Source organism: Arachis ipaensis, chromosome B10, assembly GCF_059453495.1.
Source record: "Arachis ipaensis isolate K30076 ecotype BB chromosome B10, ASM5945349v1, whole genome shotgun sequence".
NCBI lineage: Eukaryota > Viridiplantae > Streptophyta > Magnoliopsida > Fabales > Fabaceae > Arachis > Arachis ipaensis.
This window is the reverse complement of record NC_142435.1, coordinates 95,219,563-95,291,651: the sequence shown is the minus strand read 5'-3', so window position 1 is coordinate 95,291,651 and position 72,089 is coordinate 95,219,563. Positions and strand designations below refer to the sequence as shown.

At 39.1% G+C, this 72,089-nt stretch overlaps 1 protein-coding gene and 2 non-coding genes across 3 annotated transcripts; 1 reads left to right on the top strand and 2 right to left on the bottom strand.

Moving 5' to 3' along the window:
* The first annotated feature begins 22,823 nt into the window (after positions 1–22,823).
* LOC148580940 (small nucleolar RNA R71) lies at positions 22,824–22,931 on the top strand. The gene has a single exon (XR_015899441.1). It is a non-coding gene; the product is annotated as a small nucleolar RNA R71 (small nucleolar RNA).
* A 24,975-nt stretch (positions 22,932–47,906) lies between these two features.
* LOC107620679 (uncharacterized) lies at positions 47,907–48,422 on the bottom strand. Its single transcript, XM_016322807.1, has one exon. The coding sequence runs from the start codon at positions 48,420–48,422 to the stop codon at positions 47,907–47,909; it is 516 nt and encodes a 171-aa protein (XP_016178293.1).
* A 9,996-nt stretch (positions 48,423–58,418) lies between these two features.
* Positions 58,419–58,526, bottom strand: LOC148580939 (small nucleolar RNA R71). The gene has a single exon (XR_015894272.1). It is a non-coding gene; the product is annotated as a small nucleolar RNA R71 (small nucleolar RNA).
* Between the last annotated feature and the right edge of the window lie 13,563 nt (positions 58,527–72,089).

The following is a 72,089-nucleotide window of genomic DNA, read 5'->3' as shown; positions in this document are numbered from 1 at the left end:
AGAAAATCCACTTTGAGTGCAGGGAGGTCAGAATCCAACAGCATCAGCAGTCCTTTTTCAGCCTGAATCAGATTTTTGCTCAGCTCCTTCAATTTCAGCCAGAAAAATACCTGAAATTACAGAAAAACACACAACTCATAGTAAAGTCCAGAAATATGAATTTTTCCTAAAAACTAATGAAAATAAACTAGAAACTAACTAAAACATACTCAAAACTATATGAAATTAACCCCAAAAAGCGTATAAAATATCCGCTCATCACAACACCAAACTTAAACTGTTGCTTGTCCTCAAGCAACTAGACAAATAAAATAGAAGACTAATAGGTTGAGAAGCAATAATATCTCAGAGTTTTTGATTGAAGCTCAGATCCTAATTAGATGAGCGGGACTAGTAGCTTTTTGCTTCTGAACAGTTTTGGCATCTCACTTCATCCATTGAAGCTCAGAGTGATTGGCATCTATAGGAACTCAGAATTCAGATAGTGTTATTGATTCTCTTAGTTCAGTGTGATGATTCTTGAACACAGCTTCTTTATGAGTCTTGGCCGTGGCCCTAAGCACTTTGTTTTCCAGTATTACTACCGGATACATAAATGCCACAGACACATAACTGGGTGAACCTTTTCAGATTGTGACTCAGCTTTGCTAAAGTCCCCAATTAGAGGTGTCCAGAGTTCTTAAGCACACTCTTCTTTTTGCTTTGGTCCTTGACTTTAACCGCTCAGTCTCAAGTTTTTACTTGACACCTTCACGCCACAAGCACATGGTTAGGGACAGCTTGGTTTAGCCGCTTAGACCAGGATTTTAGTCCTTTAGGCCCTCCTATCCACTGATGCTCAAAGCCTTGGGATCCTTTTCATTTGCCCTTGCCTTTTGGTTTTAAGGGTCATTGGCTTTTCTGCTTGCTTTTTTTTTTTTTTTTTTTTTTTTGCAAGCTATGTTCTTTGCTGCTTTTTCTTGCTTCAAGAATCATTTTTTATGATTTTTCAGATTATCAATAACATGTCTCATGTTCATTATTCTTTCAAGAGCCAACATATTTAACAGTCTTAAACAACAAATTCAAAAGACATATGCACTGTTCAAGCATTCATTCAGAAGACAGAAAGCATTGCCACCACATTTAACCAATTAGAATTTCTTTTATTAAACTCGAAATTTTATTGCCTCTTATTCAAAAGATCTACTACTTTATTCATGTTTGCTGATGATGAGAAAAATAAACTATAGCTTAATTGGAGATAAAATCAAATAGATACTAATTACTATTATATGACTTCTAAGGTAAACTTTTATAAGGACACTGTCACAGAGTTAAGGCAGAAATTGGAAATTAACAACCTTTATTCTGGGGGCACTGGGGTTCCTCTAATCCTTGGGGTGCTTGGTCCTACAAGAGAAGAATTTTGGCGCTTCAGTTCCCTTAAGTCACGCCCCTGCTCCTCTTGTTCTTTAAACATATAGGTCAGCATTTGACTGTGTTCCTTCTGTTCTTTTATTATTTGCTCCATAGCTTCCCGTATCTTGGTGACGGACGTCTCAAGATATTCCCAATATTCAGCTTGAGGGATCTCTGGGAGGAATTCCTGTGCTCTCTTCTTGATGGGATCCTCCTGTGCTTGTTGTCTCTCCATTGATGCTTTGGTGATTGACTTTTCAATTAGGATATATTCAGTTATTCCCATCCTTACTCCAGCGTCCTTGCAGAGCAGATAGATCACGCTTGGATAAGCCAACCTGGCCTCTTTTGAATTTTTGTTAGCAATCTTATAGAGTTCAGTTGAAATCAGCTGACGAATCTCCACTTCCTTTCCCATCATGATGCAATGGATCATCACTGCTCTTTTAACTGTGACTTCAGAGCGGTTGCTAGTGGGCAACAGAGAATGCCCAATGAAGTCCAGCCATCCTCTGGCAACTGGTTTGAGATCCTCTCTCTTGAGTTGATTTGGGACACCCTTTGTGTTGGTGGTCCACCTGGCTCCAGGGATACATATGTCCTCTAGAATCTTATCCAGGCCAATGTCTGCTCTCATCATCCTCCTGTTGAAGGAGTCTGGATCATCCTTTAGCTGAGGTAGCTTTAATATCTCTCTGATCTTGTCAGGGGTGGTGTGAACAATCTTTCCCCTGACCATGGTCCGAAATTCATAGTGGGCAGTTCCAGATAGTCTTTGCTTGTCAGTCTGCCACATATTAGCATAGAACTCCTGGACCATGTTCCTTCCTATTTTCGTTTCAGGATTAGCTAGGACTTCCCAATTCCTGATTCGAATTTGCTCCTGGGTCTCCGGATATTCATCTTCTTTCAGATCGAATCTCACTTCCGGGATCACTGATCTCAGACCCATTACTTTAAGATAATGGTCTGAATGTTCTTTAGATAAGAACTTCCCTTGATTCCAAAGTGATTTTGGAACGCTCTCTTTCTTGCCTCTTGGAGTGGATTGTTTTCCTTTGGGAGCCATGATCTTAGTGATCTCGGATAAACACACCAAACTTAAAGGTTTGCTTGTCCTCAAGCAAAATAAAAGAAAGGAGAGGGATAGAAGGAGATCGAGGTGCAGTTGTTGATGGAGGAGAGGGGAGGCCGAACCCAATTTTAAAGGGGTGGGGCGTGTTTTTCGAAAAATTGGAAGAGATAAGATAAAAAGATTGAGTTGAAAAAAAGATAAGATAGAAGATAGAGTTTAATTTTGAAAAGATATGATAGATTTTTGAGTGAAAAAGATAGATTTGTTTTCAGAAAAGATTTTGAAAAGAGTTGGATTGAATTTGGAAAGATGGATTTTTAGAAATTAAGGATTTTAGAAATCAGGGTTCTTGATATGTTCATGTAAAAATCATGCATTGAAGCATAAAATTTGAAATTAAAATGGAAATACGTGTGGGACAAATGGATTTGGCTCCTCCCTGCCTTCCTGGCGTTTGAACGCCCAAACACTGCTTGTTTTGGGCGTTCAGCGCCCAAATGCTGATCTCCTGGGCGTTCAGCGCCCAGTTGCTGCCATTCCTGGCGTTCAACGCCCAGTGGGTGCCCCTTTCTGGCGTTGAACGCCCAGCTGCTATCATCACTGGCGTTCAGCGCCCAGTGGATGCCCATTTTGGGCGTTGAATGCCCAAAATGCTCTTTTACTGGCGTTTTCTTGCCAGTGAGATCTTTTTCTCTGTTTTGTCTGCCGAGGTCTTCTGTAAATGATTATTTACCTTGTTGTCAACGAACTCTATACAAATAAGAATAAAAATAGAAATAGGGCAAAATGCTTAGAGGATTGTTGCCCCATGGCTGGGTTGCCTCCCAGCAAGCGCTTCTTTATTGTCTTTAGCTGGACCTTGCTGAGCTTTTTTTAATCTAGCTTCAGCCTTGAGCATTCTTGCTCGATGTTGCTTTCAAGATAATGCTTGATTCTCTGTCCATTGACAATGAACTTCTTATCAGAATCAATATCTTGAAGCTCCACATAACCATATGGTGACACACTTGTAATCACGTATGGTCCCCTCCACCGGGATTTCAGTTTCCCGGGGAATAGCCTGAGTCTAGAGTTAAACAACAGGACCTTCTGTCCTGGTTCAAAGATTCTAGATGACAGCTTTTTGTCATGCCATTTTTTTTATTTTTCTTTATAAAGCTTGGCATTTTCGAAAGCTGTGAATCTGAATTCCTCTAGCTCATTTAGCTGGAGAAATCGTTTTTCTCCTGCTAATTTGGCATCAAAGTTTAGGAAGCTGGTTGCCCAGTAGGCCTTATGTTCCAGTTCTACGGGCAGGTGACACGCCTTACCATACACGAGTTGGTATGGAGAGGTCCCTATAGGGGTCTTGAATGCTGTTCTGTAAGCCCACAGAGCATCATCCAAGCTCCGTGCCCAATCCTTTCTACGGGTATTTACTGTCCGTTCCAGGATTCTCTTTAATTCTCTGTTAGAGACTTCAGCTTGCCCATTGGTTTGTGGATGATATGGAGTGGCCACCTTGTGGCGAATTCCATACCGAACCATGGCAGAGTAAAGCTGTTTATTGCAGAAGTGAGTGCCCCCATCACTGATTAGTACTCTAGGGGCACCAAATCTGCTAAAGATATGTTTCTGGAGGAACTTCAGCACTGTTTTAGTATCATTGGTGGGTGTGGCAATAGCCTCAACCCATTTTGATACATAATCCACTGCCACCAGAATATAAGTGTTTGAGTATGATGGTGGGAAAGGTCCCATGAAGTCAATTCCCCATACGTCAAACAACTCAATTTCCAAGATTCCTTGTTGAGGCATGGCGTAACCATGAGGCAGGTTACCAGCTCTTTGGCAACTGTCACAATTACATACAAACTCTCGGGAATCTTTATAGAGTGTGGGCCAATAGAAGCCACATTGGAGGACCTTGGTGGCTGTTCGCTCACCTCCGAAATGACCTCCATATTGAGATCTGTGGCAATGCCACAGGATCCTCTGTGCTTCTTCTCTAGGCACACACCTACGGATAATTCCGTCTGCACATCTCTTAAAGAGATAAGGTTCATCCCACAAGTAGTACTTTGCATCAATAATTAATTTCTTCTTTTGTATCCTATTGTACTCCTTGGGTATGAACCTTGCAGCTTTATAGTTTGCAATATCGGCAAACCATGGTGCTTCCTGAATGGCGAATAAATGCTCATCAGGAAACGTCTCAGAGATCTCAAAAGAAGGGAGGGACGTCCCTTCCACTGGCTCTGTCCGGGACAGATGATCAGCCACTTGGTTCTCTGTCCCTTTTCTGTCTCTTATTTCTATATCAAACTCTTGCAGAAGCAATACCCATCTGATGAGCCTGGGTTTTGAATCCTGCTTTGTGGGTAGATATTTAAGAGCAGCATGATCAGTATACACAATCACTTTTGATCCTACTAAGTATGAACTGAACTTGTCAATGGCGTAAACCACTGCAAGTAATTCTTTTTCTGTGGTTGTGTAATTTTTTTGGGCATCATTTAGAACGCGACTGGCATAATAAATGACATGCAGAAGCTTGTCATGCCTCTGTCCCAATACTGCACCAATGGCATGATCACTGGCATCACACATTAACTCAAATGGTAATGTCCAGTCTGGTGCAGAAATGACTGGTGCTGTGACCAGCTTAGCCTTCAGCGTTTCAAACGCCTGCAGGCACTTTGTGTCAAACACAAATGGCGTGTCAGCAGCTAGCAGATTGCTTAGAGGTTTTGCGATTTTTGAAAAATCCTTTATAAACCTCCTATAGAATCCTGCATGCCCTAGAAAGCTTCTGATTGCCTTAACATTGGCAGGTGGTGGTAATTTCTCAATTACCTCTATCTTTGCTTGATCCACCTCTATTCCTTTGTTTGAGATTTTATGCCCAAGAACAATTCCTTCAGTCACCATGAAGTGACACTTTTCCCAGTTTAAAACTAGGTTGGTTTCTTAGCATCTTTTCAGAACAAGTTTCAGGTGATCAAGACAGGAGCTGAATGAGTCTCCATATACTGAGAAGTCATCCATGAAGACTTCCAGAAATTTTTCCACCATGTCAGAGAAAATAGAGAGCATGCATCTCTAGAAGGTTGCAGGCGCATTACATAGCCCAAAGGGCATCCTTCTATAAGCAAACACTCCTGATGGACATGTGAATGCTGTTTTCTCTTGATCCTGGGGATCCACTGCAATCTGGTTATAGCCTGAATAGCCATCCAAAAAGCAGTAATAATCATGACCTGCTAGTCTCTCTAGCATCTGGTCTATGAATGGTAAAGGAAAATGATCCTTTCTGGTGGCTGTATTGAGCCTTCTGTAGTCAATTCACATGCGCCACCCTGTAACTGTTCTTGTAGGAACCAGTTCATTTTTTTCATTATGAATCACTGTCATGCCTCCTTTTTTGGGACGACTTGAACAGGGCTCACCCAGGGGCTATCAGAAATGGGATAAATAATCCCAGCCTCTAGTAATTTGGTGACCTCTTTCTGCACCACTTCCTTCATGGCTGGATTTAGCCGCCTCTGTGGTTGAACCACTGGTTTGGCATTATCCTCCAATAGGATTTTGTGCATGCATCTAGCTGGGCTTATGCCTTTAAGGTCACCTATGGACCACCCAAGAGCTGTCTTGTGTGTTCTTAGCACTTGAACAAGTGCTTCCTCTTCCTGTGAACTTAAAGCAGAGCTTATGATCACTGGAAAAGTGTCACCTTCTCCTAGAAATGCATATTTCAAGGATGGTGGTAGTGGCTTGAGCTCGGGTTTAGGAGGTTTTTCCTCTTTCAGAAGAAAGTTCAGAGGCTCTTTCATGTCCTTTGAATCCTCCAAATCAGGCTGAACATCTTTAAAGATGTCTTCCAACTCTGATTCGAGACTCTCAGCCATGTTGATCTCTTCTACCAAAGAGTCAATGAGATCAACTTTCATGCAGTCTGTTAATGTGTCTGGATGCTGCATGGCTTTGACAGCGTTCAACTTAAACTCATCATCATTGACCCTCAGGGTTATTTCCCCCTGTTGGACGTCAATGAAGGATCGTCCAGTTGCTAGGAAGGGTCTTCCTAGAATGAGAGTAGCACTCTTGTGCTCCTCCATTTCCAGCACAACAAAGTCAGTGGGAAAGGCGAATGGCCCAACTCTGACAATCATGTCTTCAATCACGCCTGATGGGTATTTAGTGGAACCATCAGCAAGTTGGAGACATATTCGGGTTGGTTTAACTTCTTCAGTTAAGCCAAGTTTCCTGATAGTGGATGCAGGTATTAGGTTGATGCTTGCCCCAAGATCGCATAAAGCTGTCTTGGTGCAATCACCTTCTAATGTGCATGGTATCAGAAAACTCCCAGGGTCTTTAAGCTTTTCAGGAAAGCTTTTCAGGATGACTGCACTGCATTCTTCAGTGAGGAGAACTCTTTCTGTTTCTCTCCACTCCTTTTTATGACTCAAGATCTCTTTCATGAACTTGGCATAAGAAGGTATTTGCTCAAGTGCCTCTGCAAATGGAATCTTTATTTCAAGAGTCCTTAGATAATCTGCAAAGCGAGTAAATTGCTTATCCTGCTCCTCTTTCCGGAGTTTTTGAGGATAAGGTTTCTTGGCTTTATATTCCTCAACCTTAGTGGTTAAAGAAGCCTTTTTAGAGGGGTTGTTATCAGCACTTGTGTGTGTCTGATCCCTCACTGGCAATTGAGTGCCAGAGTCAGAAGCTGGAGTGACGTTAGACGCCAGCTCACTGTCTATTCCTGGCGCCTGAACGCCAGAAATGTGCCCATTTTGGGCGTTCAACGCTGGATTCTGCCCCATTCGGGCGTTCAACACCAGATTCTTGCCCATTTCTAGCGTTGAACGCCAATCCTGCCTTGTTTCTGGCGCTGAACGCCAGTTTTGGGCATGGTCTGGGCGTTCAGCGCCAGCCTTCCACCCATTTTCTGGCGTTTTAGTGCCAGAATTATTTTTTCCTGGGCTCTTACTGTCCTCAAGTGAATCTTTGGTGGGTTGCTCATTTCTTGAATTTTTGATGCCTTGAGGTTGGGTATTTAATGTTTTCCCACTTCTTAATTGAACTGCTTGGCATTCTTCTGCTATTTGCCTTGATAGCTGCTGCTTTGTTTGCTTAAACTGTTCGTCCATATGTATTTTAGCTATCCTTGTCTCCTGTAGCCTGTCCTTGAATTCAGCTAGCTGCTTTGTTAGAAAATCCAATTGCTGATTGAATTCATCAGCTTGTTTTACAGTACTGAATTCAGCAGTTACTGTTTTAACCTCTTCATTCATGGAAGGGTTGCTGCTCAGATACAGATGCTGATTCTTGGCAACTGTATCAATGAGCTCTTGAGCCTCTTCAACTGTCTTTCTCATATGGATAGATCCACCAGCTGAGTAATCTAGAGACATCTGAGCTCCTTCTACAAGCCCATAGTAGAAGATGTCTAACTGAACCCACTCTGAAAACATTTCAGAGGGGCATTTTCGTAGCATCTCTCTGTATCTCTCCCTGGCATCATAAAGAGATTCATTATCTCCTTGTTTAAAGCCTTGGATGTCCAGCCTTAGCTGTGTCATCCTTTTTGGAGGAAAATACTGATTCAGGAATTTTTCTGTCAGCTGTTTCCATGTTCTTATGCTGGCCTTAGGTTGGTTATTTAACCACCTCTTAGCTTGATCTTTTACAGCAAATGGAAACAGTAATAGTCTGTAGACATCCTGATCTATTTCCTTATCATGTACTGTGTCAGTAATTTGTAGAAATTGTGCCAGAAACTCTGTAGGTTCTTCCTGTGGGAGACCGGAATACTGGCAACTTTGCTGCACCATGATAATGAGCTGAGGATTCAACTCAAAGCTACTAGCTCCAATGGAGGGTATGCATATGCTACTCCCATATGAAGCAGTAGAGGGGTTAGAATATGACCCCAGAGTCCTCCTGGACTGTTCATTTCCACTTATGTCCATGATGGACAAAGGGATATAACTTGGATTGATTTACCTTTTTAATTATTTTATTTTATAGAAAGAGGATAACTTAACCAAAAATAAAAATAATCAAAAATTATGATTTTCAAAAAAAAAAAATGAGGAGAGAGAAAGTATTTAGGAAGTTTTGAAAAGGATATGATGATTTTAAAAAAAAATTTTTTTTTAAATTTTGAAATAAAAAATATGAATTTTATAAATATATTTCGAAAATTGTTTTTAAAATAGAGAGAAAAGATATTTTTGAATTTAAAGAGGAGAGAGAAAAACAATAAGATAGCACAAGATTTAAAATTTTTTAGATCTAATGTTCCCTATTTTCGAAAATTTTGGAGGGAAAATACCAAGGAACACCAAACTTAAAAATTTTAAGATCAAGTCACAAGGAAAACTCAAGAACACGAAGAAAGAACACCAAACTTAAAATTTTTAGAAAACCAAACCAAAATTTTCGAAAATTTTAAGGAAAATCAATCAAGAAAACACCAAACTTAAAGTTTGGCACAGGATCTAATAGAGAAATTATTTTTGAAAACTATTTTTAAAAAGAAAATAAGGATTTTAAAGTTTTAACACGACAATAATAAGAGACTCAAACAAAAAAAGAAATTTTTCCTAATCTAAGCAACAAAATAATCCGTCAGTTGTTCAAACACGAACAATCCCCGGCAACGGCGCCAAAAACTTGGTGCACAAATTGTGAGTCACACTTTTCACAACGCGTACCACTAACCAGCAAGTGCACTGGGTCGTCCAAGTAATACCTTACGTGAGTAAGGGTCGAATCCCACGGAGATTGTTGGTTTGAAGCAATCTATGGTTATCTTGTAAATCTTAGTCAGGAAGTCAATTATGTTTATTAGTTGAATTGCGAATAACCAAGAGAGCATGGATTAAAGGTTACTTGTTATGCAGTAATGGAGAATATGTTGGAGTTTTGGAGATGCTTTGTCTTCTAAATCTCTGCTTTCCTCTGTCTTCTGATTCACGCACGCACGTCCTCCTATGGCAAGCTGTGTGTTGGTGGATCACCGTTGTCAATGGCTACCTTCCATCCTTCCAGTGAAAACTACGCTCACGCGCTCTGTCACCGCACGGCTAATCACCGGTTGGTTCTCGATCCGGTTGGAATAGGATTTACTATCCTTTTACGTCTGTCACTAACGCCCAGCCTTCAGGAGTTTGAAGCTCGTCACAGTCATTCAATCCTTGAATCCTACTCGGAATACCACAGACAAGGTTTAGACTTTCCGGATTCTCATGAATGCCGCCATCAGTTCTAGCTTATACCACGGAGATTCTGATTAAGGAATCTAAGAGATACTCATTCAATCGTATATAGAACGGAGGTGGTTGTCAGACACACATTCATGATTTGAGGAAGGTGATGAATGTCACAGATCATCACCTTCATCACGGTTAAGCGCGAATGAACATCTTAGATAGGAACAAACGTGTTTGAATGGAAAACAGAAATACTTGCATTAATTCATCGAGACGCAGCAGAGCTCCTCACCCCCAACAATGGGGTTTAGAGACTCATGCCGTCAGAGAATACAAAGTTTAGATATAAATTGTCATGAGATACCAAATAAGTCTCTAAAAGTTGTTTAAATACTAAACTAGTAGCCTAGGGTTACAAAATATGAGTAGACTATGATGGATGATGCAGAGATCCACTTCTGGGGCCCACTTGGTGTGTGCTGGGCTGAGACTTAAGCAATTCACGTGCAGAGGCCATTTGTGGAGTTGAACGCCAGTTTTTATGCCAATTTGGGCGTTCAACTCCAGCTTTTGATCCTTTTCTGGCGCTGGATGCCAGAATTGGGCAGAGAGCTGGCGTTGAACGCCAGTTTACGTCATCTATCCTTGTGAAAAGTATGGACTATTATATATTGCTGGAAAGCCCTGGATGTCTACTTTCCAACTCAATTGGAAGCATGCCATTTCGAGTTCTGTAGCTCCAGAAAATTCACTTTGAGTGTAGGGAGGTCAGAATCCAACAGCATCAGCAGTCCTTTTTCAGCCTGAATCAGATTTTTGCTCAGCTCCTTCAATTTCAGCTAGAAAAATACCTGAAATTACAGAAAAACACACAACTCATAGTAAAGTCCAGAAATATGAATTTTTCCTAAAAACTAATGGAAATAAACTAGAAACTAACTAAAACATACTCAAAACTATATGAAATTAACCCCAAAAAGCGTATAAAATATCCGCTCATTAAGCATCGAACCCTCACCGGACGTGTATCCGCTTTAGTCGCTCTAGTGTATAGGGTCGATCACACAATTCTCTTCTAATCATGCTTTCCATGGTTTATTTTTCTTCTAACAATCAACAATTATTCAATGCATGCATACATTTATCATGAGGTCTTATTCATTGGTTGTAATGGGGCTAGGGTCAAGGTAGGGATGCATATGGTTAAGTGAGCTTGAAATTTGAATCTTTGATTAACCTAAGCTCTCACCAAACACATATAACAACCTATACAATTCTAATACAATACCTAGCTACCCATGTGATGAGTGAAAAACTATTTCACACAAAACTCACCAGCAAGTGTACCGGGTCGCATCAAGTAGTAACAACTCACAAGAGTGAGGTCGATCCCACAGGGATTGATGGATTGAACAACTTTAGTTAGGTGATGAATTTAGTTAAGTGAATAGTTAATGATTTGAGTGAAACTTGGTTAACAGAAGTAAAATTGCATGGAAATTAAAGGGAGAAGATAAATTGACAGAATCTTAAAGTGCAGAAGATTTAAATTATATAAACTTAAAGTGCAAGAAAGTAAAATAGCTAAAACTTAAATTGCAAGAAATATAAATAACTGAAACTTAAAGTGCAAGAAATGTAAATTGCTGAATCTAAATTGACAAGAAACTTAAATTGCATCAAGAATAAAGGGATTTGGCTACTGGGATTCAAAGTTGAGCTGGAAAATGTAAATTGAAGTAAATCAGAGAACTATGAGATGAAGAGGTTCAGATCTAGATCACAGTAGCAAAACAGAAATGGAAAATTTGCAAAGGAGTCAAAACGGAATGAGAACCTGGATCAAATCTAAATTCTTAAAGAGAATTTAACAATTGCCTTCAAATAACAAAACAAAAAGAAACTCAAATCTCAATTGCTCTCTTGACCAAAACAAAAAAGAAGAGAGAATAAAAAATTTCACATGAAAGAACAAACAGAAAGAAAACTTAGATCTAATTCCAATTCCCAAATTCTAAAGAAAAAGAAAATTTAAAAGAGAGCCAAAAAGAAAAGTAAAACAAAATGTGAAGTAAAGGTTTCAGCCTCCTCCTCCAATCAAATTTAATCCTACTTATACACTTTCTATTTTAGTCATTAGGCATTTGGAATGGACCTTTGGATTTGTGAAGAATTGGATCCAATATGGCACTTGATGGCATTGGTCAGGGTGCATTTGGTGAAGCTCCAGTGGAGCGCTCAGTTTACTTAGTGAACGTCCCGTTCACTTTGCCAGGCATGCCTCTTCACGTGCGCTTTGGCTCCCTGGCGTTCACTTAGTGAACGGCACGTTCACTTGTTGAATGTTGCCTAGTGCGTGGCCCCTTGGTGTGCACTTGTCTTCATAGGCGTTCACTTATTGAACGCTGCATTCTTTATTTGAGCGCTGCCTAGCACTCCCTTGGTCGAGCGCTTCCTAACGCTCCCTTGGTTGAGCGCTACGTTCATTCCCTTGAGCGCTGCTTAGTGTCTTTGATGCGCGCCTTTCTTCCTTGGCCCATTTTTCCGAAAACGTTCACTTAGTGAACGTGGCGTTCACTTTTCTAATGAACGCTGGCCAAAATGTTGTTTCATTGATTCAACATAATCATGAAAATCCACTCCAATCACTTACTTATTGTGCAAGAAAGTGCATAAAACCAAATGAAACAAATGAAAAATGCTTGTAAAACTAGCATAAGATGACTTGTCATCACAACACCAAACTTAAACTTTTCTTGTACCCAAGCAAGCACTAAACATGAGAAGAAATGAAACAAAATAGAGAGGTATATATGTCCTTATTTAGCAGGTAATTGAATTAGGACCATGGGGTTTTATGCAGACAAAAATGCAGCTCAATTTATTCTTAGCTGACAGATATGAAATGTCTCTTTGAGGATTCACTAGAGTTGCTGTTATAATTCCTTACTCTCCTATTGATCCCTGTTAGATTTTTCCTTCTTTCTTTTGCTTAGAAACTTATTTCTTAATGGTAGCTCAGTGTCAAGTGTTGCAGCAGCCTTTTGGCTGAATTTTTCTCAACACCTCTTCACTACAACAGACACTTGGCTCACAGTTCTTCTTAGGAACATTGATGGCCAGCACCTCTTTGGGTCACTAAATGCTTTGTAACTAGGTTGCTCTTGATGATGGACTTTTGGTTGGTAATCCCGGATTAGTTAATCTAAGTTACCAAGTTTTAAAAGACTCCTCAGAACCTAATTGTCCAAGCATATCCTAGTACAAGAAGCACCACAGGCATATGTCCTAAGGTCCAAGCTATTGGTGTCTAGCTTTATTATTTGTTTCTTTCTTTCTTGTTGCCATTCCTTGGCTTTTCTTTTCTTTGTCTTTCTTACTTTTCTTAATTTTGCAGGGATGATCATTAATAAAAGGTTTTATACCAACAACTAAGTTCACACTACAAGAGATATTCAATTCTGCAGCTTTTATTATTGAACTTATCATCCAATCAAGAAATTACCACCACAAGTCTTTATTCTAATTCCTACTACATTGGACAATCACTTTCTATTTTAAACATTTTCTCTTATTGATGCAAAAAAGAAACAAGAAAGAATTTAATGCAGATGAAGATGAAGACAAGCATTTAAACTAGTGCAGATCCTAATAAAAACTCTACTCAAAATATGAAAGTGCAGAATATAAAATAGTTGGAGGCATATCATGTTTCAGATATGCATCACCCTTATTTCATTAAAACTATAAAAGGGACTCCACCACCTCTAGTTGTTGTGCTCTTTTCCTCTGCTGGATTCTCCTTTCTTCTTTCAGTTCTTGCTTGTTTCTTGAGGTTCCTCAACAGGGCATCTACGAACCCAAATGTGGTCTACCTGACCCCAGAGCCCAGCATCCTTTAATCCTTGTTGCATGCGTGCTGTATTATTCTTCACTTTTGCTCTCTGATGGTCTACCAATTCTTGGCATTGAACATATGGCTTGATCTCTTGGTTCAATATTGGCATGCCACTGACCACATAGTCCAACTTTGCTTGAGTTTCTATATCATACTCTATCCTATCCAAGTTCCTATGTGGTGCACGAATTTATGATCATCAACAATGGTGCCAAAGGACTTGGAACTCTCAAACGTGAATCACACTTTGTCACAATTCTGCACAACTAACCAGCAAGTGCACTGGGTCGTCCAAGTAATAAACCTTACGTGAGTAAGGGTCGATCCCACGGAGATTGTCAGCTTGAAGCAAGCTATGGTCATCTTGTAAGTCTCAGTCAGGTGGATTCAAATGGTTATGGAGGATTGATAATTAAAAGATGAATAAAACATAAAATAAGATACAGATAGAGATACTTATGTAATTCATTGGTAGGAATTTCAGATAAGCGTATGAAGATGCTTTGTTCCTCTCGAACCTCTGCTTTCCTATTGCCTTCTTCCAATCATTCATACTCCTTTCCATGGCAAGCATTATGTTGGACATCACCGTTGTGAATGGCTACTTCCCGTCCTCTCAGTGAAAATATTCTACGCACGCTGTCACCGCACGGCTAATCATCTGTCGGTTCTCGATCATGTTGGAATAGGATCCATTGATCCTTTTGCATCTGTCACACGCCCAACAATCACGAGTTTAAAGCTCGTCACGGTCATCCCTTCCCAGATCCTACTCAGAATACCACAAACAAGGTGTAGACATTCCGGATCTCAGGAATGTCCGCCAATAATTCTAGCCTATACCACGAAGGTTCTAATCTTAGATTAGAAACCCAAGAGATACACATTCAGGCTTGTTTGCATGTAGAACGGAAGTGGTCGTCAGGCACGCGTTCATAGGTGAGAATGGTGATGAGTGTCACATAATCATCACATTCATCATGTTCTTGGGTGCGAATGAATATCTTGGAGAAGAAATAGACTTGAGTTGAATAGAAAAACAATAGTACTTTGTATTAATTCATGAAGAACAGTAGAGCTCCACACCTTAATCTATGGTGTGTAGAAACTCCACCGTTGAAAATACATAAGAACAAGGTCTAGGCATGGCCGTGAGGCCAGCCTCCAAAAGCATCTAAGATAGCATAAGACTTATCAAAGATGAAAATACAATAGTAAAAGGTCCTATTTATAGAGAACTAGTAGCCTAGGGTTTACAAAAATAAGTAATTAATGCAGAAATCTTCTTCCAGGTCCACTTGGTGTGTGCTTGGACTGAGCATTGAAGCTTCCATGTGTAGAGACTTTTCTTGGAGTTAAACACCAGCTTTTGTGCCAGTTTGGGCGTTTAACTCCAGCTTTTGTGCTAGTTCTGGCGTCTTGACGCCAGAATTCTTAAGCTGACTTGGAACGCCGGTTTGGGCCATCAAATCTTGGGCAAAGTATGGACTATTATATATTGCTAGATAGCCCAGGATGTCTACTTTCCAAAGCAATTGAGAGCGCTCCAATTGGGCTTCTGTAGCTCCAGAAAATCTACTTCGAGTGCAGGGAGGTCAGAATCCAACAGCATCTGCAGTCCTTTTTCAGCCTCTGAATCAGATTTTCGCTCAGGTCCATCAATTTCAGCCAGAAAATACCTGAAATCACAGAAAAACACACAAACTCATAGTAAAGTCCAGAAAAGTGATTTTTTAAAAAAAAACTAATAAAAACATAATAAAAACTAGCTAAAACATACTAAAAATATACTAAAAACAATGCCAAAAAGCGTATAAATTATCCGCTCATCACAACACCAAACTTAAATTGTTGCTTGTCCCCAAGCAACTGAAAATCATATAGGATAAAAACAAGAGAATATACAATGAATTCGAAAAACATCTATGAAGATCAGTATTAATTAGATGAGCGGGGCTTTTAGCTTTTTGCTTCTGAACAGTTTTGGCATCTCACTTTATCCTTTGAAGTTTAGAATGATTGGCTTCTATAGGAACTCAGAATCCAGATAGTGTTATTGATTCTCCTAGTTAAGTATGTTGATTCTTGAACACAGCTACTTTATGAGTCTTGGCTGTGACCCAAAGCATTTTGTTTTCCAGTATTACCACCGGATACATAAATGCCACAGACACATAACTGGGTGAACCTTTTCAGATTGTGACTCAGCTTTGCTAGAGTCCCCAATTAGAGGTGTCCAGAGCTCTTAAGCACACTCTTTTTGCTTTGGACCACGACTTTAACCGCTCAGTCTCAAGTTTTCACTTGACACCTTCACGCCACAAGCACATGGTTAAGGACAGCTTGGTTTAGCCGCTTAGGCCATGATTTTATTCTTGTGGGCCCTCCTATCCACTGATGCTCAAAGCCTCGGATCCTTTTTATTTTACCCTTGCCTTTTGATTTAAAGGGTTACTGGCTTTTTCTGCTTGCTTTTCTTTCTTTTTCTTCTTTTTTTTTTTGCAAGCTTTTCACTGCTTTTTCTTGCTTCAAGAATCAATTTTATGATTTTTCAGATTATCAAATAACATTTCTCCTTTTCCATCATTCTTTCAAGAGCCAACAATTTTAACATTCATGAACAACAAATTCAAAAATATGCACTGTTCAAGCATTCATTCAGAAAAATAATAGTATTGCCACCATGGTGCACGAAATTGTGATATCAGGCAACGGCGCCAAAAACTCTGTACGCACGTCTTAATAAATCGTATTTCATTCACAACTTCGATACAACTAACCAGCAAGTGCACTGGGTCGTCCAAGTAATAAAACCTTACGTGAGTAAGGGTCGATCCCACGGAGATTGTTGGTATGAAACAAGCTATGGTCACCTTGTAAATCTCAGTCAGGCAGATAATAATTGATTATGGAGTTTTCGAAAACAGATGATAAATAGACAGAAAATAAAGATAGAAATACTTATGTATATCATTGGTGAGAATTTCAGATAAGCGTATGGAGATACTTTCGTTCCTCTGAACTTCTGCTTTCCTGCTGTCTTCATCCAATCAATCTTACTCCTTTCCATGGCTGGCTTTATGTAAGGACATCACCATTGTCAATGGCTACTTTTCATCCTCTCTGTGAAAATGGTCCGATGCGCTGTCACTGCATGGCTAATCATCTGGAGGCATCACCGTGGTCAATGGCTGCATCCTATCCTCTTGTGAAAATGGTCCAAATGCTCTGTCACAGCACGGCTAATCATCTGAGGTTCTCGATCATACTGGAATAGGATTCACCCTCCTTTTCCGTCTGTCACTACGCCCAGCACTCACGAGTTTGAAGTTCGTCACAGTCATTCAATCCCAGAATCCTACTCGGAATACCACAAACAAGGTTTAGACTTTCTGGACTCTCATGAATGCCGCCATCAATCTAGCTTATACCACGATGATTCTGATTAAGAGATCCAAGAGATAATCATCCAATCTAAGGTGGAACGGAAGTGGTTGTCAGACACGCGTTCGTGGGAGAATGATGATGATTGTCACGTTCATCACATTCATGTTGAAGTGCGAATGAGTAACTTAGAAGCGGAATAAGTTGAGTTGAATAGAAAAATAGTAGTACTTTGCATTAATTCATGAGGAACAGCAGAGCTCCACATCTTAATCTATGGAATGTAGAAACTCTACCGTTGAAAATACATAAGTGAAAGGTCCAGGCATGGCCGAATGGCCAGCCCCCAAAACGAGATCACAGGATTAAAAATACAATCCAGGATGTCTAATACAATAGTAAAAAGTTCTATTTATAATAAACTAGCTACTAGGGTTTATAGAAGTAAGTAATTGATGCATAAATCCTTCCGGAGCCCACTTGGTGTGTGCTTGGGCTGAGCTTTAGCTTTCCACGTGCAGAGGCTTCTTTTGGAGTTGAACGCCAGGTTGTAACATGTTTCTAGTGTTCAACTCTGGTTTGTGACGTGTTTCTGGCGTTTAACTCCAGACAACGGCGTAGAACTGGCGTTCAACGCCCTTTTACGTCGTCTAAACTCGGCCAAAGTTTGGACTATTATATATTGCTGGAAAGCCCTGGATGTCTACCTTCCAACGCAATTGGAAGCGCACCATTTTGTGTTTTGTAGCTCTAGAAAATCCACTTTAAGTGCAGGGAGTTCAGAATCCAACAGCATCAGCAGTCCTTCTTCAACCTCTGAATCTGATTTTTGCTCAAGTCTCTCAATTTCAGCCAGAAAATACCTGAAATCACAGAAAAACACACAAACTCATAGTGAAGTCTAGAAATGTGAATTTAACATAAAAACTAATAAAACATCCCTAAAAGTAACTAGATCTTACTAAAAACATACTAAAAATAATGCCAAAAAGCGTATAAATTATCCGCTCATCACAACACCAAACTTAAATTGTTGCTTGTCCCCAAGCAACTGAAAATCAAATAGGATAAAAAGAAGAGAATATACTATAAATTCCAAACCATCAATGAAACATAGCTCCAATCAGATGAGCGGGACTTGTAGCTTTTTGCCTCTTGAATAGTTTTGGCATCTCACTTCATCCATTGAAGTTCAGAATGATTGGCATCTATAGGAACTCAGAGTTCAGATAGTGTTATTGATTCTCCTAGTTTAGTATGTTGATTCTTGAACACAGCTACTTTATGAGTCTTGGCCGTGGCCCTAAGCACTTTGTTTTCCAGTATTACCATCGGATACATAAATGCCACAGACACATAACTGGGTGAACCTTTTCAGATTGTGACTCAGCTTTGCTAAAGTCCCCAATTAGAGGTGTCCAGGGTTCTTAAGCACACTCTTCTTTTGCTTTCGACCTTGACTTTAACCGCTCAGTCTCAAGTTTTCACTTGACACCTTCACGCCACAAGCACATGGTTAGAGACAGCTTGTTTTAGCCGTTTAGGCCAGGATTTTATTCCTTTAGGCCCTCCTATCCACTGATGCTCAAAGCCTTGGGATCCTTTTTATTACCCTTGCCTTTTGGTTTTAAGGGCTATTGGCTTTTTGCTCTTGCCTTTTGGTTTTAAGAGCTTTTGGCTTTTTCTGCTTGCTTTTTCTTTTTCTCTATTTTTTTTCGCCATTTTTTTCTCTTTTTTTTTCTCTGCAAGCTTTTGTATTCACTGCTTTTTCTTGCTTCAAGAATCATTTTTATGATTTTTCATATTATCAAATAACATGTCTCCTGTTCATCATTCTTTCAAGAGCCAACATATTTAACATTCTAAAACACCAACTTCAAAAGACATATGCACTGTTCAAGCATTCATTCAGAAAACAAAAAGTATTGTCTCCACATCAAAATAATTAAACTAAGTTCAAAGATAAATTCGAAACTCATGTACTTCTTGTTCTTTTGAATTTAAGCATTTTTCATTTAAGAGAGGTGATAGATTCATAGGACATTCATAACCTTAAGACAAAGTTACTAAATACTAATGATCATGTAATAAGACACAAACTTAGATAAGCACTTAACATAGAAAACAAAAAACAGAGAATGTAAGAACAAGGAATGAGTCTACCTTAGTGATGGTGGCGTTTCCTTCTTGAGGAACCAATGATGTCCTTGAGCTCTTCTATGTCTCTTCCTTGTCTTTGTTGCTCCTCCCTCATTGCTGTTTGATCTTCTCTAATTTCATGAAGGATGATGGAGTGCTCTTGATGTTCCACCCTTAATTGTCCCATGTGGAACTTAATTCTCCCAGGGAGGTGTTGATTTGCTCCCAATAGTTTTGTGGAGGAAAATGCAATTGAGGCATCTTCGGGATCTCATGGTGATGAGCTTCATGCGTCTCTTGAGCTCCATGAATGGGCTCTCTTGTTTTCTCCATCCTTTTCTTAGTGATGGGCTTCTCTTCCTCAATGGGAATGTCTCCTTCTATGTCAATCCCAGCCGAATTGCATAGATGGTAAATAAGGTGAGAAAAAGCTAACCTTGCCATAGTGGAGGACTTGTCAGCCACCTTGTAGAGTTCTTGAGGTATAATCTCATGAACCTCCACCTCTTCTCCAATCATGATGCTATGGATCATGATGGCCCGGTCTATAGTAACTTCAGACTGGTTGCTAGTGGGAATGATTGAGCGTTGAATGAACTCCAACCATCCTCAAACTACAGGCTTAAGGTTCAGTCTTCTCAGTTGAACCGGTTTGCCTTTTGAGTCAATCTTCCATTGAGCTCCTTCCACACATATGTCCATGAGGACTTGGTCCAACCTTTGATCAAAGTTGACTCTCCTTGTGTAGGGGCGTGTGTTCTCTTCCATCATTGGCAAGTTGAATGCCAACCTTACATTTTTCGGACTAAAATCTAAGTAATTCCCCCGAACCATGCTGAGATAATTCTTTGGGTTCGGGTTCTTACTTTGATCATGGTTCCTTGTGATCCATGCATTAGCATAGAACTCTTGAACCATTAGAGTTCCGACTTGTTGGATGGGGTTTGTTAGAACTTCCCAACCTCTTCTATGGATCTCATGTTGGATCTCCGGATACTCATTTCTCTTGAGTTTGAAAGGGACCTCGGGGATCACCTTCTTCTTGGCCACAACATCATAGAAGTGGTCTTGATGAGCTTTGGAGATGAATCTTTCCATCTCCCATGACTCGGAGGTGGAAGCTTTTGTCTTCCCTTTCCCTTTTCTAGAGGATTCACCGGTCTTAGGTGCCATCAATGGTAATGGAAAAACAAAAAGCTTATGCTTTTACCACACCAAACTTAGAATTTTGCTCGCCCTCGAGCAAGAGAAGAAAGAATAGATGAAGAAGAAGAAGAAAATATGGAGGAGAGGAGGGAAAGGTGTATTCGGCCAAGAAGAGAAGAGAGGGTTGTGTGGTGTGAAAATGAGGAAGAATGGAGGGCTATATATAAGGAAGGGAAGGGGGTAAGGTTCGGCCATAAGGGTGGGTTTTAGGTGGGAAATTGATTTTGAATTTTGAAGGTAGGTGGAGTTTATGAGGTAGGTTTATGGGGAACAGTGGATGATGTGAGTGGAGGTAGGTGGGGATCCTGTGGGGTCCACAGATGCTGAGGTGTCAAGGATTTGCATCCCTGCACCCATTAGGCATGTAAAATGCCTTTGCATGCAATTCTGGCGTTTAAACGCCGAATTGATGCTTGTTCTGGGTGTTCAACGCCCAGATGCAGCATATGTCTGGCGTTGAACGCCAGCCAGATGCTTGTTTCTGGCGTTCAGCACCAGCTCTTCTTCACTGTGCATTTCTGGCATCTGAACGCCAGGATGCTGCTTGTTTCTGGCATTGTGCTCTGTTCTGGCGTTGAACGCCAGACAGATGCTCCTTACTGGCGTTTAAACGCCAGTGAGATCCTCCTCCAGGGTGTGATTTTTCTTCTGCTATTTTTGATTCTGTTTTCAATTTTTATATTTATTTTGTGACTCCACATGATCATGAACCTAATAAAACATGAAATAACAATAAAAATAAATTAAAATTAGATAAATAAAAATTGGGTTGCCTCCCAACAAGCGCTTCTTTAATGTCAATAGCTTGACAGTGGGCTCTCATGGAGCCTCACAGATGTTCAGAGCATTATTGAGACTCCCCAACACCAAACTTAGAGTTTGGATATGGGAGTTCAACACCAAACTTAGAGTTTGGTTGTGGCCTCCCAACACCAAACTTAGAGTTTGACTGTGGGGGCTCTGGTTGACTCTGTTTTGAGAGAAGCTTACTGTACCTCTTTTCCATGTTTACAGAAGGATGTCCTTGAGTTTTAAACTCAAGGGAGTCCTCATTCAATTGAAGGACTAATTCGCCTCTGTCAACATCAATCACAGCTCTTGCTGTGGCTAGGAAGGGTCTTCCAAGGATGATGGATTCATTCTCATCCTTCCCAGTATCTAGGACTATGAAATCAGCAGGGATGTAAAGGCCTTCAACCTTTACTAACACGTCCTCTACTTGTCCATAAGCCTGTTTTCTTGAATTGTCTGCCATCTCTAATGAGATTTTAGCAGCTTACACCCCAAAGATTCCCAGTTTCTCTATTACAGAGAGGGGCATGAGGTTTATCCCTGAACCAAGGTCACACAGAGCCTTTTCAAAGATCATGGTGCCTATGGTACAAGGTATTAGGAACTTTCCAGGATCCTATTTCTTCTGAGGCAATGTCAGTTGATCCAGATCACTTAGTTCATTGGTGAATAAGGGAGGTTCATCTTCCTAAAGCTCAATACCAAATAATTTGGCATTCAGCTTCATGATTGCACCAAGGTACTTGGTAACTTGCTCCTTAGTAACATCCTCATTCTCTTCAGAAGAGGAATACTCATCAGAGCTCATGAATGGCATAAGGAGGTTTAATAGAATCTCTATGGTCTCTAGTTGAATCTCAGATTCCTTTGGTTCCTCAGAGGGAAACTCCTTATTGATCACTGGACGCCCCAGGAGGTCTTCCTCCTTGGGATTCACGTCCTCCCCTTCTTCCTTGGATTCGGCCATGATGGTCATTTCAATTGCTTTGCACTCTCCTTTTGGATTTTCTTCTGTATTTCTTGGGAGAGTACTAGGAGGGATTTCAGTGACTCTTTTACTCAGCTGGCCCACTTGTGCTTCCAAATTTCTAATGGAGGACCTTGTTTCATTCATGAAACTCACAGTGGCCTTAGATAGATCAGAGACTAAGTTTGCTAAATTAGAAGTATTTTGTTCAGAGTTCTCTGTCTGTTGCTGAGTGGATGATGGAAAAGGCTTGCTATTGCTAAACCTGTTTCTTCCACCATTATCAAAGCCTTGTTGAGGCTTTTGTTGATCCTTCCATGAGAGATTTGGGTGATTTCTCCATGAGAGATTATAGGTGTTTCCATATGGTTCACCCATGTAATTCACCTCTGCTATTGCAGGGTTTTCAGGATCATAGGCCTCTTCTTCAGAAGGCACCTCTTGAGTACTGTTGGATGCAGCTTGCATTCCATTCAGACTCTGAGAAATCATATTGACTTGCTGAGTCAATATTTTGTTCTGAGCCAATATGGCATTCAGAGTATCAATTTCAAGAACTCCCTTCTTCTGAGGCGTCCCATTGCTTACAGGATTCCTCTCAGAAGTGTACATGAACTGGTTATTAGCAACCATGTCAATGAGTTCTTGAGCTTCTGCAGGCGTTTTCTTTTGGTGAATGGATCCACCTGCAGAAGTATCCAATGACATCTTAGCTAATTCAGACAGACCATCATAGAATATATCCAGGATGGTCCATTCTGAAAGCATGTCAGAAGGACACTTTTTGGTTAGTTGCTTGTATCTCTCCCAAGCTTCATAGAGGGATTCACCTTCTTTCTGTTTGAAGGTTTAAACATCCACTCTAAGCTTACTAAGCTTTTGAGGAGGAAAGAACTTGGCTAAGAAAGCCGTGACCAGCTTATCCCAAGAGTTAATGCTATCTTTGGGTTGAGAGTCCAACCACACTCTAGCTCTGTCTCTTACAGCAAAAGGGAAAAGCATGAGCCTGTAGACTTCAGGATCTACTCCATTAGTCTTAACAGTATCACAGATCTGCAAAAATTCAGTTAAGAACTGAAAAGGATCTTCAAATGGAAGTCCATGAAACTTGCAGTTCTGCTGCATCAGAGAAACTAATTGAGGTTTCAGCTCAAAGTTGTTTGCTCCAATGGTAGGGATGGAGATGCTTCTTCCATGTAAATTGGAATTAGGTACAATAAAGTCACCAAGCATCCTCCTTGCATTATTATTATTTTCGGCTGCCATCTCCTCTTCTTGTTCGAAAATTTCTGAAAGGTTATCTCTAGGTTGTTGTATTTTAGCTTCTTTTAGTTTCCTCTTCAGAGTCCTTTCAGGTTCTGGATCTACTTCAACAAGAATATTCTTGTCCTTGCTCCTGCTCATATGAAAAAGAGGGAACAGAAAAATAATAATAAGGATCCTTTTTACCACAGTATAGAGGTCCCTGTGTGAGTAGAAGAAAAGAAGAAGAAAAGAATGTAATGTAAGGAAAGAAACACAAGGGTGAGGAGAGCAGAGATGTGAGATGAAGAGAAGTGTTAGTAGATGAATAAATAAATAGAAGGAGATGAGAGAGAAAGAGAATTTTCGAAAATTATTTTTGAAAAATGGTTAGTAATTTTCGAAAATTAAAAAAAGAAATAAATTAAAATTGAATTTTGAAACAATTAGTTAATTAAAAAGAATTTTTGAAAAAGAGGAAAATATTTTCGAAAATTAGAGAGAGAGGGTTAGTTAGGTAGTTTTGAAAAAGATAACAAACAAACAAAAAGTTAGTTAGTTAGTTGAAACAAATTTGAAAATCAATTTTGAAAAGATAAGAAGATAAGAAGTTAGAAAAGATATTTTAAAATCAAATTTTTGAAAAAGATATGATTTTGAAAAAGATAAGATAATAAGATATTTTTGAAAAGATATGATTGAAATTAGTTTTGAAAAAGATTTGATTTTTAAAATCACAATTAATGACTTGATTCACAAGAAATCACAAGATATGATTCTAGAACTTAAAGTTTGAATCTTTCTTAACAAGTAAGTAACAAACTTGAAATTTTTAAATCAAAACATTAATTGATGATGTTATTTTCGAAAATTATGAGATAAAATTAAGAAAAAGATTTTTGAAAAATATTTTTAGAATTTTCGAAAATAAATAAGAAAAATGAAAAAGATTTGATTTTTGAAAAAGATTTTGAAAAAGATAAGATTTTTTTTTTAAATTGAAAATTTGATTTGAAAAAGTTTTGAAAAAGTCATCTCAAATTTTCGAAATTTATGAGTGAAAAAGGGAAAGATATTTTTTGATTTTTTTATTTTTTAATGATGAGAGAGAAAAACATGAAAATGATGCAATGCATGAAAATTTTGGATCAAAACAATGAATGCATGCAAGAATGCTATGAATGTCAAGATGAACACCAAGAACACTTTGAAGATCAAGATGAACACCAAGAACTTATTTTTGAAAAATTTTTTATGCAAAGAAAACATGCAAGACACCAAACTTAGAAATCTTTAATGCTTAGACACTAAGAATTCAAGAATGCATATGAAAAACACCATACAACACAAAACAATATAATATGAAGATCATGAAGAACACTATGAATGCATGATTTTTTTCAAAAAATGCAAGATGAACATGCAATTGACACCAAACTTAAAATCTGACTCAAGACTCAAACAAGAAACACAAAATATTTTTGATTTTTTTTATTTTATTAATTTTTTGTATTTTTATTTTATATTTTTCGAAAATTAGTGTAAAAAAGAAAAATAAGGATTCCAAAATTTTTAATATGAATTCCAGGAATCTTGCACTCTTATTCTAAAGCTCCAATCTGAGGGTTAGACATGGCTTAATAGCCAGTCAAGCTTTAGCATGTAAATCTTTTGGATCTGAAACAGCAGCAAGTGGATTAGCAACAACTAGCTTGCTCTTGATAATGTTGGGTTGGAAGCCCCAGTCCAAATGAATTTAGACATGGCTTTACAGCCAGTCAGGCTTCAACATGCTTCTTGAAACACTAGAATTCATTCTTAAAAAAAATTTTAGAATAATTTTCGAAAACAGATGAGAAATTTTTGAAAGATTTTTGAAAAAAGATTTTTTTTTTTTTGAAATTTTTTTTTGAAAATAAAACAAAAAGAAAATTACCTAATCTGAGCAACACGATGAACCATCAGTTGTCCAAACTCGAACAATCCCCGGCAACAGGGCCAAAAACTTGGTGTACAACGGCGCCAAAAACTCTGTACGCACGTCTTAATAAATCGTTTTTCATTCACAACTTCGATACAACTAACCAGCAAGTGCACTGAGTCGTCCAAGTAATAAAACCTTACGTGAGTAAGGGTCGATCCCACAGAGATTGTTGGTATGAAACAAGCTATGGTCACCTTGTAAATCTCAGTCAGGCGGATAATAATTGATTAAGGAGTTTTCGAAAACAGATGATAAATAGACAGAAAATAAAGATAGAAATACTTTTGTATATCATTGGTGAGAATTTCAGATAAGCGTATGGAGATACTTTCGTTCCTCTGAACTTCTGCTTTCCTGCTGTCTTCATCCAATCAATCTTACTCCTTTCCATGGCTGGCTTTATGTAAGGACATCACCATTGTCAATGGCTACTTTTCATCCTCTCTGTGAAAATGGTCCGATGCGCTGTCACTGCATGGCTAATCATCTGGAGGCATCACTGTGGTCAATGGCTGCATCCTATCCTCTTGTGAAAATGGTCCAAATACTCTGTCACAGCACAGCTAATCATCTGAGGTTCTCGATCATACTGGAATAGGATTCACCCTCCTTTTGCGTCTGTCACTACGCCCAGCACTCGCGAGTTTGAAGTTCGTCACAGTCATTCAATCCTAGAATCCTACTTGGAATACCACAGACAAGGTTTAGACTTTCCGGACTCTCATGAATGCCGCCATCAATCTAGCTTATACCACGAATATTCTGATTAAGAGATCCAAGAGATAATCATCCAATCTAAGGTGGAACGGAAGTGGTTGTCAGGCACGCGTTCGTGGGGGAATGATGATGATTGTCACGTTCATCACATTCATGTTGAAGTGCGAATGAGTATCTTAGAAGCGAAATAAGTTCAGTTGAATAGAAAAACAGTAGTACTTTGCATTAATTCATGAGGAATAGCAGACCTCCACACCTTAATCTATGGAGTGTAGAAACTCTACCGTTGAAAATACATAAGTGAAAGGTCCAGGCATGGCCAAATGGCCAGCCCCCAAAACGAGATCACGGGATCAAAAATACAATCCAGGATGTCTAATACAATAGGAAAAAGTTCTATTTATAATAAACTAGCTACTAGGGTTTACAGAAGTAAGTAATTGATGCATAAATCCACTTCCGGGGCCCACTTGGTGTGTGCTTGGGCTGAGCTTTAGCTTTCTACGTGCAGAGGCTTCTTTTGGAGTTGAACGCCAGGTTGTAACGTGTTTCTGGCGTTCAACTCTGGTTTGTGACGTGTTTCTGGCGTTTAACTCCAGACAGCAGCGTAGAACTGGTGTTCAACGCCCTTTTACGTCATCTAAACTCGGCCAAAGTATGGACTATTATATATTGCTGGAAAGCCCTGGATATCTACTTTTCAACGCAATTGGAAGCGCGCCATTTTGAGTTCTGTAGCTCCAGAAAATCAACTTTGAGTGTAGGGAGCTCAGATTCCAACAGCATCAGCAGTCCTTCTTCAACCTCTGAATCTGATTTTTGCTCAAGTCCCTCAATTTTAGCCAGAAAATACCTGAAATCATAGAAAAATACACAAACTCATAATGAAGTCCAGAAATATGAATTTAACATAAAAACTAATAAAAACATCCCTAGAAGTAACTAGATCTTACTAAAAACATACTAAAAACAATGCCAAAAAGCGTATAAATTATCCGCTCATCACACCACATCAAAATAATTAAACTGTTTTAAAATTCGAAATTCATGCACTTCTTTTTCTTTTTCAATTAAAAACATTTTTCATTTAAGAAAGGTGATGGATTCATTTTAATAGCTTTAAGGCATAGACACTAAGACACTAATGATCATGTAATAAAGACACAAACATAGATAAACATAAAGCATAAAAATTCGAAAAATAGAAAATAAAGAACAAGGAAATTAAAGAACAGGTCCACCTTAGTGATGGCGGCTTGTTCTTCCTCTTGAAGATCCTATGGAGTGCTTGAGCTCCTCAATGTCTCTTCCTTGCCTTTGTTGCTCCTCTCTCATGATTCTTTGGTCTTCTCTAATTTTATGGAGGAGGATGGAATGCTCTTGGTGCTCCACCCTTAGTTGTCCCATGTTGGAACTTAATTCTCCTAGGGAGGTGTTGATTTGCTCCCAATAGTTTTGTGGAGGAAAATACATCCCTTGAGGCATCTCAGGGGTTTCATGGTGAGGAATTTCCTAATGTCCATGAGTGGGATCTCTTGTTTGCTCCATCCTTTTCTTAGTGATGGGCTTATCCTCATCAGTGAGGATGTCTTCCTCTATGTCAATTCTTTGGGTCCGGGTTCACACTTTGATCATGGTTCTTGGTGATCCATGCATTGGCATAGAACTCTTGAACCATTAAAATTCAGACTTGATGAATGGGGTTGGTGAGAACTTCCCAACCTCTTCTTTGAATCCCATGTCGGATCTCCAAATACTCATTCTTTTTGAGCCTAAAAGGGACCTCGGGGATCACCTTCTTCTTGGCCACAACTTCATAGAAGTGGTCTTGATGCACCCTTGAGAGGAATCTCTCCATCTCCCATGACTCGGAGGTGGAAGCTTTTGCCTTCCCTTTCCACTTTCTAGAGGTTTCTCCGGCATTTGGTGCCATTAATGGTTATGGAAAAACAAAAAATCTTTAGCTTTTACCACACTAAACTTAGAAGGTTTTCTCGTCCTCGAGCAAAAGAAAAAAGAAGAGAGTAGAAGAAGAAGAAATAGAGGAGATGGAGGGGGCTTAGTGTTTCGGCCAAGGGGGAGAAGTAGTGTGTATGTTGTGTGAAAATGAAGGAGTGAAGATGGGCTTATATAGGAGTGGAGAGGGGGGGGTATGGTTCGGCCATTATAGGTGGGTTTGGGAGGGAAAGTGGTTTGAATTTGAATGGTGAGGTAGGTGGGGCTTTATGAAGGATGGAGGTGAGCGGTGAAGAGAATGGTGGGATTTGATAGGTGAGGGATTTTTGGGGAAGAGGTATTGAGGTGATTGGTGAGTGGGTGAAGAAGAGAAAGAGAGGTGGGGTAGGTGGAGATCCTGTGGGGTCCACAGATCCTGAGGTGTCAAGGATTTCTCATCCTTGCACTAAGTGGCGTGCAAAAATGCCCCTTTCTGCCAATCCTGGCATTAAACGCCAGGCTGCTGCCCATTTATGGCGTTTAACGCTAGCTTCTTGCCCTTTTCTGGCGTTAAACGCCAGTCTAGTGCCCACTTCTGGCGTTAAACACCCAAAATAGTGCCAGACTGGGCGTTTAACGCCCATTCTGCTACCCTTACTGGCGTTTAAACGCCAGTAAGTTTTTCCTCCAGGGTGTTCTGTTTTTAATTCTGTTTTTCAGTCTATTTTTGCTTTTTCAATTGTTTTTGTGACTTCATATGATCATTAACCTATAGAAAATATAAAATAACAAAAGAAAAGAGAAATTTAACATAGATAATTAAAGATTAGGTTGCCTCCTAACAAGCACTTCTTTAATGTCAATAGCTTGACAGTGGGTTCTCATGGAGCCTCACAGATGTTTAGAGCAATGGTGGAACCTCCCAACACCAAACTTAGAGTTTGAATGTGAGGGTTCAATACCAAACTTAAAGTTTGGTTGTGGCCTCCTAACACCAAACTTAGAGTTTGAGTGTGGGGGCTTTGTCTGACTCTGTATTGAGAGAAGCTCTCCATGATTCCTCTTCTTGGTTATAGAGGGATATCCTTGAGCTTTAAACACAAGGGAGTCTTCATTCACTTGAATGATCAATTCTCCTCTGTCAACATCAATTACAGCTTTTGCTGTGGCTAGGAAGGGTCTGCCAAGGATGATGGATTCATCCACACACTTTCCAGTCTCTAGGATTATGAAATCAGCAGGGATGTAGTGGTCTTCAACCTTTACCAAGATATCCTCTACAAGTCCATAAGCTTATTTCTTTGAATTGTCTGCCATCTCCAGTGAGATTCTTGCAGCTTGTACCTCAATGATTGATGAGCGGATAATTTATACGCTTTTTGGCATTGTTTTTAGTATGTTTTTAGTAGAATCTGGTTACTTTTAGGGATGGTTTCATTAGTTTTTATGTTAAATTCACATTTCTGGACTTTACTATGAGTTTGTATGTTTTTCTATGATTTCAGGTATTTTCTGGCTGAAATTGAGGGACTTGAGCAAAAATCAGATTCAGAGGTTGAAGAAGGACTGCTGATGCTGTTGGATTCTGACCTCCTTGCACTCAAAATGGATTTTCTAGAGCTACAGAACTCAAAATGGCGCGCTTCAAATTGCGTTGGAAATTAGATATCCAGGGCTTTCCAGCAATATATAATAGTCCATACTTTAGCCAAGAATAGATGACGCAAACTGGCGTTCAATGCCAGCTCTCTGCCCGATTCTGGAGTTCAGCGCCAGAAATGGATCAAGAACCAGAGTTGAACGCCAGAAATGGATCAAAACCTGGCGTTCAACTCCACAAATGGCCTCTGCACGTGTAACATTCATGCTCAGCCTAAGCACACACCAAGTGGGCTCCGGAAGTGGATTTATGCATCAATTACTTACTTCTGTAAACCCTAGTAGCTAGTTTATTATAAATAGGACTTTTTACTATTGTATTAGACATCTTTTGATCATTTTTAGATCTCTAGACCTCCATGGGAGGCTGGCCATTCGGCCATGCTTACCCTCTATTCACTTATGTAATTTTAACGGTAGAGTTTCTGCACTCCATAGATTAAGGTGTGGAGCTCTGCTGTTCCTCAAAGATTAATGCAAAGTACTACTGTTTTCTATTCAATTCAACTTATTCTGCTTCTAAGATATTCATTCGCACTTCAACCTGAATGTGATGAACCTTACAATCATCATCATTCCCCATGAACGCGTGCCTGACAACCACTTCCGTTCTACTTTCGATTGAATGAGTGTCTCTAAGATCTCTTAATCAGAATCTTCGTGGTGTAAGCTAGAATGATGGCGGCATTCAAGAGAATCCAAAAAGTCTAAACCTTGTCTGTGGTATTCCAAGTAGGATTCAATGATTGAATGACTGTGACGAGCTTCAAACTCGCGAGTGCTGGGCGTGAGTGACAGACGCAAAAGGAGGGTGAATCCTATTCCAGCATGATCGAGAACCGACAGATGAATAGCCGTGCCGTGACAGGGTGCGTTGACCATTTTCACTGAGAGAAGGGGATGTAGCCACTGACAACGGTGATGCCCTTGCATAAAGCCAGCCATGGAAAGGAGTAAGACTGATTGGATGAAGACAGCAGGAAAGCAGAAGTTCAGAGGAACGAAAGCATCTCTATGCGCTTATCTGAAATTCTCACCAATGATTTACATAAGTATTTCTATCCCTATTTTATTAATTATTTTCGAAAACCCCATTACTATTTTATATCCGCCTGACTGAGATTTACAAGGTGACCATAGCTTGCTTCATACCAACAATCTCCGTGGGATTCGACCCTTACTCACGTAGGGTATTACTTGGATGACCCAGTGCACTTGCTGGTTAGTTGTGCGAAGTTGTGAACCATGGTATTGGCATCATGTTTTTGGCGCCATTGCCAGGGAAAGAAAGTGCAATGAATTTTACATAATCAAAGTGTAATCACAATTTCTGCGCACCAAGTTTTTGGCGCCGTTGCCGGGGATTGTTCGAGTTTTCGGTAAGCTTTTGGTCCGGTAACATCAGTGCCAAGTTTGATCCGGCAACAGCACCAAGTTTTTGGCGCCGTTGCCGGGGATTGTTCAAGTATGGACAACTAACGGTTCATCTTGTTGCTCAGATTAGGTAATTTTCTTTTTGTTTTCTTTTCAAAAATTTTTCAAAAATATTTCAAAATTTTCTCACCTGTTTTCGAAAAAAAAAATTTACTCAAAATTTTTAAAGAATGAATTCTAGTGTTTCATGAAGTATGTGAAGCCTGGCTAGCTGTAAATCCATGTCTAAATTCTTTTAGACTGAGGCTTCCACTCATAAGTATATGAAGTTGGATGAAATATCAGTTGTTGTATACATGAGAGGTATCTATGTTTGCTGAAGCTTGGCTGGCCATTGGCCATGTCTAGTGTTTTGGACCGGAGCTTTCATTGAAAGCTTGGCTGGCTAGTGAGCCATGTCTAATTCCTGGACTGAAGCTTTAGACTAAGAATGCAAGATTCCTGGAATTCATATTAAAAAATTTTGGAATCCTTATTTTTCTTTTTCAATTAATTTTTCAAAAAATCCAAAAAAATTTTAGAAAATAATAAAAATCAAAAATATTTTTCTGTTTCTTGTTTGAGTCATGTGTCATGTTATAAGTTTGGTGTTAATTGCATGTGCATCTTGTATTTTTCGAAAATTCTCATGCATTCATAGTGTTCTTCATGATCTTCAAGTTGTTCTTGGTAAGTCTTCTTGTTTGATCTTTGCATTTGCATATTTTGTGTCTTTTCTTGTTTTTCATATGCATTCTTGAATTCTTAGTGCCTAAGCATTAAAGATTTCTAAGTTTGGTGTCTTACATGTTTTCTTTGCATTAAAAATTTTTCAAAAATATGTTCTTGATGTTCATCATGATCTTCATAGTGTTCTTGGTGTTCATCTTGACATTCATAGCATTCTTGCATGCATCACATGTTTTGATCTAAAATTCTCATGCATTGCATTATTTTTCTTGTTTTTCTCTCTCATCATAAAAATTCAAAAATAAAAAAAATATCTTTCCTTTTTTTCTCTTAAAATTTCGAAAATTTGATTTGACTTTTTCAAAAAATTTTTAAAATCTAGTTGTTTTTATGAGTCAAATCAAATTTTCAATTTAAAAATCTTATCTTTTTCAAAATCTTTTTCAAAAATCAAATCTTTTTCATTTTTTTAGTTATTTTTGAAAATTATAAAAATATTTTTCAAAAATATTTTTCTTAATTTTACATCATAATTTTCGAAAATAACAATAACAATTAATGTTTTGATTCAAAAATTTCAAGTTTGTTACTTGCTTGTTAAGAAAGATTCAAACTTTAAGTTCTAGAATCATATCTTGTGATTTCTTGTGAATCAAGTCATTAATTGTGATTTTAAAAATCAAATCTTTTTCAAAAACTAATTTTAATCATATCTTTTCAAAAATATCTTCTTATCTTATCCTTTTCAAAAATTTGATTTCAAAATATCTTTTCTAACTTCCTAACTTCTTATCTTTTCAAAATTGATTTTCAAATTTGTTTCAACTAACTAACTAACTTTTTGTTTGTTTCTTACCTTTTTCAAAACCACCTAACTAACTCTCTCTCTCTAATTTTCGAAAATATCTCCCTCTTTTTCAAAAATTCTTTTTTATTAATTAATTATTTTAACTTTTGATTTTAAACCTTTCAAAAAAAATTACTAACCTTTTTCAAAAATTATTTTTCGAAAAGTACTAACTCTTTTTCAAAAACTATTTTCGAAAATCACTAACTATTTTTTCAAAAACAATTTTCGAAAATTCCCTCTCTCTCTTTTCTTCTCCTTTTCTTCCACTCACCTAAAGGGAACCTCTATACTTGGGTAAAAAGGATCCCTATTATTATTATTTTTCTGTGCCCTCTTCTTTGTCATATGAGCAGGAGCAAGGACAAGAACATCCTTGTTGAAGCAGATCCAGAACCTAAAAGGACTCTGAAAAGGAAACTAAGAGAAGCTGAATTACAACAAATCAGCAAGCACTTGTCAGAAATTATCAAACAGGAAAAGGAGATGGCAGCTGAAAATAATAATAATGCAAGGAGAATGCTTGGTGACTTTACTGTACCAAATTCCAATTTACATGGAAGAAGCATCTCCATTCCTACCATTGGAGCAAACAATTTTGAGCTGAAACCTCAGCTAGTTTCTCTGATGCAGCAGAACTGCAAGTTTCATGGACTTCCATCTGAAGATCCTTTTCAGTTCTTAACTGAATTCTTGCAGATCTGTGATACTGTTAAGACTAATGGAGTAGATCCTGAAGTCTACAGGCTCATGCTTTTCCCTTTTGCTGTAAGAGACAGAGCTAGAATATGGTTGGACTCTCAACCTAAAGACAGCCTGAATTCTTGGGATAAGCTGGTCACGGCTTTCTTAGCCAAGTTCTTTCCTTCTCAAAAGCTGAGCAAGCATAAAGCGGATGTTCAAACCTTCAGACAGAAAGAAGGTGAATCCCTCTATGAAGCTTGGGAAAGATACAAGCAGCTGACCAAAAAGTGTCCTTCTGACATGCTTTCAGAATGGACCATCCTGGATATATTCTATGATGGTTTATCTGAGTTATCAAAGATGTCATTGGATACTTCTGCAGGTGGATCCATTCATCTAAAGAAAATGCTTGTAGAAGCTCAAGAACTCATTGACATGGTTGCTAATAACCAGTTCATGTACACTTCTGAGAGGAATCCTGTGAGTAATGGGATGCCTATAAAGAAGGGAGTTCTTGAAATTGATACTCTGAATGCCATACTGGCTCAGAATAAAATATTGACTCAGCAAGTCAATATGATTTCTCAGAGTCTGAATGGAATGCAAGCTACATCCAACAGTACTCAAGAGGCATCTTCTGAAGAAGAAGCTTATGATCCTGAGAACCCTGCAATAGCAGAGGTGAATTACTTAGGTAACCTTATGGAAACACCTATAACTCATCATGAAGAAATCATCCAAATGTCTCATGGAAGGATCAAAAGCCTCAACAAGGCTTTAATAATGGTGGAAGAAACAGGTTTAGCAATAGCAAGCCTTTTTCATCATCCACTCAGCAACAGACAGAGAATTCTGAGCAGAACCCATCTAGCTTAGCAAACTTAGTCTCTGATCTATCTAAGGCCACTGTGAGTTTCATGAATGAAACAAGGTCTTCCATTAGAAATTTGGAAGCACAAGTAGGCCAGCTGAGTAAAAGGATCACTGAAATCCCTCCTAGCACTCTCCTAAGCAATACAGAAGAAAATCCAAAAGGAGAGTGCAAGGCTATTGACATAACCAAAATGGCGGAACCCAATGAGGGAGAGGAGGACGTGAATCCCAAGGAGGAAGACCTCCTGGGATGTCCAGTGATCAATAAGGAGCTTCCCTCTGAGGAACCAAAGGACTCTGAGGCTCATCTAGAGACCATAGAGATTCCATTGAACCTCCTTATACCATTCATGAGCTCTGATGAGTATTCCTCTTCTGAAGAGAATGAGGATGTTACTGAAGAGCAAACTGCCAAGTTTCTTGGTGCAATCATGAAGCTAAATGCCAAATTATTTGGCATTGATACTTGGGAAGTTGAACCTCCCTTGTTCATCAATGAACTAAGTGATCTGGATCAACTGACATTGCCTCAGAAGAGACAGTATCCTGGAAAGTTCATAATACCTTGTACCATAGGCACCATGATCTTTAAAGCTCTGTGTGACCTTGGTTCAGGAATAAACCTCATGCCCCTCTCTGTAATAGAGAAACTGGGAATCTATAGGGTGCAAGCTGCTAAAATCTCATTAGAGATGGCAGACAATTCAAGAAAACAGGCTTATGGACAAGTAGAGGACGTGTTAGTAAAGGTTGAAGGCCTTTACATCCCTGCTGATTTCATAGTTCTGGATACTGGAAAGGAAGAGGATGAATCCATCATCCTAGGAAGACCTTTCCTAGCCACAGCAAGAGCTGTGATTGATGTGGACAGAGGAGAATTGATCCTTCAATTGAATAAGGACCACCTTGTGTTTACAACTCAAGGATATCTCTCTGCATCCATGGAGAGGAAGCAGAAAAAGCTTCTCTCCAAGCAGAGTCAAACAAAGCCCCCATAGTCAAACTCTAAGTTTGGTGTTGGGAGGCCACAACCAAACTCTAAGTTTGGTGTTGAACTCCCATATCCAAACTCTAAGTTTGGTGTTGGAGAGTCTCAACAAAGCTCTGCACATCTGTGAGGCTCCATGAGAGCCCACTGTCAAGCTATTGACATTAAAGAAGCGCTTGTTGGGAGGCAACCCAATTTTTATTTATCTAATAATATTTTTCTTAGTTATATGTCTTTATAGGTTCATGATCATGTGGAGTCACAAAATAAATATAGAAATTGAAAACGGAATCAAAAACAGAAGAAGAAAAATCACACCCTGGAGGAAGCACCTGCCTGGCGTTCAACGCCAGAACAGAGCATGGTTCTGGCGCTGAACGCCCAAAATGGGCAGTATTTGGGCGCTGAACGCCCAGAACAGGCATGGTTCTGGCGTTCAGCGCCAGAAATGGCCAACAAATGGGCGTTGAACGCTCAAAATGGGCACCAACCTGGCGCTGAATGCCCAGAGTTGTGTGCAAAGGCATTTTACATGCCTAATTTGGTGCAAGGGTGTAAATCCTTGAACACCTCAGGATCTGTGGACCCCACAGGATCCCCACCTACCTCCACTCACTTCTTCTCACCCCTCTTTCAAGTATTCCCATAAACACTCTTCCCCAAAACCCTTCACCAATCACCTCAATCTCTCTTCCCCATCACCTCTTAACCACTCACATCCATCCACTCTTCCCTATAAACCTACCTCATAAACTCCACCTACCCTCAAAATTCAAAACTAATTTCCCACCCAAACCCACCCATATGGCCGAAACCTTCCCCCCCTCCCTTCCCTATATAAAGCCCTCCATTCTTCTTCAAATTCACACAACACAACCCTCTCTTCTCTTCTTGGCCGAAACACAACCCCTTCCCCCTCTCCTCCATATCTTCTTCTTCTTCCTCTATTCTTTCTTTTATTGCTCGAGGGAGAGCAATATTCTAAGTTTGGTGTGGTAAAAGCATAAGCTTTTTGTTTTTCCATTACCATTGATGGCACCTAAGACCGGAGAATCCTCTAGAAAAGGAAAAGGGAAGACAAAAGCTTCCACCTCCGAGTCATGGGAGATGGAAAGGTTCATCTCCAAAGCCCATCAAGACCACTTCTATGATGTTGTGGCCAAGAAGAAGGTGATCCCCGAGGTCCCTTTCAAACTCAAAAGAAATGAGTATCCGGAGATCCGACATGAAATCCAAAGAAGAGGTTAGGAAGTTCTAACAAATCCCATCCAACAAGTCGGCATCCTAATGGTTCAAGAGTTCTATGCCAATGCATGGATCACCAAGAACCATGATCAAAGTAAGAACCCGGATCCAAAAAAACTATGTTACAATGGTTCGGAGGAAATACTTAGATTTTAGTCCGGAGAATGTGAGGTTGGCGTTCAACTTGCCAAACATGGAAGAGAACGCACGCCCCTACACAAGAAGAGTCAACTTTGATCAAAGGTTGGACCACGTCCTTATGGACATATGTGTAGAAGGAGCTCAATGGAAGATTGACTCCAAGGGCAAGCCGGTTCAACTAAGAAGATTGGACCTCAAGCTTGTGGCTAGAGGATGGTTGGAATTCATCCAATACTCCATCATCCCCACTAGCAACCGATCTGAAGTTACTGTGGATCAGGCCATCATGATTCATAGCATCATGATTGGAGAGGAAGTAGAAGTTCATGAAGTCATCTCCAATGAACTCTACAAAATAGCCGAAAAGCCCTCTCCTGGGTCAAGGCTAGCATTTCCTCATCTTATTTGCCATCTATGTTACTCAGCTGGAGCTTTCATAGAAGGAGACATTTCCATTAAGGAAGAGAAGCCCATCACTAAGAAAAAGATGGAGCAAGCAAGAGAGCCCATTCATGGAGCTCAAGAAGCGTATGAAGCTCATCACCATGAGATCCTAGAGATGCCTCAAATGCATTTTCCTCCACAAAACTATTGGGAGCAAATCAACATCTCCCTAGGGGAATTGAGTTCCAATATGGGACAACTAAGGGTGGAACATCAAGAGCACTCCATCATCCTTCATGAAATTAGAGAAGATCAAAAAGCAATGAGGGAGGAGCAACAAAAACAAGGAAGAGACATAGAAGAGCTCAAGGACATCATTGGTTCCTCAAGAAGGAAACACCACCATCACTAAGGTGGATTCATTCCTTGTTCTTATTTCTTCTGTTTTTCGTTTTCTATGTTATGTGCTTATCTATGTTTGTGTCTTCACTACATGATCATTAGTAGTTAGTAACTTTGTCTTAAAATTATGAATGTCCTATGAATCCATCACCTCTCTTAAATGAAAAATGTTTTAATTCAAAAGAACAAGAAGTACATGAGTTTCGAATTTATCCTTGAACTTAGCTTAATTATATTGATGTGGTGACAATGCTTCTTGTTTTCTGAATGAATGCTTGAACAGTGCATATGTCTTTTGAAGTTGTTGTTTAAGAATGTTAAATATGTTGGCTCTTGAAAGAATGATGATTAGGAGACATGTTATTTGATAATCTGAAAAATCATAAAAATGATTCTTGAAGCAAGAAAAAGCAGCAAAGAACAAAGCTTGCAGAAAAAAAAAAGAGAGAAAATAGGCGAAAAAAAATATAGGCGAAAAAAAGAAGCAAGCAGAAAAAGCCAAAAGCTCTTAAAACCAAGAGGCAAGAGCAAAAAGCCAATAACCCTTAAAACCAAAAGGCAAGAGAAAATAAAAAGGATCCCAAGGCTTTGAGCATCAGTGGATAGGAGGGCCTAAAGGAAGAAAATCCTGGTCTAAGCGGCTAAACCAAGCTGTCCCTAACCATGTGCTTGTGGCGTGTAGGTGTCAAGTGAAAACTTGAGACTGAGCGGTTAAAGTCAAGGTCCAAAGCAAAAAAAAAGAGTGTGCTTAAGAACCCTGGACACCTCTAATTGGGGACTTTAGCAAAGCTGAGTCACAATCTGAAAAGGTTCACCCAATTATGTGTCTGTGGCATTTATGTATCCGGTGGTAATACTGGAAAACAAAGTGCTTAGGGCCACGGCCAAGACTCATAAAATAGTTGTGTTCAAGAATCATCATACTAAACTAGGAGAATCAATAACACTATCTGAACTCTGAGTTCCTATAGATGCCAATCATTCTGAACCTCAATGGATAAAGTGAGATGCCAAAACTATTCAAGAGGCAAAAAGCTATAAGTCCCGCTCATTTGATTGGAGCTATGTTTCATTGATAATTTGGGATTTATAGTATATTCTCTTCTTTTTATCCTATTTGATTTTCAGTTGCTTGGGGACAAGCAACAATTTAAGTTTGGTGTTGTGATGAGCGGATAATTTATACGCTTTTTGGCATTATTTTTAGTATATTTTTAGTAGAATCTGGTTACTTTTAGGGATGGTTTCATTAGTTTTTATGTTAAATTCACATTTCTGGACTTTACTATGAGTTTTTGTGTTTTTCTGTGATTTCAGGTATTTTCTGGCTGAAATTGAGGGACTTGAGCAAAAATCAGATTCAGAGGTTGAAGAAGGACTGCTGATGCTGTTGGATTCTGAGCTCCCTGCACTCAAAATGGATTTTCTGGAGCTACAAAACTCAAAATGGTGCGCTTCCAATTGCGTTGGAAAGTAGATATCCAGGGATTTCCATCAATATATAATAGTCCATACTTTGGCCAAGAATAGATGACGCAAAATGGCGTTCAACGCCAGTTCTTTGCCCGATTCTGGAGTTCAGCGCCAGAAATGGATCAAGAACCAGAGTTGAACGCCAGAAATGGATCAAAACCTGGCGTTCAACTCCACAAATGGCCTCTACACGTGTAACATTCATTCTCAGCCCAAGCACACACCAAGTGGGCTCCGGAAGTGGATTTATGTATCAATTACTTACTTCTGTAAACCCTAGTAGCTAGTTTATTATAAATAGGACTTTTTACTATTGTATTAGACATCTTTTGATCATTTTTAGATCTCTAGACCTCCATGGGAGGCTGGCCATTCGGCCATGCTTACCCTCTATTCACTTATGTAATTTTAACAGTAGAGTTTCTGCACTGCATAGATTAAGGTGTGGAGCTCTGCTGTTTCTCAAAGATTAATGCAAAGTACTACTGTTTTCTATTCAATTCAACTTATTCTGCTTCTAAGATATTCATTCGCACTTCAACCTGAATGTGATGAACGTGAAAATCATCATCATTCCCCATGAATGCGTGCCTGACAACCACTTCCGTTCTACTTTCGATTGAATGAGTGTCTCTTAGATCTCTTAATCAGAATCTTCGTGGTGTAAGCTAGAATGATGGCGGCATTCAAGAGAATCCGGAAAGTCTAAACCTTGTCTGTGGTATTCTGAGTAGGATTCAATGATTGAATGATTGTGACGAGCTTCAAACTGGCGAGTGCTGGGCGTTAGTGACAGACGCAAAAGGAGGATGAATCCTATTCCAGCATGATCGAGAACCGACAGATGAATGGCCGTGCCATGACAGGGTGTGTTGACCATTTTCACTGAGAGGAGGGGATGTAGCCACTGACAACGGTGATGCCCTTGCATAAAGCTAGCCATGGAAAGGAGTAAGACTGATTGGATGAAGACAGCAGGAAAGCAGAGGTTCAGAGGAACGAAAGCATCTCTATGCGCTTATCTGAAATTCTCACCAATGATTTACATAAGTATTTCTATCCCTATTTTATTAATTATTTTCGAAAACCCCATTACTATTTTATATCCGCCTGACTGAGATTTACAAGGTGACCATAGCTTGCTTCATACCAACAATCTCCGTGGGATTCGACCCTTACTCACGTAAGGTATTACTTGGACGACCCAGTGCACTTGCTGGTTAGTTGTGCGAAGTTGTGAACCATGGTATTGGCATCATGTTTTTGGCGCCATTGCCAGGGAAAGAAAGAGCAATGAATTTTACATAATCAAAGTGTAATCACAATTTCTGCGCACCAATGATCCCTAGCTTCTCCATTATAGAGAGAGGCATGAGGTTTATACTTGACTCTAGGTCACACAGAGCCTTCTCAAAGGTCATGGTGCCTATGGTACAAGGTATTGAGAACTTCCCAGGATCTTGTCTCTTCAGAGATAATTTCTGCCTAGTCAAGTCATCTAGTTCTTTAGTGAGCAATGGAGGTTCATTTTCCCAAGTCTCATTACCAAATAACGTGGCGTTTAGCTTCATGATTGCTCCAAGGTATTTAGCAACTTGCTTTTCAGTAACATCTTCATCCTCTTCAGAGGAAGAGTACTCATCAGAGCTCATGAATGGCAGGAGTAAATTCAATGGAATCTCTATGGTCTCTGTGTGAGCCTCAGATTCCCATGGTTCCTCATGAGGGAACTCCTTGGAGGCCAGTGGACGTCTAGTGAGGTCTTCTTCAGTGGAGATCACTGCCTCTTCCTCCTCTCCAAGTTCGGCCATGTGGGTCATGTTGATAGTCTTGCACTCTCCTTTTGGATTCTCTTCTGTATTGCTTGTAAGAGTACTAGGAGGGAGTTCAGTAACTTTCTTACTCAGCTGACCTACTTGTGCCTCCAAATTTCTGATGGAGGACCTTGTTTCAGTCATGAAACTCTAAGTGGCTTTAATTAGATCAGAGACTATAGTTGCTAAGTCAGGGTGGCTCTGCTTAGAATCCTCTGTCTGTTGCTAAGAAGATGATGGAAAAGACTTGCTATTGCTAAACCTATTTCTTCCACCATTACTATTGTTGAAGCCTTGTTGAGGTCTCTGTTGATCCTTCCATAAGAGATTTGGATGATTTCTCCATGAAGGATTATAGGTGTTTCCATAGGAATCTCCCATGTAATTCACCTCTTCCATTGCTGGGTTCTCAGGATCATAAGCTTCTTCTTCAGGGGAAGCTTCCTCAGTACTGCCTGGTGCAGCTTGCATTCCATACAAACTTTGAGAAATCATATTGACTTGCTGAGTCAATATTTTATTCTGAGCCAGTATGGCATTTAGAGTATCAATCTCAAGAACTCCTTTCTTCTGATTTGTCCCATTATTCATAGGGTTCTTTTCAGAAGTGTACATGAATTGGTTATTTGTAACCATCTCAATGAGTTCCTGAGCTTCTGCAGGCATCTTTTTTAGATGGAGAGATCCTCCAGCAGAGCTATCTAATGACATCTTGGACAGTTCAGACAGACCATCATAGAAGATACCTATGATGCTCCATTCAGAAAGCATGTCAGAAGGACACCTTCTGATCAATTGCTTGTATCTTTCCCAAGCGTCATAGAGGGATTCTCCTTCCTTCTGTCCGAAGGTTTGGACTTCCACTCTAAGCTTGCTCAATTTTTGAGGTGGAAAGAACTTTGCCAAGAAGGCATTGACTAGCTTTTCCCAAGAGTTCAAGCTTTCTTTGGGTTGTGAATCCAACCATGTCCTAGCTCTGTCTCTTATAGTAAAACGGAAGAGCATAAGTCTGTAGACTTCAGGGTCAACCCCATTGGTTTTGACAGTGTCATAGATTTGCAAGAATTCAGCTAAGAACTGATGAGGATCTTCCAATGGAAGTCCATGAAACTTGAAATTCTGTTGCATTAGAGAAACTAATTGAGGCTTAAGCTCAAAGTTGTTTGCTCCAATGGCAGGGATTGAGATGCTTCTCCCATAGAAGTCGGGAGTAGGTGTAGTAAAGTCACCAAGCACCTTCCTTGCATTGTTGGCATTGTTGTTTTCGGCTGCCATGGTTTCCTCCTCCTTGAAGAGCTCTGTTAGGCCCTCTAGAGAGAGTTATGCTTTAGCTTCTCTTAGCTTTCTCTTCAAGGTCCTTTCAGGTTCAGGATCAGCTTTAACAAGGATGCCTTTGTCTTTGCTCCTACTCATATGAAAGAGAAGTGAACAAGAAAGTACGGAATCCTCTATGTTACAGTATAGAGATTCCTTGAAGTGTCAGAGGAAAAGAAGAATAGAAGGAGAAGGTAGAAAGAGAAGAATTCGAACTTATCAAGAGGGATAGAGTTCGAATTGTTGATAGTGGAGGAGTGTTAGTCCTTAAATAGAAGGATGTGAGAAGAGGGGAAGAATTTTCGAAATTAAAGTAAAAGATTTTGAAATAATTAAAAGAAATTTTGAAAATTTGATTGATGATTTTCGAAAACTAAAATTGGGAAAGAAATTAAGTGATTTTGAAAAAGATTTTGAAATTAGAAATTAAAAGGATATGATTGAAAATTAATTTTGAAAGAGATGTGATTGAAAAGATATGATTGAGAAGATATGATTAAAGATCAAATTAAAAAGAGAAAGTTTTAAAATTAAAGTTGATTACTTGACTAACAAGAAATTAGAAGATATGATTCTAGAATTAAAACTTTTGATTCTTTCTTAATAGGCAAGTAACAACTAGAAAATTTTGAATTAAATTATTAATTGTAGCAAGGATTTTCGAAAATAGTAATAAAATAAAAAAATTGAAAATAAATTGATTTTGAAAAGATATGATTGAAAAGATATTATTTGAAAAAGATTTGACTTTGAAAAATTATGAAAATTTGAAAAAGATTTGAATTAAAAACAAAATCTTCCCTCTAGTGTCATCCTGGCGTTAAACGCCTAGAATGGCATCCATTCTGGCGTTTAACGCCCAGAATGGCATCCATTCTGGCGTTTAACGCCCAAAATGCTACCTTTTTGGGCGTTAAACGCCCAGCCAGATACCCTGGCTGGCGTTTAAATGCCAGTTTTCCTTCTTCACTGGGCGTTTTGAACGCCCAGCTTTTTCTATTTAATTCCTCTACTGAATGTTCTGAATCTTCAATTCTCTGTATTATTGACTTGAAAAGACACAATTTTTAATGATGAGAAACAATAAAAAATGCAACTAAGATCAAATAAACAATGCATGCAAGACACCAAACTTAAAAATTAGACACTAGACTCAAACAAGAGACATAAAAATATTTTTGATTTTATGATTTTATAAATTTTTTTGTGATATTTCAAAAATTATATGGAAAAGAGAATAAAGAGATTCAAAACTTTTAATAAGAATTCCAGGAATCATGCAATGTTAGTCTAAAGCTTCAGTCTAAAAAGATTAGACATGGTTAGCCAAGCTTCAGCAGGACATTACATTCAGCAGCTAAATTGATGAGAATCAATCAGCTTTTTTGATGATAAGAACATCACCTTGAAACTCTAGAATTCATTCTTAAAAATTCTGAAAAATAAAAAGAAAAGTACCTAATCTAAGCAACAAGATGAACCGTCAGTTGTCCAAACTCGAACAATCCCCGGCAAGGGCGCCAAAAACTTGGTGTACGAAATTGTGATCATCAACAATTTTGCACAACTAGCCAGAAGTGCACTGGGTCGTCCAAGTAATAAACCTTACGTGAGTAAGGGTCGATCCCACGGAGATTGTCAGCTTGAAGCAAGCTATGGTCATCTTGTAAATCTCAGTCAGGCGGATTCAAATGGTTATGGAGGATTGATAATTAAAAGATGAATAAAACATAAAATAAGATAAAGATAGAGATACTTATGTAATTCATTGGTAGGAATTTCAGATAAGCATATGAAGATGCTTTGTTCCTCTCGAACCTCTGCTTTCCTATTCCCTTCTTCCAATCATTCATACTCCATTCCATGGCAAGCTTTATGTTGGGCATCACCGTTGTGAATGGCTACTTCCCGTCCTCTCAGAGAAAATGTTCTACGCACGCTGTCACCGCACGGCTAATCATCTGTCGGTTCTCGATCATGTTGGAATAGGATCCATTGATCCTTTTGCGTCTGTCAGACGCCCAACAATCACGAGTTTGAAGCTCGTCACAGTCATCCCTTCCCAGATCCTACTCAGAATACCACAGACAAGGTTTAGATGTTCCGGATCTCAAAAATATCTGCCAATAATTCTAGCCTATACCACGAAGGTTCTAATCTTAGATTAGAAACCCAAGAGATACACATTCAAGCTTGTTTGCATGTAGAACGGAAGTCATCGTCAGGCACGCATTCATAGGTGAGAATGGTGATGAGTGTCACATAATCATCACATTCATCATGTTCTTGGGTGCGAATGAATATCTTGGAGAAGAAATAGACTTGAGTTGAATAGAAAAACAATAGTACTTTGTATTAATTCATGAAGAACAGCAGAGCTCCACACCTTAATCTATAGTGTGTAGAAGCTCCACCGTTGAAAATACATAAGAACAAGGTCTAGGCATGGCCGTGAGGCCAGCCTCCAAAAGCATCTAAGATAGCATAAGACTTATCAAAGATGAAAATACAATAGTAAAAGGTCCTATTTATAGAGAACTAGTAGCCTAGGGTTTACAGAAATAAGTAATTAATGCAGAAATCTTCTTCCGGGCCCACTTGGTGTGTGCTTGGGCAGAGCATTGAAGCTTCCATGTGTAGAGACTTTTCTTGGAGTTAAACGTCAGCTTTTGTGCCAGTTTGGGCGTTTAACTCCAGCTTTTGTGCCAGTTCTGGCGTCTTGACGCCACAATTCTTAAGCTGACTTGGAACGCCTGTTTGGGCCATCAAATCTTAGGCAAAATATGGACTATTATATATTTCTGGAAAGCCCAGGATGTCTAATTTCCAACACAATTAAGAACGTGCTAAATGGGCTTCTATAGCTCCAGAAAATCCACTTCGAGTGCAGGGAGGTCAGAATCCAACAGCATCTGCAGTTCTTTTTCAGCCTCTAAATCAGATTTTCGCTCAGGTCCCTCAATTTCAGCCAGAAAATACCTGAAATCACAGAAAAATACACAAACTCATAGTAAAGTCCAGAAAATTGATTTTTAAATAAAAACTAATAAAAACATAATAAAAACTAACTAAAACATACTAAAAACATACTAAAAACAATGCCAAAAAGCGTATAAATTATCCGCTCATCACTATGCTCTCAAATTGTATGATATATATTCTTCCATTGGTAGAGATTTTGGATGTACTATCCTTGCTTGGCTTGTTGTATGGACAATCTGTTAAATGATTCTTGAGAGTGTGCCTATTGTTCCCTTTGCCAATCAAGAGTTATTGCTTGAAACTCTCTCTGTTGATCCAACATCTTGAGCTGGAAATTTTCTTGCTTCTCCATCATTTGCTACTACCAATGCTCTTGTTGCTCTTGGGCTTTCAAATACTGCTCTTGTTGCTTTAAGTATTGCTCCTGTTGTTGCTCCTGTGCTCTCATGTATTGTTAAGACATTTCTTCAATGGCTCTTTGCATTTGGCTTAAGTCTATTGCACCAGAAGCTTGTTCTCCCTCCACTTGTGGTCTCCTGTTTCTTCCTTGAGCTCTTCTCTCCTCCTCGGTTTTAGGGATACCATCCATTTTTTGCTTGGTGATTCCTCTGCCTCCTGTTACCCGATCTATATTTACATCCTCAAAGAGTACTCCTGCTCTATTGCAGAGCCTCAAAATGGTACTTTGGTGACCAAGTCTGCTTGATTTTCTAGTATCCTCAGCCATCTCTTGAATGTTATCTGCTATGAGCTGTGGGACATTGACTTCTCCTCCCCTAAGTATGCAATATGTCAGAATTGCTCTCGTTATTGTGACTTTAGATGTATTTCCGGTTGGGAGTATGGACCTTCTCACTATCTCATACCACCCTTTGGCCTCAGGTATGATATCCATTCTCTTCAAGTGGCTTGGAGCCCCATCAGAGTCCCTTTCCCAGTCTTTGCCTTCAAAGCATAGACCATGTAATATCTCATCAGGATCGCTCTCATCTGCCATTCTTTCCTCAAAGCTAGGCTCTCCATAGGGTATCACTCTTATCTGTAAGACTTTCATGATGGATGGTGGGCTGAAATCTACCTCAACCCCCTTAATGTAGCTCTTGTAGGGAAGGCTGGTCTTGCTTGACCTCACAGCATTTGTATAGAATTCCCTTATCATGGTTGCACTTATGTCTGTGAGAGGTTCACATAGAAGTTCCCATCTCCTCTCTACGGTTATTCTTCTCATGATGGGGTATTCTCCATCTTTCAATCTGAAGCCCATTTCTGGAATGACTTTCTTTGATTCCTTTAGCCTATGATATCTTGATTCATGAAATTGAGACTTAAATCTCTTGGTATCATAGGTTGGTGGTTCTGTTTCAACTGGTTCCTTTCCTTTCCTTTTTCTGGAACTTGATGAAGCCATGAATTAGGAAGGAAGGAGGAAGAGAAGATAGGCCTTGGTTAAAGCACGGTTATGATGGAAGGAATGGGAGGTAAGGTGTTGTGTGATGTCTTTGGATGAGAGAAGGATGATGTAACATGTTTGGGAGGAATGTATGAAGAAAGCAATGGTATGTGAGCTTAGGAAGTGTTACTGCCAATTTATAGAAGGTATGAAGTGTTGAAAGAAAACATTAGGTTGGAGGATTCGATTAAGTTGCAATGAAGGGTGAGGATTGAGCAAATTATTGTTGAAGATCCATGAAATGGACGGTGTGCATGTAGAGATGGTTGAAGACAAGGATCACTCCTTCATTGGGCATGTGGTTCGGCCTCCTAGGTGTTGAACCATGCAGATTTTGTCTTGTTTCCACGAGAACACCATTCCCTAAGCACATGTGACTCACTTTTTCCTCTTGTGACAACCGTACATGATGTGGCTTTGTCTTTTCCTCTAAATCTTCTTCCTACCTATCCAATTAAACCAAGGAAATGGTAAGCCAAAGATTAAATTTGTTACGGTGGTGTTTATCAAGTGAAAAGCAATAAAGAAAAACAAAATTTACTATATGTTTCTTATTTATGAAAAACCAACTATGTCCCTTAGGAATTTCAACAAAATTTTGGTGAACACCAAACTTGTTTTCTACTAAGTGCTTCATGTGAAACCTAATGAATGTCTATCATAATGAGTATATTCATTATAAGGAACACTTTATTTTCTACCTTAATGCAATAAACTCATACAATGATGCAATATATGGTTTATCTATTCATGAATTTGAAGCTTTGAGAAAAAGTGATTTTCTTGAAATTCATAGCATATATAGACACCAAACTTAATGTTTGGCTATATACTTTCAATGGAATGGATGAGTATATATCCTAAATTGGTTTTATGATCAGCATGCTTGAAAAGCTCTTTTAAAGTGCCTTCAGGCACACCAAACTTAGGGATCAAACATATGCTTCAAAATGATGTATGCAGTTATCAAATTTGCTCATGAGAGCTCAAATCTATGCTAGAAGAACCATTAATTATTGAAATTAAAACAAAAGCATGAATATTAAATCATGGGCTGCCTCCCATGGAGCGCTCTTTTATTGTCACTAGCTTGACATTGGTCCCTTGTTAGGGTGGCTAATGATTGTGGTGCCTCAGTTTGTCCCCTCTCACTGTGAGCCTTCTTCCTGTGCGTTGATGATCAATCTCCATATGCTCCAGTGAGAGTATCTTATTGACGATGTAGTAATCATCAGTTTGTTGATCTATCTCCAACTGCTGATATATCAACTGTACCTTGTCTCCTTTTGAGAACCCTTCAGTTGGGATTCTTTTGTTTCTCCACCCTTTTAGAATCCTTTTCTTGCTCTTCTTTCCTTTCTTTGGTGGCTCTTCTGTCTTTTCAGCAGGCTTTGTATCAGGGTCTATCTTCCTTATGATCAACTTCTCACTTTCTTCCTTCCTTCTCTTCTCATTATTTACATCTTCCTTTCCCTTTTTTTCTTCTCCACTGTCCATCTCTTGCTTCACAGGTGAGCTGATGAGTGCTTCATGGGGTTTTTCTTTCTAAAGCAAATCTTCTTCTTCAATCCTCATGCAGCTCTTCTCTTCAACAGTATGATGTACTTCCTAGAAGACATTTAGAGTGATCTTCTCATCATTTACCTTCAAAGTCATTTCTCCTTGTTCCACATCAATGATAGCCCTTGTTGTGGCCAGGAAAGGTCTTCCCAATATAATAGAGTCATTGCCCTCTTCACCTAAGTCCAGGATTACAAAATCTGCTGGAAATATGAATTTCCATACTCTGACCAAGAGATTTTTAATCACCCCCTTGGAAATTACCAGAGATCTATCCACTAGCTCCAATGACATCTGTGTAGGCTTCACTTCTTCTATAGATAGCCTTCTCACCATAGACAAAGGCATCAGGTTGATACTGGATCCTAAATCATACAGTGCCTTGTCAATGATCATGTTACCAATTGTACAAGGCAAGAAGAAGCTCCCAGGGTCTTTGAGTTTTGGTGGGATACCTTCTTGGATCACTGCACTACATTCTTGTGTCAAGATCACTGTCTCGTTTTCATTCCAGCTCCTTTTCTTGTTGATGAGCTCTTTAAGAAACTTAGCATATAGAGGCATCTGCTCTAATGCTTCAGCAAGTGGAATATTGATTTCCAGTTTCTTGAAAACTTCTAAAAACTTTGGAAACTGTTGATCTTTGATCTCCTTGTGAAATCTTTGAGGATATGGCAGAGGAGGGGTGCAAGTCTTCACTATCTTCCTCTATTCTTGTGATTGCTCCTCCATGATTTGCTTTCCCTTCTTTAAAGCTTGTGGCTGTTCCTCTTTCTCCTTAAGCTTTTCTTGGTCCTTCTCCTTAAGTGTCACTTCTTCCTTGTTGCTGGCCTCATCATTCTCAGCTGGCCTCTTGTTAGTTTTTTTGTCATTTACCAAGGTTTTTCCACTCCTTAATTGGATTTCTTTGCATTCTTCTTTGGGATTGGGAATGGTGTCACTTGGTAGTGCATTGGTTGGTCTCTCAGCTAATGTTTGCTTGGACAATTGTCCAATTTGCCTTTCCAAGTTCCTTAGTAAATCTTCATGGTTCTTGTTGGCCAATTCTTGATGCTTGATCATCTTTTCCATCATTATCTCCAAGTTGGAGGTCCTTTGAGATTCTTGGGGTGGTTGTGGTTGATTATGAGATGTGGAGGGTGAATGATAATTATTTTGGTTAGTGGATAGGTTATTGGGTGGATAGTAGTTAGGTTGGGGTTGATTGTTTTGTGGTTTTCTGTATTGGTTTTGGTTAGTGTTTTGATGGTTTTGATGGTTTGTGTTTCTGGAATTGTTCTGGTTTGAGTTTCTCTGCCAAGGCTGCTGGTTTTGGTTGTCTCCCCACTTCAAATTGGGGTGGTTCCTCCAGGATGAGTTGTAAGTGTCCCCATGGAAATCATTTTGTCTAGCTCCTTGATTGTGCATGTACTGCACTTGCTCTTGCTACTGCTCTTTATAGTTTTCCTCCTGCTGACCCCACACCAGTGGTGGTTAGTTAGTTGTGCTCACTGCTACAAGTTACAATCCATCCATCCTGGTGCACGAAATTGTGATCACACCTTTCACAACTCCGCAAAACTAACCAGCAAGTGCACTGGGTCATCCAAGTAATACCTTACGTGAGTAAGGGTCGATCCCACGGAGATTGTCGGCTTGAAGCAAGCTATAGTCATCTTGTAAATCTTAGTCAGGCGGATTCAAATGGTTATGAGGTTTTGATAATTAAGAGACAAATAAAACATAAAATAAAATAAGATACTTATGTGATTCATTGGTGGGAATTGATGTATGGAAAACGATCCAACACAAAACTCATCGGCAAGTGTACTGGGTCGTATCAAGTAATAATAACTCACATGAGTGAGGTCGATCCCACAGGGATTGAAGGATTGAGAAATTTTAGTTAGGTTGTTGATTTAGTCAAGCAAACAAGTGTTGAGTTGAGTGATTTGTGTTCAACAGAAGCTAAATTGCATGAAATTTAAAGGGAGAGGGAAAATTTATAGTAATTTAAGGGACAAAAGAAGTAAAGGAGCTGAATCTGAAAGTGCGAGTAATATAAATGACTAAAACTTAAATTGTAAGAAATGTAAATAGCTGAAGCTTAGAGTGCAAGAAATGTAAATTGCTTGAATTATAAAGGGCTTTGGGAGCTGGGATTTCAGAAAGTAAACAAGAGAAAGTAAATGACATTCATTCAGAGAAGTAAAAGATGAATTGAAATGTAGCAGATCTAAACAGAAAAGAAGAATTGCTTGGAAAAGCAAAATAGAAAATGAATTTAGCTCAATTGCACAAATTAAAAGAGAAATTGAAGATCTCAGGGGTTGAAGGAGACTAGATAACAAGTCTAGATCTCAATTCCTTCCTTGATCCAATAAGAGAATAATTGCAGAAGAAGTAAATGATGGAAGCAGTAAAGGAACCTTAGATCCAAATCACAATTCTTTGAAATTATGCAGAAAGTAAACAATAGAGATCTCAGATCAAGAATGAAACAGAATTCCTTCAATTCTCAATCCAACATTTAAAACAAAGAGTAGAAAGTGCAGAAGTAAGAACAAAGAAGAAGAAAATTCAATTCTCTTCTCAATTCCCAAACCCAAAGCTAAAATCTAAAATGAGCTCTCAAATGAAAAGTAAAAATCTAAAAAAGATCAAAACCCCTCTCTAAATCAAACTAACTTCTATTTATACACTTCCTATTTTTGGATTTTAGAATTTGGAACGGGCTTTTTAATTTTTGTGAAGAATTCAATTTAAGTGGAATTTTGGTTGAATTTTGACCATGGGCCACACTCCCAGTAGAGTGCTCGGTTGCTGACAAGAGCGCCGCATTTCCCTTTGCTGGCCTTCCAATTTTTGTGCGACACACTTCTTTGGGCAGCATCAGAGTAGCGCTCGGTGAGTGGGGAGAGTGCAGCATCCAACCTTGCCAAGTCTTGCGCACCAAACTCCTTGGCCGTGTCAAATTTTGTTGCGCTCCAAGCCTTGGTCAAGCAATAGCGCTCGGTGAACACCAAGAGCGCAGCATCCATGTTGCCTTGGTGAGGTCCTAGCTTCTAATCTCGCTGGATGCACTTCAGCCAATTTCCTTGTGAAATAAACAAAGTTAGTGCCTCCCCCTTGAGTGCAAGTCCCTGGTTCGAATCCTTGCTGAGCCCTTTTGCCTATTTTCCTTGTAAAGGAGTGTAACACTCCTTCCTTGCTCTTCATGAAGTTCCCTGGTTCGAACCTTTGCCAAACCATTTTGGCTCATTTCTTTTTGCAAGTAGCGCTTCTCTTGGTCCCTTGGCTCATGGGTTCGAACCTTGGTGGCTTTATTAGCAAATATTTCACCTTGAATTAAATTGGAATGGAGCCAAATAAAGTCATTTGTGTTAACCGAGCATTGTGATTTTTTCCTTGCTTCTTTGGTGCTCGGTTAACAAGGAGAGCACAACATTCCTTGCTTTGCTTCCTTGGCCTTGAGTAGGGCTCTCATAGAGAGTGCTGAGCTCTTAGAGAGAGCGCTATGGCTTCTCCCTTGATGCACCATGCTTTCCTTCTTCCATAGGCCACACTTTTCTTCTTCCTTAGGCAACGCTTTCCTTGTTTCTTTCTCTTCTTCACCTACAAGTAAACAAAACAACCAATCAAAGTATCACCACATTCACAAGGTTTATAAATCATTCAAAAACTAATTAATTGTAGCTTAAACCTCATGATTTAGTGTCAAATAAAGGATGGTTGATTGATTTAACAAAACCATGCAATTCCACTCCAAATTACTTATTTACAATGCAAGAAAGTGCATAAAACCTAATGAAACAAGTGAAAAATGCTTGAAAAGCTAGCATAAGATGACTTGTCATCAGGAATTTCAGATAAGCGTTTGGAGATGCTTTGTTGCTTCTGAACCTCTGCTTTCCTATTGTCTTCTTCCAATCATGCGTGCTCCTTTCCATGGCAAGTTGTATGATCCTCTCAGATGAAAAATACCAGGTATGGCTTCTGCACGGCTAATCAACTGTTGGATTTCTCGTCTCAGATGAAAAATACCAGGTACAGCTACCGCACGGCTAATCATCTGTCGGTTCTCACTAGCGTCAGAAAAGAATCTCTCTATCCTTTTGCACACTGTCACTGCGCCCAACATTCGCAAGTTTGAAGCTCGTCACAGTCATCCCTTCCCAGATCCTACTCGGAATACCACAGACAAGGTTTAGACTTTCCGGATCTCAGGAATGCTGCCAATCGGTTCTAGCCTATACCACGAAGATTTTAATCTCACGGACTCGGTCTGTGGATTAGAGACCCAAGAGAATATATTCCGGCTATCGTCCAATGACTATGTTGAAGATCATGTAGACCGCTTGTGGTTGTCAGGCACGTGGACCTTGGCTAAGCGAGTAACGAAGATAGTGGGTGATTGTCACGGGTCACCCCTTCATTTTGACATAACTGAATGTCCAGAGAAGTATGCATGTCCTTATTTAGTAGATAATTGAACTTGGTACATGGGGTCTTATGCAGACAATGGTAGCTCATTTATTACTTGCTGCTATATAAGCAATGTTTCCTCAAAGGTTTACTAAGGTTGCTGCTACAATGTTTTACTTTTTGCTTAATCCCTTGCTAGCTTTTCCTTCTTTATTTTGCTTGGAGAACTTATTACTTAATGAAAGCTTGGTGGCAAATATTGCAGTAGCCTTTAGCTTAATTTTTTTTGCTCAACATTTCTTCACATAGACACATGGCTCACAATTTCTTCCTAGGAACATTGATGCCCAGCATCTCTTTGGATCACTAAATGTTTTGTAGCTAGGTTGCTCTTGATAGTGGACTTTTGGTTGGAAATCCCAAATCAGTTGATCTAAGTGGCGAAGTTTCAAAATACTCCTCAGAACCTACTTGTCCAAGCTTATCCTAGTACAAAAACACCACAGCCATATGTCCTAGGGTCCAAGCTATTAGTGTCTAGCCTTATTGTTTGTTTCTTTATCAATTCTTGGCTTTTCTCTTTCTTTTTCTTTTTTTTTTGAATCATTATCAAGGGAACTTTCATTAATTGACAGATTATAGCAGCAAACTAACTCACACTTCAAGGAACATGTTATTATGCAGCTTTTTGTTTTATGATCTAACAATTGATTCAAACAATTACCACCATTGAATTTCATTCTCATTTCTACAACATTGGACAATCACTTTTCTAAACCAAACATTTTTCTTTTATTTATTGCAGAAAGGAATATAAAACAAAATTCAAGCTAATGATGGATGACAAAAATTATGCAGATCCAAGTATTTCTCAGTAAACATTTTCACTTGCATTTAATTGAACACTTCAGCAAGACATATAGGAATTTCCAAATTAAAGTACTTCAAAGCAGCAAGGATTAAGTATCAATACAACCTGTTGGGAATGTCTTCTCAGCTCTTTTTCTGTCATCATTATTTCTCCTTGTTACATTTCCTTTGGACAATGATGCAGGTTCCCTCCACAGATTGAATGTTTTCATGTATACTCTTCACAAGTTGCTTGTTTCTCAAGCCCTTAAGCAAATGGTTAGCTAACACGACTTATTTGTGAGCATTTTGAACTTACTTTGGTGTGTGAATACCAAACTTAGTTCCTTGCCAATGTTTCTTATACATCAAGTTAACCATATGTGAAATCCTTTTGTCTCTGCCAAGGGTAATAGAACTAAAGACTAGAAAACAACAGATTGGTTAAATGGTTTATTTGATTGCTTGGAGCTAGCATTATGCAGAAGGTGAGAGTGTGTCTTAAGATGAGATTTTTTTGGTGGAACACCAAACTTAGAATCCTTCATTTTCTCTTAGATTATTTTGGTGTACAACACCAAACTTAGCTCCTTGCAATACAGGTAAAACTAATTAACCTTTTTATTGAAATGTCTATGAAAAGAAAACTACCTCAGGTTGGGTTGCCTCCCAACAAGCGCTTCTTTATTGTCACTAGCTTGACATCGGGCCTTCATTAGGGTGGTTGATGACGGTAGTGTCTCAGCTTGTCTCCCCTCACTGTAAGCTTCCTTCCAGTGCCCTGATGTTTAATTTCTGCATGCTCCAATGAGAGTATCCTACTGACAGCGTAGTAGTCATCGACTTGTTGGTTTGTTCCCAACTGTTGGTAGATTAACTGTATTTTATCTCCCTTTGAAAATCCCTCAGTTGGTATCTTTTTGTTCTTCTACACTTTTTAAGCTTTTTTCTTGCTTTTCTTCCTCCTTTTTGGTGATCCTTCTCCTTTGACAGTGGGCTGCATCTCATTTTCTTCTTGTTTTCCCTCATCACTCTGCACAGTTTCATTTTTCATCCATCCTGCTTTGTTGCTTATTTCTTACTTTGGAAGGGAATTAGTGAGTGTCTTGTTGGTTCCTTCCTTCCACTGTAGATCTCCTTTGTTGATCTCCATGCAGTCTTTCTTTTCATCAGAGTGCTGTGTTTTTGGAAAGAGATTTAGAGTAATGATTTCATCATGCATTCTCAAGGTTAATTTCCCTTGTTCCACATCTATAATAGCCCTTGCCGTCGCCAAGAATGGTCTTCCTAGAATGATGGAATTACCTCCTTCCTCATCTAGGTCCAGAATCACAAAGTCTGCAGGGAATATGAACTTGTCTCCTTTGACCAAAAGGTTTTCAATCACACCTTTGGAAAACACCACGGACTTGTCCACTAGCTCTAGTGACATCTGTATGGGCTTTACCTCCTCTATGCACAGCCTTTTCATCAGATAAGAGGGCATTAGATTGGTGCTTGCTCCTAACTCACACATTGCTTTATTGATGCTTATGTTGCCAATGGTACAAGGTAGGAAAAAGCTTCCAGGGTCCTCAAGTTTTGGGGGAGGCCCTTTCTGGATTAATGCACTGCATTCTTCAGTGAGCAATATAGTTTCCTTTTCATGCCAACTTCTCTTTTTATTGATAAGCTCTTTAAAGAACTTTGCATATAGAGGTGATGAGCGGTTAATTTATATGATTTTTGGCATTGTTTTTACATGGTTTTTAGTATGATTTAATTAGTTTTTAGTATATTTTTATTAGTTTTTAAATAAAAATCACATTTCTGAACTTTACTATGAGTTTGTGTATTTTTCTGTGATTTCAGGTAATTTCTGGCTGAAATTGAGGGACTTGAGCAAAAATCAGATTCAGAAGCTGAAGAAGGACTGCAGATGTTGTTGGATTCTAACCTCCCTGCACTCAAAGTAGATTTTCTGGAGCTACAGAAGTCCAAATGGCATGCTATCAATTGCGTTGGAAAGTAGACATCTAGGGCTTTCCAAAAACATATAATAGTTCATACTTTGCCCGAGTTTAGACGACGCAAACTGGCGTTCAACGCCAGAAACAGGTTGCAAAGCAGAGTTAAACGCCAGAAACAGGTTACAAACTGGCGTTTAACTCCAAGGAAGACCTCTACACGTGAAAGCTTCAATGCTCAGCCCAAGCACACACCAAGTGGGCCCGAAAGTGGATTTCTGCATCATTTACTTATTTTTGTAACCCTAGTAACTAGTTTAGTATAAATAGAACTTTTTACTATCATCTTTGGATCATTTTTTTGGATCTTTTGATCATTTTAGATCTCTAGACCTCCATGGGAGGCTGGCCACTCGGCCGTGTCTACCCTATTTTTACTTATGTATTTTCAACGGTGGAGTTTCTACATACCATAGATTAAGGTGTGGAGCTCTGCTATTCCTTATGATTTAATGCAAAGTACTATTGTTTTTCTATTCAACTCAAGCCTGTTTCTTCTCTAAGATATTCATTCGCACACAAGAACATGATGAATGTGATGATTATGTGACGCTCATCACCATTCTCACTTATGAACGCGTGCCTGACAAACACTTCCATTCTACATGAAAGCAAGCTTGAATGCATATCTCTTAGCCTCCTGATTTACGATCAAAGTCTTCGTGCTATAGGCTAGAATTATTGGCAGCCATTCTTGAGATCCGGAAAGTCTAAACCTTGTCTGTGGTATTCCGAGTAGGATCTGGGAAGGGATGGCTGTGACGAGCTTCAAACTCGCGAGTGCTGGGCATAGTGATAGACGCAAAAGGATTACTGAATCCTATTCTAGCATGATTGAGAATCGATAGATGATTAGCCGTGCGGTGACAGCGCATTTGGACCATTTTCACTGAGAGGACGGGATGTAGCCATTGACAACGGTGATGCCCAACATACAGCTTGTCATGGAAAGGAGTATGAGGGATTGGATAAAAGCAGTAGGAAAGCAGAGGTTCAGAAGGAATAAAAGCATCTCCATACGTTTATCTGAAATTCTCTCCAATGAATTACATGAGTATCTCTATCTTTATTTACGTTTTATTTATCTTTTAATTATTAAAACTCTATAGCCATTTGAATCTGCCTGACTGAGATTTACAAGGTGACCATAGCTTGCTTCAAGCCGACAATCTCCGTGGGATCGACCCTTACTCACGTAAGGTTTATTACTTGGACGACCCAGTGCACTTGCTGGTTAGTTGTGCGAAGTTGTGACAAAGAACTAAGATTATGAACGTGCGTATCAAGTTTTTGGCGCTGTTACCAAGGAATGAACGATCACGATTTCGTGCACCAAGTTTTTGGCACCGTTGCCGGGGATTGTTCAAGTTTGGACAACTGACGGTTCATCTTGTTGCTCAAATTAGGTAATTTTATTTTAATTTAAAGCTTTTTATTAATTATTTTCGACAAATTCAAAAAAAAATATTTTTCTTTTTCGTTCTTCCCAAAATAATTTTCGAAAAAATCAAAAAAAAATTTTTAAAATCATAAAAACCAAAAATATTTTGTGTTTCTTGTTAGAGTCTTATGTCAAGTTTTAAGTTTAGTGTCAATTGCATCTTGTTAATTTTTTCTTAATTTTCGAAAAATTCATGCATGTGTTCCTCATGATCTTCAAGTTGTTCTTGATGAATTTATTTGTTTGATCTTTAAATTTTCTTGTTTTGTGTCTTTTCTTGTTTTTCATATGCATTTTTGAATTATTAGTGTCTAAGGTTTAAAAATTTTTAAGTTTGGTGTCTTGCATGTTTTTCTTTTCTTAAAAATTTTCAAAAATAAGTCTTGATGTTCATCTTGATCTTCAAAGTGTTCTTGGTGTTCATCTTGACATTCAAAGTATTCTTGCATGCATTATGTGTTTTGATCTTAATTTCTTGTGTTTTGCATCATTTTTATGTTTTTCTCTTTCCTCATTAAAAATTCAAAAAAAATAAAAAACAATATCTTTCCTTGTTTTACTCATCAATTTCAATTTCAAAATTCTATCTTTTTCAAATATTTTTCATTTATTTTTACATAATTTTCGAAATTTCTTTTTATTTTTTAAAATTGATTTTCAAAATCTTTTTCTCATTCTTAGTTCATATTTTCGAAAATCTCACTAACATTTAATGTTTTAATTCAAAAATTTTTTTAAGTTGTTACTTGCCTATTAAGAAAGGTTCAATCATTGAATTTTAAAATCATATCTTTTAGTTTCTTGTTAGTCAAGTAATCAACTTTAATTTTAAAAATTAAATCTTTTTAATTTCCTTTTCAAATATTTTTCAAATTAAATTTCAAATCATATCTTTTTCAAAAATCAATTTTCAAAATCTTTTCTAACTTCCTATCTTTTCAAATTTGATTTTCAAATCCTTTTTCAATTAACTACCTGACTTTTTGTTTGATTTTAAAAGTTTTCTATTTCAATCATATCTTTTTCAAAACCACCTAACTAATTTTCTCTCTCTAATTTTTGAAAACTCCTTCCCCATTTTTCAAAATTCTTTTTAATTAACTAATTGTTTTAAATTTTAATTTAATTTTATTTCTCCTTTTAATTTTCGAATTCTAATTAATATTTAAAATAAAAAAATATTTTTATTTTATTTTAATTAATTTTCGAATTTTTCTCTTCTCCTTCTTCTATTCTCCTCTTCTTCTACTCACATAAAGAAATCTCTATACTGTGACATAGAGGATTCCATATTTTCTTTGTTCTCTTCACTTTCATATGAGTAGGAACAAGGATAAAGGCATTCTTGTTGAAGCTGATCCTGAACATGAAAGAACTCTTAAATGGAAACTAAGAGAAGCTAAATCACAACTCCCTGGAGAGGACCTAACAGAAATTTTTGAAAAAGGAAAAGACATGGCAGCCGAAAATAACAACAATGCCAATAATGTAAGGAAGATGCTTGGTGACTTCATTACACCCTCTTCTGACTTCTGTAGAAGAAGCATCTCAATTCCTGCCATTGGAGCAAACAACTTTGAGCTTAAGCCTCAATTAGTTTCTCTAATGGAACAGAATTGCAAGTTTCATGGACTTCCATTGGAAGATCCTCATCAGTTCTTAGCTGAATTCTTGCAAATCTGTGACACTTTTAAGACTCATGGGGTTGACCTTGAGGTCTACAGGCTAATGCTTTTCCCTTTTGCTGTAAGAGACAGAGTTAGAACATGGTTGGATTCACAACCTAAGGAAAGCCTGAACTCTTAAGAAAAGCTGGTCAGTGCTTTCCTGGCCAAATTCTTTCCACCTCAAAAGATGAGCAAACTTAGAGTGGAAATCCAAACCTTCAGACAGAAGGAAGGTGAGTCCCTCTATGAAGCTTGGGAGAGATACAAGCAACTGACCAAAAAGTGTCCTTCTGACATGCTTTCAGAATGGACCATCCTGGATATATTCTATGATGGTCTGTCTGAATTATCAAAGATGTCATTGGACCATTCTGCAGGTGGATCCATTCACCTAAAGAAAACACCTGCAGAAGCTCAGGAACTCATTGACGTGGTTACAAATAACCAGTTCATGTACACTTCTGAAAGGAATCCTGTGAGTAATGGGACACCTCAGAGGAAGGAAATTCTTGAAATTGATACTCTGAATGCCATATTGGCTCAGAACAAAATATTGACTCAGCAAGTCAATATGATTTCTCAGAGTCTAAATGGATTGCAAGCTGCATCCAACAGTACTAAAGAAGCATCTTCTGAAGAAGAAGCTTATGATCCTGAGAACCCTGCAATAGCAGAGGTGAATTACATGGGTGAAGCCTATTGAAACACCTATAATCCCTCATGGAAAAATCATCCAAATTTCTCATGGAAGGATCAACAAAAGCCTCAACAAGGCTTTAATAATGGTGGAAGAAACAGGTTTAGCAATAGCAAGTCTTTTTCATCATCCACTCAGCAACAGACAGAAAATTCTGAGCAGAATCTGTCTAGCTTAGCAAATATAGTCTCTGATCTATCTAAGGCCACTCTAAGTTTCATGAATGAAACAAGGTCTTCCATTAGAAATTTGGAGGCACAAGTGGGCCAGCTGAGTAAAAGAGTCACTGAAACTCGTCCTAGTACTCTCCCAAGCAATACAGAAGAAAATCCAAAGAGAGAGTGCAAGGCCATTGATTTGACCATCATGGCCGAACCTATAAGGGAGGAGGGGGACGTGAATCCCAATGAGGAAGACCTCATGGGATGTCCTCTGAACACTAGAGGGTTCCTTAATGAGGACCTGAAGGAATCTGAGGCTCCTACAGAGACCATAGAGGTTCCATTCAACCTGCTTCTGCCCTTCATGAGCTCTGATGAGTATTCTTCCTCTGAAGAGGATGAAGACATTACTAAAGAGCAAGTTGCTAAGTACCTTAGTGCAATCATGAAGCTGAATGCCAAATTATTTGGTAATGAGACTTGGGAAGATGAACCTCCCTTGCTCACTAATGAACTAAGTGCATTGATAAGACAAACTTTGCCTCAGAAGAAACTGGATCCTGGAAAGTTCTTTATTCCTTGTACCATAGGCACCATGACCTTTGAGAAGGCTCTGTGTGACCTTGGGTCAGGGATAAACCTCATGCCACTCTCTATAATAGAGAAACTGGGAATCTATGAGGTACAAGCTGCAAGAATCTTACTAGAGATGGCAGATAAATCAATGAAACAGGCTTATGGATTAGTAGAGGACTTATTAGTAAAGGTTGAAGGCCTTTACATCCCTACTGATTTCATAATCCTAGACAGTGGGAAGGATGAAGATGAATCCATCATCCTTGGAAGACCCTTCCTAGCCATAGCAAAAGCTGTGATTGATGTGGACAGAGGAGAGTTGGTCCTTCAACTAAATGAGGACTACCTTGTATTTAAGACTCAAGGTTCTCCTTCTGTAACCATGGAGAGGAAGCATGAAAAGCTTCTCTCACTGCAGAGTCAACCAAAGCCCCCACAGTCAAACTCTAAGTTTGGTGTTGGGAGGCCACAACCAAACTCTAAGTTTGGTGTTGAACCCCCATATTCAAACTCTAAGTTTGATGTTGGGAGGTCCTAACAATGCTCTGAACATCTGTGAGGCTCCATGAGAGCTCACTGTCAAGCTATTGACATTAAAGAAGCGCTTGTTGGGAGGCAACCCAATGTTATTTAATCATATCTATTTATTTTCCATTGCTATTCTATGTTTTCTTTAGGTTGATGATCATGTGAAGTCACAAAAACAACTGAAAAATAAAAAATAGAATGAAAAACATCATTAAAAATAGCTCACCCTGGAGGAAGAGCTTACTGGCGTTTAAACGCCAGTAAGAAGCATCAAACTGGCGTTTAACGCCAGAAAAAAGCCTCAAGCTGGCGTTAAACTCCAGAAACAAGCACCAGACTGGCGTTTAACGCCAGAACAGGGCATGGAATTGGCGTTTAACACCAGAAACAAGCAGCAAGCTGGCGTTTAATGCCAGACATGCATTCTAAGGGCGTTTGCATGCCTAAATGGAGCAGGGATGTTAAGTCCTTGACCCCTCTGGATCTGTGGACCCCACAGGATCCCCACCTATCCCCCCTCTTCTTCTCTCCTCTTTACACCTTTTCATACCTCTCTTTCCCAAATACCCTTAACCACTCACATCCATCCACTCTACCCCATAAATCCCACCTACCTCCAAAATTCAAATTCAAACCATCACTCCTTCCTTTTCACACATCATAACTACCTAAAACCCCCTTGGCCGAACCACTCACACTTCTCCATCTCATCTATTTTCTTCTTCTTCTTCCCCTTCTTTCTTTCTTCTTTTACTCGAGGACGAGCAAACCTTTTAAGTTTGGAGTGGTAAAATCATTGCTTTTTGTTTTTCCATAACCATTTATGACACCTAAGGCCGGAGAAACCTCTAGAAAGAGGAAAGGGAAGACAAAAGCTTCCACCTCTGAGTCATGGGAGATGGAGAGATTCATCTCAAGGGTCCATAGCTCAGTAGTAGAGCATTTGACTGCACAACAAGAGAGCCCACTCATGGACCTCAACAAGAGCATGAAGAATTCCCTCACCAAGAAATCCCTGAGATACCTCAAGGGATACATTTTCCTCCACACAACTATTGGGAGCAACTAAGGATAGGAGCACCAAAATCACTAGGGATGAAGCAACAAGGGCAACGAAAAGACATAGAGGAGCTCAAGAGCACCATTGGTTCTTCAAGAAGAGGAAGACGCCACCCTTACTAAGGTGGACCCGTTCCTTAATCTCCTTGTTCTTATTTTCCTGTTTTTCGATTTTTGAGCCTTATGTTTTATTTATGTTTGTGTCTTTACTATGTGATCATTAGTGTTTAAGTGTCTACGTCTTAAAGCTATGAATGTCCTATGAATCTATCACCTCTCTTAATAAAAAATGCTTTTAATCACAAAAGAACAAGAAGTACATGATTTCGAATTCATCCTTGAAATTAGTTTAATTATTTTGATGTGGTGACAATACTTTTTGTTTTCTGAATGAATGCTTGAACAGTGCATATGTCTTTTGATATTGTTGTTTATGAATGTTAAATATGTTGGCTCTTAAAAGAATGATGAAAAGGAAAAACGTTATTGATAATCTTAAAAATCATAAAATTGATTCTTGAAGCAAGAAAAAGCAGTGAATACAAAAGCTTGTGAAAAAAAAAAGAAAAGAAAAATGGCGAAAAAAAGAAAAAAAAAAAGAGAAAGAAAAAGAAAAAGCAAGCAGAAAAAGCCAAAAGCTCTTTAAACCAAAAGGCAAGAGCAAAAAGCCAATAGCCCTTAAAACCAAAAGGCAAGGGTAAAAAGGATCCAAGGCTTTGAGCATTAATGGATAGGAGAGCCTAAAGGAATAAAATCCTGGCCTAAGCGGCTAAACCAAGCTGTCCCTAACCATGTGCTTGTGGCGTGAAGGTGTCAAGTGAAAACTTGAGACTGAGCTGTTAAAGTCGAGGTCCAAAACAAAAACAGAGTGTACTTAAGAACCCTGGACACCTCTAATTGGGGACTCTAGCAAAGCTGAGTCACAATCTAAAAAGGTTCACTCAGTTATGTGTCTATGGCATTTATGTATCCGGTGGTAATACTGAAAAACAAAGTGCTTAGGGCCACGGCCAAGACTCATGAAGTAGCTGTGTTCAAGAATCAACATGCTGAACTAGGAGAATCAATAACACTATCTGAATTCTGAGTTCCTCTAGATGCCAATCATTCTGAACTTCAGGGGATAAAGTGAGATGCCAAAACTGTTCAGAGGCAAAAAGCTACTAGTCCCGCTCATCTAATTGGAGCTAAGTTTCATTGATATTTGGAATTTATAGTATATTCTCTTCTTTTTATCCTATTTGATTTTTAGTTGCTTGGGGACAAGCAACAATTTAAGTTTGGTGTTGTGATGAGCGGATAATTTATACGTTTTTTGGCATTGTTTTTACATGGTTTTTAGTATGATTTAATTAGTTTTTAGTATATTTTTATTAGTTTTTAAATAAAAATCACATTTCTGGACTTTACTATGAGTTTGTGTATTTTTCTGTGATTTCAGGTAATTTCTGGCTGAAATTGAGGGACTTAAGCAAAAATCAGATTCAGAGGCTGAAGAAGGACAGCAGATGCTGTTGGATTCTGACCTTCCTACACTCAAAGTGGATTTTCTGGAGCTACAAAAGTCCAAATGGTGCACTCTCAATTGCGTTGGAAAGTAGACATCCAGGGATTTCCAGCAATATATAATAGTTCATACTTTGCCGGAGTTTAGATGACGCAAATTGGTGTTTAACGCCAGCTTTCTACCCTATTCTGGCGTTAAACGCCAGAAACAGGTTGCAAAGTAGAGTTAAACGCCAGAAACAGGTTACAAATTGGCGTTTAACTCCAAGGAAGACCTCTACATGTGAAAGCTTCAATGCTCAGCCCAAGCACACACCAAGTGGGCCCGAAAGTAGATTTCTGCATCATTTACTTATTTCTGTAACCCTAGTAACTAATTTAGTATAAATAAAACTTTTTACTATCATATTTGGATCATTTTTTTGGATCTTTTAATCATTTTAGATCTCTAGACCTCCATGGGAGGCTGGCCACTCGGCCATGTCTACCCTTTTTTCACTTATGTATTTTCAACGGTGGAGTTTCTACACACCATAGATTAAGGTGTGGAACTCTGTTGTTCCTCATGAATTAATGCAAAGTACTATTGTTTTTCTATTCAACTCAAGTCTATTTCTTCTCTAAGATATTCATTCGCACACAAGAAAATGATGAATGTGATGATTATGTGATGCTCCTCACCATTCTCACTTATGAACGCGTGCCTGACAAACACTTCCGTTCTACATGAAAGCAAGCTTGAATGCATATCTATTAGCCTCCTGATTTATGATCAGAGTCTTCTTGGTATAGGCTAGAATTATTGGCGGCCATTCTTGAGATCTGGAAAGTCTAAACCTTGTCTGTGGTATTCCGAGTAGGATATGGGAAGGGATGGCTGTGACGAGCTTCAAACTCACGAGTGCTGGGCGTAGTGACAGACGTAAAAGGATTACTAAATACTATTCTAGCATGATCGAGAACAGACAGATGATTAGCCGTGTGGTAACAGCGCATTTGGACCATTTTCACTAAGAGGATGGGATGTAGCCATTGACAACCGTGATTTCCAACATACAGCTTACCATGGAAAGGAGTATGAAGGATTGGATAAAAGCAGTAGGAAAGCAGAGGTTCAGAAGGAATAAAAGCATCTCCATACATTTATCTGAAATTCTCTCCAATGAATTACATGAGTATCTCTATCTTTATTTTATGTTTTATTTATCTTTTAATTATTAAAACTCTATAACCATTTGAATCTGCCTGACTGAGATTTACAAGGTGACCATAGCTTGCTTCAAGCCAACAATCTCCGTGGGATCGACCCTTACTCACGTAAGGTTTATTACTTGGACGACCCAGTGCACTGGCTGGTTAGTTGTGCGAAGTTGTGACAAAGAACTAAGATTATGAACGTGCGTATCAAGTTTTTGGCACCGTTACCAAGGAATGAACGATCACGATTTCATGCACCAAGAGGCATCTGCTCTAATGCCTCAACCAGAGGGATATCAATCTCTAATTTCTTGAAGACTTCAAGGAATTTGGGGAAGTGTTGATCCTTGGTTTCCTTGTTGAGCCTTTTGGTATATGGCAAGGGAGGTGTGAAAGCCTTCTCCACTTGTTTCTGTCCTTGAGATGATCCTTCTATTGCTTCCTTCCCTTTTCTTAAGTTTTGTGGTTGGTCATCATTCTCTTTGAGCTTCTCTGAAGTTTGCTTGCTTGCTGTCACTTCTTTGTTGCTGGCTTCCTCTTTCTCAGCTTGCTTCTTGTCATTCTCCTTTAGCTTCTTGGTTGTTTCTTCGTCTTTCACCAAGATCTTCCACTCCTTAGCTGTATGGCTTTGTATTCTTCTTTAGGATTTGGAATGGTGTCACTTGGGAGTGAGCTTGATGGCCTTTCAATCACAGCTTGCTTGGAAAGCTGTCCAATCTGCCTTTCTATATTCCTTATGGAAGCTTCATTGTTCTTGTTTGTGAGTTCTTGCTGTTTCATCATTTTTTCCATCAATATCTCCAAATTGGAGATTCTCTGAGAGTCTTGTGGAATCTGTGGTTGGTTGTGAGCTGGTGAGGGTGGATGATAGTTTTTCAGGTTGGTGGGTTGGTTATTGGATGAATAATGGTTGGGATTGGGATAATTATTTTGGGGTTTTCTATATGGATTTTGGTTGTTGTTCTGCTGGTTGTTTCTTGAGTTGTTTTGATTTGAATTTCTTTGTCATGGCTGCTGATTTTGATGGTGGTTATCTCCTGGTGTACGAAATTGTGATCTCCAGGCTCGAACAAATCCTGGTAATGGCTCCAAAGCTTGGTGCTCTGATCTTAATTCATAATTGTCACAACTTCGATACAACTAACCAGCAAGTGCACTGGGTCGTCCAAGTAATACCTTACGTGAGTAAGGGTCGAATCCCACGGAGATTGTTGGTATGAAGCAAGCTATGGTCACCTTGTAAATCTCAGTCAGGCGGATATAAAATAATTATGGAGTTTTCGAATAATAAATAAAAGAATAGGGATAGAGGTACTTATGTAAATCATTGGTAGGAATTTCAGATAAGCGAATGGAGATGCTTTTCGTTCCTCTGAACCTCTGCTTTCCTGCTATCTTCATCCAATCAGTCTTACTCCTTTCCATGGCTGGCTTTATGTGATACATCACCACTGTCAATGGCTACTTTCGGTCATCTCACGGGAAAATGATCCAATGCCCTGTCACGGCACGGCTAATCGTCTGGAGGCATCACCCTTGTCAATGGCTTCATCTTATCCTCTCAGTGAATAATATGCTCACGCACCCTGTCACGGCACGGCTATTCATCTGTCGGTTCTCGATCATGCTGGAATAGGATTTACTATCCTTTTGCGTCTGTCACTAACGCCCTGCAATCGCGAGTTAGGAGCTCGTCACAGTCATTCAATCATTGAATCCTACTCGGAATACCACAGACAAGGTTTAGACCTTCCGGATTCTCTTGAATGCTGCCATCATTCTAGCTTACGCCACGAAGATTCTGGTTAGGAGATCTAAGAGATACTCATTCTAGCTTATTTCATGTAGAACAAAAGTGTTTGTCAGACACGCGTTCATAGGGGAGAAGGATGATGAGCGTCACACATAATCATCACCTTCATCACGTTCTTGGGTGCGAATGGATATCTTAGAAGCGAAATAAGAAGAATTGAATAGAAAACAGTAGTACTTTGCATTAATCTTTGAGGGACAGCAGAGCTCCACACCTTAATCTATGGAGTGTAGAAACTCTACCGTTAAAAATACATAAGTGAAGGTCCAGGCATGGCCGAGATGGCCAGCCCCCTAAAACGTGATCAAAGGATCATAAGGTAATCCAAAGATGCCTAATACAATAGTAAGAGGTCCTATTTATAATAAACTAGCTACTAGGGTTTACATGAGTAAGTATTTGATGTATAAATCCACTTCCGGGGCCCACTTGGTGTGTGTTTGGGCTGAGCTTAAGTGTTGTACGTGCAGAGGCCATTTGTGGAGTTGAACGCCAGTTTTTGTGCCAGTTTGGGCGTTCAACTCTGGTTTTGGATCCTTTTCTGGCGCTGGACGCCAGATTTGGGTAGAAAGCTGGCGTTGAACGCCAGTTTACGTCGTCAATTCTTGGCCAAAGTATGGACTATTATATATTGCTGGAAAGCCCTGGATGTCTACTTTCCAACGCAATTGGAAGCGTGCCATTTCGAGTTCTGTAGCTCCAGAAAATCCACTTTGAGTGCAGGGAGGTCAGAATCCAACAGCATCAGCAGTCCTTTTTCAACCTCTGAATCTGATTTCTGCTCAAGTCCCTCAATTTCAGCCAGAAAATACCTGAAATCACAGAAAAACACACAAACTCATAGTAAAGTCCAGAAATGTGAATTTAACACAAAATCTATTAAAAACATCCCTAAAAGTAACTAGATCCTACTAAAAACATACTAAAAACAATGTCAAAAAGCGTATAAATTATCCGCTCATCATCTCCCCATCTAAGGTTGGGGTGGTTCTTCCATGATGGATTGTAGGTGTCACCATACACTTCACTTGATCCGGAACCTTGGTTGTGCACATATTGAATTTGCTCTTGCTGTTGATCTTCTTGGTTCTCTTCATTCTACCCCCATGTGGTTGATGGTTGGCTTGTGACATTCACTGATGTAACTTGTAAGCTATCAATCCTCTTTGCCATTTGTTCAAATTGTTGCTGAAATTATTGCTGCATCATCTTATTTTGAGCTAGGATTGTGTATACTCCTTCCAACTCTAGCACTCCTTTCCTTTGTGATGGTTGGTGTTGTCTCTGATGGCCAAAGAAATATTGATTATTTGCCACCATACAATGAGGTTTTGAGCCTCCTCTACTGTCTTCATCAATTGTAAGAAGCCACCTACTGAATGATCTAGTGCTTCCTGAGCCTTCATAGTCAAACCTTCATAGAAGTTTTGAAGGATGTTCCATTCATTAAACATTTCAGGGGGACATTTTCTAATCAGGGCCTTGTACCACTTCCATGCCTCATAGAGAGATTCAGCATCCATTTGTGTGAAGGTTTGCACCTCAGTCTTAAGCCTGATGATACTTTGAGGGGGTAGAACTTGGCCAAAATTTTATTCACTAGATCCTCCCAGCTAGTGATGCTTCATTGTGGAAAAGTTTCAAGCCATTGAGCAGCTTTATCCCTCAATGAGAATGGGAACAGCAGCAATTTGTATGTTTCTGGATGCACACCATTAGACTTCACTGTATCACAAATTCTCAAGAAAGTAGAGAGATGCTGGTTTGGATCCTCCAAAGGCCCTCCTCCATAGGAGCAGTTGTTTTGTACCAAAGTGATGAGTTATGGCTTCAATTCAAAGTTATTTTCATTGACATTTGGGGTAAGGATGCTACTCCAACAATGCCTTGGATTAGCAAATGTATATGAAGCCAATACTCTCCTTTGTGGTTGACCATTGTTGTTGGCCACTCCTACTGGTGGATTTGTTGGATTTGTTGAGTGTTCCTCCATCTCTTGAAATTCTTCCTCTGAATCCTCTTCTTCTCCAACAATTCCTTTCCCTCTTGCTTCTCTTCTTAACCTTCGAAGAGTTCTTTCATCAGTTTCACAGAAGGTAGGGATTCCTCTCCTTGCCTCTATCATAAAACCACAACAACAAGAAACATAAGAGCACTCTGTAGCTTGAGTGCAGTGAGAGTTAGTAGAGGCAAAGTTTCAAATAGTAAGTGTGCTAGTTAAAAATAAAGGAAATAAACAAAAATAAAGAAAAAGTGCTTAATCTAGACCACCACCTTACTTAATCATTGTCAATCTATTCAATTCCTGGCAACGGCGCCAAAAACATGATGTGTGGAAAACGATCCAACACAAAACTCATCGGCAAGTGTACCGGGTCGTATCAAGTAATAATAACTCACATGAGTGAAGTCTATCCCACAGGATTGAAGGATTGAACAATTTTAGTTAGGTGGTTGATTTAGTCAAGAAAACAAGTGTTGAGTTGAGTGATTTGCGTTCAACAGAAGCTAAATTGCATGAAATTTAAAGGGAGAGGGAAAATTGACAGTAAATTAAAGGACAAAAGAAGTAAAGGAGCTGAATCTTAAAGTGCAAGTAATATAAATGACTGAAAATTAAATTGCAAGAAATTTAAATAGCTGAAGCTTAGAATGCAAGAAATGTAAATTGCATGAATTATAAAGGTTTTTGGGAGTTGGGATTTCAGAAAGTAAACAAGAAAGTAAATGACATTCAATCAGAGAAGTAAAAGATGAATTGAAACGCAGCAGATCTAAACAGAAAAGAAGAATTGCTTGGAAAAGCAAAACAGAAAATGAATTTAGCTCAATTGCACAAATTAAAAGAGAAATTGAAGATCTCAGGAGTTGAAGGAGACTAGATAACAAGTCTAGATCTCAATTCCTTCCTTGATCCAATAAGAGAATAATTGCAGAAGAAGTAAAAGATGGAAACAGTAAAGGAACCTTAGATCCAAATCACAATTCTTTAAAATTATGCAGAAAGTAAACAAGAGAGATCTCAGATCAAGAATGAAACAGAATTTCTTCAGTTCTCAATCCAAGATTTAAAACAAAGAGTAGAAAGTGCAGAAGTAAGAACAAAAAAGAGGAGAATTCAATTCTCTTCTCAATTCCCAAACCCAAATCTAAAATCTAAAATGAGCTCTCAAATGAAAAGTAAAAATCTCAAAAAGATCAAAAGTCCTCTCTAAATCAAACTAACTTCTATTTATACACTTCCTATTTTTGGACTTTAGAATTTGGAATGGGCTTTTTAATTTTTGTGAAGAATTCAATTTAAGTGGAATTTTGGTTGAATTTTGACCATGGGCCACACTCCCAGTAGAGTGCTCGATTGGTGACAAGAGCGCCGCATTTCCCTTTGCTGGCCTTCCAATTTTTGTGCGACACGCTTCTTTGGGCAGCATCAGGGTAGCGCTCGGTGAGTAGGGAGAGCGCAACATCCAACCTTGCCAAGTCTTGCGCACCAAACTCCTTGGCCGTGTCAAATTTTGGTGCGCTCCAAGCCTTGGTCAAGTAATAGCACTCGGTGAACACCAAGAGCGCAGCATCCATGTTGCCTTGGTGAGGTCCTAGCTTCAAATCTCGCTGGATGCACTTCAGCCAATTTCCTTGTGTAATAAACAAAGTTAGTGCCTCCCCCTTGAGTGCAAGTCCCTGGTTCGAATCCTTGCTGAGCCCTTTTGCCTATTTTCCTTGTAAAGGAGTGTAGCACTCCTTCCTTACTCTTCATGAAGTTCCCTGGTTCTAACCTTTGCCAAACCATTTTGGCTCATTTCTATTTTGCAGGTAGCGCTTCTCTTGGTCCCTTGGCTCATGGGTTCGATCCTTGGTGGCTTTATTAGCAAATATTTCACCTTGAATTAAATTGGAATGGAGCCCGATAAAGTCATTTGTGTTAACCAAGCATTATGATTTTTTCCTCGCTTCTTTGGTGCTCGGTTAACAAGGAGAGCACAACATTCCTTGCTTTGCTTCCTTGGCCTTGAGTAGGGCTCTCATAGTGAGCGCTCAGCTCTTAGAGAGAGCACTATGGCTTCACCTTTGATGCGCCACGCTTTCCTTCTTCCATAGGCCACACTTTTCTTCTTCCTTAGGCCACGCTTTCCTTGTTTCTTTCTCTTTTTCAACTACAAGTAATCAAAATAACCAATCAAAGTATCACCACATCCACAAGGTTTATAAATCATTCAAAAACCAATTAGTTTTAGCTTAAACCTCATGATTTAGTGTCAAATAAAAGATGGTTGATTGATTTAACAAAACCATGCAATTCCACTCCAAATTACTTACTTACAATGAAAGAAAGTGCATAAAACCTAATGAAACAAGTGAAAAATGCTTGAAAAGCTAGCATAAGATGACTTGTCATCAGGAATTTCAAATAAGCGTTTGGAGATGCTTTGTTGCTTTTGAACCTCTGCTTTCCTATTGTCTTCTTCCAATCATGCGTGCTCCTTTCAATGGCAAGCTGTATGATCCTCTCGGATGATAAATACCAGGTACAGCTTCTGCACGGCTAATCAACTGTCGGATTTGTCGTCTCGGATGAAAAATACCAGGTACAGCTACCGCACGGCTAATCATCTGTCGGTTCTCACTAGCATCAGAATAGAATCTCTCTATCCTTTTGCACACTGTCACTGCGCCCAACATTTGCGAGTTTGAAGCTCGTCACAGTCATCCCTTCCCAGATCCTACTCGGATTACCACAGACAAGGTTTAGACTTTCCGGATCTCAGGAATGCTGCCAATTGGTTATAGCCTATACCACAAAGATTCTAATCTCACGGACTCAGTTCGTGGATTAAAGAACCAAGAGAATATACTCCAGCTGTCATCCAATGACTACGTTAAACATCATGTAGACCGCTTGTGGTTGTCAGGCACGTGGATCTTGGCTAAGCGAGTAACGAAGATAGTGGGTGATTGTCACGGGTCACCCCTTCATTCTGACTTAACTGAATTAAGTACGAGAGTATATCTTGGAGAAGAAGTAAGCGTGAATTGAAAGAGAAACAGTAATACTTGCATTAATTCATGAAGAACAGCAGAGCTCCGCACCTTAATCTATGAGGTGTAAAAACTCCACCGTTAAAAATACATAAGAGAAAGAGGTTGAGGCATGGCTGTATGGCCAGTCTCCCAGTCCAAAGATCGATCAAAGATGCGAATACAATAGTAAAAAGTGCTATTTATACTAAACTAGTTACTAGTGATTACAAAAAATAAGTAACTAAGTGCAGATAGTGCAGAAATCCACTTCCGGGGCCCACTTGGTGTGTGCTTGGGCTGAGCATTGAGATTTAAACGTGCATAGGCTATTTCTAGAGTTAAATGCCAACTTGGATGCCAGTTTAGGCGTTTAACTCCAGTTCTGGTGCCAGTTCTAGTGTTTTACGCCAGAAAAAGGGTCTTTGGTGGGCGTTTAGACGCCAGTTTGGGCCATCAAATCTCGGGAAAAGTATGGACTATTATCATTGCTGAAAAGCTCAAGATGTCTACTTTCCAACTCAATTTAGAGCGCGTGTATTGGGCTTCTGTAGCTCTAGAAAATCCTCTTCGAGTGCAGGGGTGTCAGAATCCAACAGAATCTACAGTCCTTTCTCAGCCTCTGAATCAGATTTTTGCTCAGGTCCCTCAATTTCAGCCAGAAAATACCTGAACTTACAGAAAAATACACAAACTCATAGTAAAGTCCAGAAATGTAATTTTTGCATAAAAACTAATAAAAATATAATAAAAAGTAACTAAAATATACTAAAAACTATGTAAAAACAATGCCAAAAAGGGTATAAATTATCCGCTCATCACATCCTCTTTGTCATTGATTCAATTTGCTATTGGAGCTGCTGGTGCATGAGTTTGTTCTGAGCTAAGATGGTATCAACTCCTTCAAGCTCAAACGCACCTTTCTTTGGAGCTGCTTGCCTTTCAGAGGAGTAGAAATACTCATTGTTGGTCATCATGTCTATAAGATCATGTGCTTCTTGAGCAGTTTTCATCATTTGCAAAGATCCTCCTGATGAATAATCCAAAGCTTTCTTTGAAGGTAAGGACAAGCCTTCATAGAAATTCTGCAACTCCACCCATTCACTGAACATTCCTTCTGGACATCTTCTTATCAAAGCCTTATACCTCTCCCAAGCTTCATACAATGATTCTCCTTCCTGCTGTCTGAAGGTTTGCACATCAGTTTTTAGCTTAATGGCCCTTTGAGGTGGATAGAATTTGGCTAGAAATTTGCTAACCAAATCATCCCAACTGGTGATGCTCTCTTTAGGGAAGGTTTCTAACCAATGT

Coding starts and splice junctions, on each gene's coding strand:
- LOC107620679 (XM_016322807.1), bottom strand. CDS start 48,422: ATGCCTCTATATGCTAAGTTTCTTAAAGAGCTCATCAACAAGAAAAGG.